Source organism: Copadichromis virginalis, linkage group LG6 (assembly GCF_057382275.1).
Source record: "Copadichromis virginalis isolate Kocher_CV1m ecotype Utaka linkage group LG6, C_Virginalis_male_GT1.1, whole genome shotgun sequence".
Lineage (NCBI taxonomy): Eukaryota > Metazoa > Chordata > Actinopteri > Cichliformes > Cichlidae > Copadichromis > Copadichromis virginalis.
Window position 1 is genome coordinate 8,136,313 of NC_140623.1, and position 72,089 is coordinate 8,208,401.

A 72,089-nucleotide genomic window follows, 5' to 3' on the forward strand; every position below is an offset into this window, starting at 1 on the left:
ACGTTTGACCTCTGTTATTGCCAACAAAGGTTATGTTACAAAGTATTGAGTTGTATTTTTGTTATTGACCAAATACTTATTTTCCACCCTGATTTACGAATAAATTCTTTACAAATCCTACCATGTGAATTCATGGATTTTTTTTTCACATTCTGTCTCTCACAGTTGAAGTGTACCTCTGGTGCAAATTACTGACCTCTGTCATCATTTTAGGTGGGGGAACTTGCACAATTGGTGGCTGACTAAATACTTTTTTGCCCCACTGTACATATATATATATATATATATCCTGTTTCTTTAAAAACAGGACACATTAAAAATACTGAATGTCAAACAAGTAGCTGGAATTGAAAAAAAAAAGACATTAAATTATTATTAGTAATTTCAAAACCCACATAATTCTCAGTTAAAGCAGACTCAGTGTCATTATAGAACATATGAATCATTAGTTTACAGGATTTTGTAAAAACAAACAAACAAAAATTGTGGATTTTTATACAAAAGTCTGAACAGAAAGAAGTAAAGGAGAGCACCAAGTTATTTCACAGTGTCTGCATCTTTCCAATGGTTTCCTGTCTCCCTTTGAATTGATTGACTCTTAATGGCTTTCCAACTTTCTCTCTCTACACTCATTTCAAGGTCAGTTTCATGAAATATTACAGTGTTAAAAACACAAAGAGGACTGAGCAGGTTTCCATCTCACACTACGCTCTGCAACACGGTGGTGTGAAAAAAATGAGTCGAGCCAATGAAAACTGTAGCATTTTTGGGATGATTCACATCATGGATGTGCAGCCAACAGAGCAGCAGCTTTTCAAAACTATGCCATGGAGAACTAGAGCAGTTCTGAAGGTAAAAGTGGGTCCAGCCTGTTACAGGCAAGGTGTCCTTAATAAAGTGTCCAGTGAGTGTAAGTTGCATAGATTTCAAACAGATGTCAGCATTAATTTTATATTCGACTGGTTGCTCCAGCAAATTCAGCCCAGGAGCTGATGTGCCAGTGGAAGTCACACTTGCTGTGAAGCATGGTGATGGAAATGTCATGCTTTGGAGTTCATTGCCATGTCAACGGATGGAGAGCTAGAAAACTATCGGCATCATATCAAACTGCTTGAAGAAAGCTTGAAGGCATGTCTGAAATTTGAAATTGAGACTATAGTGGAACTTTCAACAATGGTAATGGTCCTAGGCATGTTAGATCATCCAAAGGTGGGAACAGGAGAGCTGAAGCCCACTAAAATGAAGACATTTATCACAGAAGAGTGGTCAAAAGTTTCAGCAAGCCCGTGTTAGAGGCTGATGGATTAGTTTGTTTCTGTTAATTAGTGCGATACACCACAAGTACTAGACATCTATGGACATTAGGTTACATCTGGTCGGCCAGTCATTAACTTTAAAAAGACGTCCTGTTACAATTACATTTACTACTTGAAAAGTCATCTTTTAAGGATATTAATAGCCCAATTACCATGATACATACATTTACCTATACCCAATGAGCAGTTTTCTACTGATCTGTGACACAGGTGTGTCTATGAGTTTGTCCTTTCTGTAAGAGAAGCTGAGGTATTGGGTGACAACAGCTAACATTTTCCAGGTAAGTTCCTGGTGTACCAGTTAATTTCCCAGTACCAAGAACTACCCACAGGCCACAGAATCATCAGGACATACTGGGTGTGTTTGTGTTTTTGTCACCTTGAGAGACTCCAAGTTTTGTTGAAACTCCTGCAGCTCTCTCTCTCCGGTCCGTATCCTCCCCTGGACCATCCTCTGAGACTCCTGGAGCTGGAGCTGACAGACAAACAGAGAAACAGATGGAGGCGGACAGACAAACAATTAGAGAATAAGACATCCATTCAGATATTTGGCATGAGCATTTTTACTGCATTCGGGGGAATTACTGTCCATGTGGTGAAAGCTCGTAAAATATCTCATATATAACACAGCTGTTATACAAGTGCCTTATCTTTTAAAAGACTGATAACTGTTCATAAGCAACATCATTAATAAGTGCTAAACTGAGAGGTAATTACTAACTAATTATTAGTTGGCTTGCAAACCACCATTGAAAATTATCTGGATGGTTACTGTAAATTGCAGCTTTGGAAATTGCTACTAAAATACTCCACAGTACACCCACAAACATCATATGGATGGCTATGATAAAGGTGAAACTGATATTAATAATGGTTGTTTTCAGTGCGGTTGGGTTGGGTTTGGGAACCAACAAACTATACTGTTAGGATTTTCCTAAACCTAACAAATCAAATTATTTGCAGACATAATGAAAGGACATGTATGCTCATTATGCTCAGGTTTAACTTTAAATTATGGATGCATTGATGCAGCTTATTTTAAAATGCAAAAAAAGAAGAAGAAGATTTTATTGTAGTTGCTATCCACAAAGTTGGAAAGCATTAAGAGAAGCTGTGAGCACCGTCTGCAAGCAAAGGTCTACCTTAATGATTAAATCTGAAGCCAGGACAAATAGTGCAGCTATTAATTCTGATGGTGTTTGGCACAGAACAGAGTGTGTTTTATCTTCTCTGTCCAGGTACTGAGACATAATTTTGCATGATTTAACTTCTGTGGCATCACCTCAGCCAACTGCTGCTGTAAACGCCTTACAGCAGCAGTTGGCTGAGGTGATGCCTTACAGTGCAATAGTTATAAATCTAAATCTATTTAGTTAATCGATTTCACTCTTGTTTGGACTCTTCCTACATACTAAAGTCGTACTTAGCAGCTTATTATCTGCAGTAAATTTTGTGGGGATTCTGTAAGTTCAGTTCAACACTACTAAGTTTATTTTTAAGAAAAGAGAAGAAGAAAGTATTTCCTGTTTGTTTGATGAACAATGTTTTTCTTTTTAGAAGTGAACAGAAATTTTATGTGGCTCTTTCCCACTGAGGGTCCCCCCCCCCCCCACACACACACACACACACTTTTCGGGGTATCCTGACTTAATGTGAGAGTCTTAACTCTGTGCTGTATTATACGATACTCAGAGTTTCTCTCAGCAGTACCTGTCTCCTAGCTCTCTGCGCTTCCACACTGGGCGCTTCCTCCTGGTCGGCCTGGCACAGCAGGCAGTACCCGCTCCACTCCACCGCAGCCCCTGCCTCGGAGCCGCTCCCCTCGGGCTCCAGCCCCAGGCGGTGCTGAGCGCACAGCTTCTCCGCCACACATTCTACCGCTGGCACCAACTTGTGGCGTCGCAAAGTACCGACCTCACGGTGCGGCAGGACGTGAAGCTTGCAGAAAGACGCCAGGCACACCAGGCACGACTTGTCCGCCCTCAGTTTACTCTCCGCCGTGCAGAAGTCGCAGGGAACTTCCCCGACTCCCCCCAGGTAGACCTCCGGCGCTGTGTCAATCTCATTCAGCTTGAGTTTGCCGAGAACCTCGGCGAGCACAGTGTTCCTCCGCAGCACCGGCCGAGGGCTGAACGTGTCCCGGCACTGAGGGCAGCTGAACTGACCCGAGTCCACCCGGTCCCAGTAGCTGTTGATGCATGCCATGCAGTAGGTGTGTCCACAGGGGATAGACACCGGGTCCTTCAAGATGTCCAGGCAGATGGGACACCTGAACTGGCTCTCCGTCACCGAGATATTCGCCTGAGCCATCTCAGCGGTCGGCTCCGTCCACTTCCCCGGATCGGCTCTGAGCTGCCCGATCACTCCGTTCCTGATATTAACACAAGCATTTCCTGACTTCCACGTTATTGTGAAGAGGCGTGGTAAGCAGACAGGCCTTCCGCAATGTCATACCTCCCATTAGTTTAAGCGCCACCCTCGTGCCCTGATTATTGTCTTACAGGCATGTATGCATTAAGGTGGACAGGAAACTCTACAGCTAACTTACACCAAGGAGCCCTACTCTAAAAAACTATCACAGATTTAACACCGTCTGTGAAGCTGTTTTAAGAAATAAGTGTGTTCAAAGTATATTTAGCACCATCTTGCTCCAGTACAGAACATGACTTCACTGTGCCGGTTGGTTGGTTTCTGCTGAAAGACTTAAATTGGTCTATGTTAACTCAGTGGAAAATACTCAGGATCTACTTTTACTGTTTGTTTCTTTAGCAGTAGGCCTATACTGGCTGCACTGAAATGGGAAAAATGCACCTGTTAGCCGTAATACTTCAGTTTGTCAACATTTTATAAATGAGGACAGTGTGGAGGAGAACCCGTTTGAGTCAGGGGAAGCTATGGTTCAAGAAAGTCCTCTACAAACCCTAACATTAGGGCTAACAGCTGGATTTTCCTATTACTGTGCAGCTATCCAGCTCTTAAAACAACAACAACATAAAACTAAAACAAAATGTACATGCTTAGACTTCCTTTTTGTTTTAGTTTCCTTCTTTTACACTGAGTTATCATTTGTTTCAGTAGTTTGCTAACATAAACTTATACAAGTCTATCAGCAGCAACCATGATGGTCTGTTCTGTGCTGGCACTGCTAACATGCTCTAAAAACCTTAAACACTTATTTTTGAAACCCAACTTCACAGTTAAATCTATGACAGTTTTTTGGAGTAGGGCTGTATGGTGTAAATTAGTATTAATACATGGAGTTTTTTATTGTCACTCAAAATCACACAGATGCAGAATAGCAAACTTTTACTGGGTAAAGTGCCATTTATCAAAGGATGCCAGAAACCTTTGAAATAAAATCAATGTCTTTACGTCACTTCCACAGTAGCAATAGACATTCGCTTTAAATATGGCCCCTATCAATACTGTTCTTGGGCTGTAATTAACCTAAACTGATGATTGTGATTCAGGATGACCTTCTTTTATGTTAAGGATCAGTTTGACCCATTCCAGTTTTTGTGTTGACCAAAGTACTGGTCATCCTTTCTTTTTCGTTTCTTGTTCTTTCAAATTGTACCAAGGTCGGCTTTTCCTGGAAGAACTGGGCAAAAGTCTTGTCACTTCCAAGATCCAGAGGCGAGTCAGACTAGCTCGATCCCCAGTAGCTGCAGCTGTCATTGAAAAAGTCAAGTCTGCACCCTCTAACCAATCTGCGATGGATCCTGTGTGGTGGTAAGACTACACACCTTTGCTGCTGGGTTCACAAGTTCGATTCCCACCCGGTCCTGGCTAGACCCCCATGCTTAATACCAACTCCTGGAATGGCGAGGCTATGTCTGCGGCTCGGACACAAGAGTTTTGCTACATGTTGTACTCTGTATAATTGTGTATGTGACAAATAAAGGTTGTTTGTTGTTAGATACAGGTGTGGGCCACTTCTGATCTATGTAAGATTTGCCAGTGGTGTATTAATCAAGCTGTGTAAAGCCCAAAGTATCACAGACTAAGCAAAATGTGTTTGCCAACTTGGTTTGGTTTTTTTAAGCTTACCTTTGTAAACTCTAAAGTTAATAAATGTTACTCATTTCTAATTTTTCTGAAATATTATATATAAACAGTATAAACCTCTAAAATTTTAACATCTGTTAAAATATTTTTTAACTTGTAAAAAAGGTTATTTTTCTGTGAGGCCTTTTAAAAAGAGAAGCTTTAACTAAAATATAGATCAACAGCCATCAGTGAATTTCAGTTGTTCAGTCGTTGAATGTGGTGGCAGTGACATCTACTGGCAACACTCTGCACATCCACGAGGCTTATGCAAAGACAGAATAGTTTTATTAACACTACAGCTTGTGGCGGACATGGAGAAAAAAGGGACAAGCTAACACGTGAGGTTAGGAAGGGGTCTCTATAGACTATCATGTTCACACCGGATACTGCGGTCTACAGTGAAAGTGGGAAGCAGGTGAAAGAAAACCTGGGGATGTGGAGGTATGCTCTGGAGAGAAGAGAAATGAAATTCAATCGAAGCAACAGAGAATAAGTGTGTGAATGAGAGAGAGGGAGGTGTGATAGTGAAGGTATGTGAGGTTAAATACCTGGAGACAACCATCCAAAGCAACAGATAGTGCAGAGGAGAGGTGAGGAAGAGGCTGCAGGCAGGGTGGAGGTGGTGGAGATGAGTGTCAGGGGGGATTTGTGACAGAAGCATAACAGCACAAGGGAAGGTTTACAAACTGATAGTTGGGTCTGATGTGATGTATTGTTTGGAGATAGTGGCACTGACTAAAGGACAGGAAGCTGAGCGGGAGATGGGCAGAACTGGAATGACACCACTGGATTGCCTGCTCCTCTTTGACAACCCTCAGTATGCAGAAGTGCGCACAGCCCTGAAATGGTTATTAGAAGGTTTAGTAGCGCCCTCTGCTGACATAGTGCTATATCACAGACTCACTGCTTATTTTTCACAGAAATTCACTAAATCTTCTCTTTTTAAAAATATTTCTTAATACCTAAATATGGTAATGCAAATTACAAATGGTAATAGATGTGTGGCACTGATCTTACACATCTGTCAGGCACCATGTATTGAAGTCAGTGCCAGATAATAAAATGAACATATTTACTATCTGAGAGCATATTTATATCTGAGTGTGCATTTGAATAGAATAGAATAGAATTCAACTTTATTGTCATTGCACATGCACAGGTACAGGGCAACGAAATGCAGTTTGCAACCATCCAGAAGTGCTTTAGCCATAATTTAGATATATTACAAAATATATATTAGCAATAATATAGGTATATAGGTATATTACAGAAATGGGTCTATTATGGGTATGTTTCAATGTACACGGTATGAAGGTATGTTATGAATATGCTATAACTATAAGTTATAACATATTTATTTGTTTCCATAAGTTACACAATAGATGGATAATACCTGAGTTATAGTGAAAGTGCACATGACTTTTACATGCTTCGTTATTGTAATGTATCATGATTAAATCCAGAAACAGTGTGGCTTTATTGTGTCATTATAAAAAAAAAAGAAGACGGTGGTAGTTAGTTGAATGTTGTCTGCAATGTGACTGTTTTTTAATTTTGAACTGAATGTCAGCAGCAGTTCAGCAGCAGACTGAAGGTTAAGAGAGAGGGTTTTTCAGGTACTTAAGCTCTGCACACGCACACACACACACACACACACACACACACACACACACACACACACACACACACACACACACAGAGGTCAGGTCATTTTACCTGCCTCTAGTGTTAAGTGGTTCCCTTTGCAGGGTTTTGTTTGTCAGTGGGACCTTAGATTAGCGCTGTAAGCTAGTTAAAAGCACTGATATGTGGGGAACTTCTGGCTATCCACATTAGGACAGAAATAGCTGCCTTAGTAAAGCTTCCTCTTCAGTGATGTGCTGTCATTTTCCAATTTTTAATTTATCCTTCATTTGTTTCAGTAGCTGTTAAACAACCATTAAAATCTTCGTATTTAAAAACCTGAATTTCGAATCTGATGTCCAGATTAATTAAAATGTAAAATTAATGCCTGGCCTCTAAAGACTCTTTCTTAGTTCTTTAAACTTTCTCATCTGCATGTTTGTGATTTTTTTTCTCCAATCTGAATTCTTGAGTTCAGTCCAAGTCAGTGTCTGACTCTGAGCTCAGAGCAGGCAGAGAGACAAAGCCCTGAAAGAGGGTCTGGTCCCTTGACTCCCCTGGCTCTTTGTTCAAAGTGGGGCCGCGATGTACTTACTTAGAAAGAGCACTTTTCAGCTAGGCCGTAAGGCGATCCTGGGTCTTTCCTGGCCAGGGTGTGCCTTGGGCGTCTCTGGTTTACCTGCGGGACCAGGAGGAGTGGGTTGGGGGGGTGGGCTGGTCCTCTCTGCGTCGGGTAGCAGTGGGGAAAAGGAAAACAGGTGGTCAGTAGAAGAGGGGAGCGAGAGAGAGAGGCTGAGAGAAGGGAGGGGGGTTGGAGGGATGGATGTAAGGTGAGAACGCTGAGAAAGGACAAATAAACAAAGGTGGCGATGAGGGTCTGAGGTGAATTAATTGTATCAACCTTTCCCTCTTTGGCGACAGTCTCCAGAGAGAGCAGCCCAGGAAACAGCACACTATCAGCTTAGACCCAGAGATTGATGGTTCCTCTCCAAAAACAAAAGTGAACATCTTGTTTTGTTTCGATTCTGCTTCAGAAAAATATAGGACATGGCCCAAAAAAGATCAGGTGAAGAAGATTCACAACAGATAAAAAATTATTTCAAATAAAGCTTTATCCTTCAAATGTATCAAATGTTTGAATTAGATTAGATTAGTTGCAGCAAAAACTTAGAGATACATGGACAGTAAATGAGATTCTTTGCAAATCTGCTTCTAGTTTCTGAAAATGTGTTTGTTTTTCATGCAGCTAAAACACAACCAAGCCCTAACCCTAAATAATAGTTGGAAATGAGGAATGCTAAGAGCTTTTTTTGGTGTAATACTATTCCTGCCTTTTGAATCACACAGTTAAGTTAATATACTCTCTGATCTAAGGCAAACAAAATGGTCAAAAATGGCATCTTCATCCCTTTAAAAGGAAATCTACGACACAGTTAACTCTACAACCGGTGAGGAAAACTGATTACATCATGCGTCAGCTGTATACAGAGTGATATGACAAGTAAACATTTATTGTCAGCAGTGAACTGTCTTCACAGTTGGGATTGCCATAAAAACTGCTTCAGAAGTCCATAACACGCTCAGCATCAGCTGGGTTAATTCTTAAACCAGGTAACTTAAATTCATTTTACATCGTGGGGCCACATACAGCCTGTTTAGTGTGCTGGAGTAGTGAAACTGCTCTAGTGTGAAAGGAACTTCAACTACACATTTAGTTGAGATGCTTTAATATGAGAAAAAGATGTGATGGTATAACAGTATTTTGTTTTTTCACACACTAAATAAATGTAGTGATGTAGTAACTGAAAGAAATGTGTCAACATAAGACTTTAGGTGTAAACTGTAAAATATAAATGTGGAAAATTACAGAAAACATAGCTCTGTAGCTCATGGTCATAGTGTGCTTAAAGCAGAAAGTTTGAGTTAATTCACAGAAAATGTCCTTTTTTAAGAATAAAATCTTTTTTTTTAAATTTTGTTTTACCATGGACCAATCGTAAAAAACAAAAGCATTTTGTGGTGGAGATGGGGGAGATATAGGAGAGGTGGAGGAAGAACTCAGCCTGGATGTTTATTGTTTTGCGTAGTCTGAAGGATGAGTGGATGACGGGGTGGGTGCAGTTTTCTTTGTGGTGGGGTCGGGTGGGCTGTCCCGGGCTCTGTGGGGCCGGGCGGCGCTGCTGAACTGGTCCCCGGATGGGCATGGGCCCCCTTTCCCTGGTGGGTTGCAGAGTATGGGGGTGTCTACTGGGGTCAGCGGGGGAGCTGGCACAGCTTCTCTCCACCCCAGGAAAAAGGGTAACACTACCTGGGTCTGAGTGCATGTTTCCCCCTCCAGGAGCAAGGGTACCTAGACCTGGGGCTTAGAGTACGCTTGGGGAGTGTGATTGTCATGGATCGCTGTGTGGCAGGCAGGATGAGGACCCAAAGTGCAAAACTCACAGACTCAAGGGATGAACTCAGAAATCACAGCTTTAATGCTGGAGAGGCAGATCGCAGGAAATACAAAACCAAACTGGGAGCAACAAACTAAGTACTCGCAGAGAGACACAGGGAGATCCACACAGCATGAGGGAGAACGCGACACAGAACTGAGGGAGACGCAGACATAAATACACAGAGGGTTAACGAGGGAAGTGGGAGCACATGGGGAACACAGGTGACACTGATAATCATAACGAGACAGGGCGGAGTGAACATAACATGACGTATACAGGCGCGGGAGTCACAAAGTAAAACAGGAAGTACACGGGGGTTCAGACAGGAGGGGAGAGAGAGAGCACAGGAAGAACATAGCCATAACGGGCAGGGGAAACATGGAATAAACACAAAGAGAGACGAGGGCTCATAAATACACAGAGGGGCACACAGGGGGTAAGAGTCACGAAGGGAAAACACTTAGGGAACAACACAACAGGACAACTTAGGAAACATGGCCTAAATAAGGAACGAAATACAAAAAATACAAGAAACTAAGAATACTGGACCCACATGGCCCAGGACCATGACAGTGATTGTGTGTACAGTGTCTCTTTATGTCTGTCTCCACGTTGGGTGACAGCTGAATAATTGCATATGAGAGCATGAGGGTGGGAATGGATGTTTGTATCTGTGTGTGCCTGTTTGTCTGTGTCTATATGTCAGGTCGGGTATCAGACGGCACCTCTCAGGCCCTCCATGGTATGGAGGCCTATCTCCCCCCACCACTCCCCTGCCAGTGGCAGACACCCTCAGACATGGGTGGTTCTTTGTGTCCGGGAATGGGCGTCCAGGTACGCACCGGCTCACTCCTGGTTACTGCTTGTCAGGGCCTGGAGCCTGGGGCTCGCTCGGGCCCCTTCGGGGGTGGGGTACCCTCGGCCTGGGGCTTGGTCACTCAGGCACAGCTGGCTGCTGGCAGAGCTCACGGGCGCGTCACTGCAACCCTCCCTGGCTTCTGCTTCGCGGCTGCTGAGTGAGCCCTCATCTGGGGCTCTCCTCAGCTCTTTCTGGGACAGTGGCGCGGCTGCCCCTCTGTTGGTCTTCCTTGGTCTCTTGTGCTCTGAGGGCCTCTGGATGTCTGGAGTCTTGATCTCCTCCATACCTGCTTCATGCCCTGGAGGACGGGGCTGTGGCTCCCCACACCCTCTAGCAGATCATTACATGAAGGAACCTTTTAAATACAAGCGTGCTCATGCTCACAGGTGTACACACGGGTGCTCACACACACAAACTACACCCTTTTTGGCTCCTACCTCAAAGCACACTGTGCGCTGTCTATCTTACGTGCTGCACAATAATGTTTAACATTTAGTATTTACTGTTATATTCTCATAGATCATCGTGATGTTGTTTATTATGTTGCTCTTTTTTTTCTTTGCTCGTTTTCTCTTTTTTCTTTGTCAACAGGTGATCCAGGTGATTAATATATGTATTTTTTGTCTGTTTGTTTTGTTTGTTGTTTGGTTTTTTTGCCCTTTATCACTTTCTTATTCGCCGCTGTTTTCCTTTCCCTCTTTCTTTCTCCCTTTTCTTTTCCCCAGTCATGTCTGTCCCATATTTAGCAAGTGAAAATAAAATAAAATAAACAATAAAAGGTGAATCAAATAGACCAATACGGCAAGGCTGGGATGGTCCATTTGGTAAAGTAAATCCGTTGGGCATCTTTCTTTGCCTTTAGACAATAATTCTGATGACAAAAGAACCAAACGGGACAGGCGAACCCCCCCCCAAAAAAACCAAATATTTATAGCCAATTAAAAAGAAGAAAAGGGCACATTTGTTCGTTTTCTCTGTTGCTTCATTTCTTTGGTGTACTATGAATGGATGGAAAAGCTGTAAAAATGATTCTTATATATATATATATATATATATATATATATATATATTTACTTACTTATTACTTGCAGTTACTGAAGTTTAGAACAGAGCATCTTCAAAGCTGCGCTGTTTTAAAGTGGACCTGTGATTTTAATAAAGCAGGATATTGTATACAGTGGATAAGAGACGGTGAAATAACGGCATTGTTAGCAGAAGAAAGAGTCCCATCTCCTCTGTGTTTGTTGTAATCCAGTCTTCTCTGTTTGGTGTTGTGGTTGCTTCTCAAACTATGTTTCCCTTCCTTTCAAACTGTTGGTCCTTCCTGCCTTTATGAAAATATGGCAGTAAATATGATTGAGTTGTGATTCCTCTGAAGGCTCCTTTTGGCCATGTATTGCCAGTTATTGTAGCGCACATCAGAGCTGTTTACTGCACGTTACAAAGCCATACTGATGTTTTGAGTTAGGAGGACTCAGTTAACACAATGTGGACATAGCTCTTTCAAAGTGGGTCTCCTCAATGTCAGAGGTAGTAGACCGGAATGGCTTGGTTGACCAGGAGTTGTTGTGGTTCAGGACGTTAGGCCATCTGATCAGCAGGTTGGTGGTTTGAGTCCTGGCTGCTTCAGTCTGCATGCTAAAATGATTTGTTGGAGAAGTTCCTTGGACTGGCAACGTTAGTTAGAAAGTACTTAGACAAAACATAACTTTTTCAAATTAGATATATTGTATAAAGTACTTTGAGTCCTCAAGGGGAGTAGAAAAGTGCTCTGTATTTTATTTTGAAAGACTCACCCCTGTTCTTGAAGCACAGCTTCCTGCTGTGTTCTATAATAGATGCAGATCATTGTTCTTTTGTGAATGTCAGTCCTGACAGTCTTGCCTACTGTTTGCTGACAGGAAGCTCATTTTCATACACATATAGAGACTTTCTGAAGAGTCTGAATGTTTGTAAATGACAAAAAGCTATGTTGTCATTTTAAGGAATTTAAAAAAAAACTTTAAACTTTCTTTTCCACTTTGCTGTTATTTGCGTTGCCTCAAAATATAAACTTTTTTTTTTGCATTTTGAAGTACACCTACAAGAGAAACAGGGGTTCAAAAAGCAAAGTAAATGTCAAGTATATATGTCGTGATATCCTGCTGTGTCTTGTACCCCTGATATGACGCATGTTTAAGCTGCTATGCAGATCCTCACCGGATGTGCTTTATTTTGACAGCGGCGGGAGGAAATATTATTACCTGGTTCCTTGTAGCTTGACAGTGGCGACAGCGCAGAGCTGCAAGTGGAAAGTCAAATACATCTTTGCGCTTCTGGCTTTTTGCACAAAATGAGAGGAAATGCGAGTTTTTGCCTATGTGATCACAGCAGACACGAGTTTAGACCCTGATCGTGTGTGTGACTGACACGACTCTGAAACTGAAGCTGCACTTGTGAGAATTATCAGTTAATTGGGCCATTCAGGAACTGTAAAAAAGGAGGAAGACGAAGAAGTGATGGAGGACCCGTTACGAAATTAACCCAGAACTTAAAAAAATGACGTTGATTTTAAATAAGGCGGCTAAGAGCACGTTTTAAATGACCTACAACATTTAACTGAGATTCTTTTTTTAAATTTATTTTGCTTTACCATGCGTAACAGATGGATACGCCGGAGGTTGCTTGTCTTAATTTTCACCTTCTTCATCATTCTCTACGTGGATTTTCAGCTTCGAACCAGCAGCCTTCCCAAAGTTATAGTGGTTCACCATCCATCACCCGGTGCGATCCACCACCGGACCATCCAGCAGGCTACCTTCCTGGTCAGGGACGCGCAGAACCCGGCGAAAAGTACCAGAAGCAGCGGGGATACAGCATTGGCCGATGGAGGTCGCTCGGTGCCCGAGGACGCACATGTCAGCCAGCCCGAACTGAAGGTGGAGGACGTCTACATAGCTGTGAAAACCACCGGGAGGTTCCACAAGACGCGCCTCGCGCTTCTTTTGGAGACCTGGATCTCCAGAACCAAAGCGCACGTGAGTGTGATGTCTGTTTCCTGAAACATCTTACTCTTCTCATCACACAGCAGCTCCTGATTCAAGCAAACCACCAGATTTTTAAAAAAGATTTAAACTCTCTCCTATATTTAGTAGAACATTCGTTTAAAAATATTTACGCAATCACAGGAAGCTGTTGATTTAACCGAACCCGTGAACAAAACAGATAAAAGAGGAACTCCAATGCATTTATTAATCCTATAATGGTATGACAGAATGAAACTGATATAACACGTAAAGCTCAAGAGTTTAATTTCTTAGAAATATTTCAGGCAAAACAAAGAAGAAAAAAAGTAAACATGTGATCTGTCAAACCATGTGCCATGACTCTAAAGATGAAGTGAAAACACTCACTTCCTTTCTGCTCTGGTGCTGCAGGTCTGATGGCTCATTAAAGTTAAATTTAGTTTCTTTTGTTGATCACTTCATGCTAGTCTTGTCCCACTAGCATGAAGAAAAACACCCCAAACAAACAGAGAGTAACATAAAGAAATCAGTTCTGTTTTGGTTTTACAGTCTGCACGTCTCACTTCACGACTATGTAAGGGTCTATTTTTAAATATTGGCATAGAGTGTCAAACCTGTTAGAAAGCCTGATCTGTGAGGTATTGGGTATTCAGCTTAAAAGTCTTTTGCTACAGCTCATCCAACATTTTGAACATACAACAGTGGTGGTACTTGTGGTGCAGAATTTCAAAGGGGTTTGGGACATTTTTTTTCACCCTTTTCCTTCATCTGGGTAATTTCTGTTACTATACTTAGAAAACTAGTTACTGGCATGTATACAATACAATATATTTATTTTTTCAGGAACATATCTATCTTATACTTCAGTGGCATCAGCCTAAAGATGTTTGAGTTGTCTTTACCTGACCTTTAAAATCAGACTTCCTTTAGGTTCTGGAAACAACCCAAGTTACTCTGAGTCGCTTGTATCGGCTTAGAGGTTTTCATTGACCACTGTGCCTGTTTGTGTGTCAGTGCTGTCAAATATGCAAGTCAGTGAGCAGTTTCACTATTTAAAATTTCAGGATTCTTCTATTTAAATACACACATACAGTGTACAGAGTGTACATACAGAGTTCATTTCCTTTTTGACACCAGATGAAAGAGCTGAGGAAGCACATTTCTGTTAGCTTCTTTTCTTTTCACATCTCAGAGCGCTGAAAGACATTTTTAAAGACGCCTTGGTTTATACTCTTCCTCTTTCTCTTTGCAAACACAAAACAAAATGTTGCTTTAGCGTTTGTCGATGGTAGTGCCTGCACACAGTCACACACACACACACACACACACACACACACACACACACACACACACACACACACACACACACACACACACACACACACACACACACACACACACACAGGCCCTATATTTATTTATCTATCTCTCTCTATATATGTATATCTATAGCTACACAATGACACAAAGATGCAACTACACACCCAGTGGTAGATGAAGACATACAGACGCATACACAGGAAGCTGCGCAGGCAGGCTGTCTCAGCCGAGGGGAAGCAGCCGCCGTGTAGTGACTCTGTTAACAATACTAAAACGGAAGCTGGTCATAGAAAAGGAAGTGTAGGGCTGATTGCAGAACAGAATGAACCCCATACCCACATATGCTTACACACACACACACACACACACACACACACACACACACACACACACACACACACACACACACACACACACACACACACACCTGGGGTGAAAAGTCAACCAGCTTGGCAGCAGCTTCCACAAAATATTGAAGCTAATCTGCTTAGACCTGACAGCAGCTGGCAACAGCTTGTTGGAAGCCCTAAAACAGTAAATACATTGTGATAATCCCTAATATGATCTTGGCCTCAGTCTAGCTTCGGATCTTCAAAAATTTCTATCACATCTTTCAGCACCAACAACAGAAATGATCTCAGAGGTGGAAACAGATATAAGTGGATGGAGAAATGGCTAACATCTTTAATGACCAATTTAGACATTTGGAGTAAAGGTTTTATGCTAAAAGTTAGAATTTTGGCCTCACGGTGGCGCAAGAGGACAAGTGAGGAGGATTTCAATCATTAAAATGTTTTGTTCCTGTGTACTCTATGGCTATGTATCCAGTAGAAGCTGAGATATTTCACATTCAGAGTGGAAAGTTTGATCTGGAGTGATGCACAGAGAAGAATTATCTCATTAAAAATTTAAAGCAAACCGTCAAAAAAGTTTTCGAATAGTTGTTACACTGTAAAATGAGCAATCTAGAAAGGTGGAGTTTTTCAGGAGTATAAATGTTGAAGAAAATATATCATCAAAGCACAAGTGTTATGGTACTAAATTTCCAGCTTTTAATATATATCTCAGTATATGAAGGATTATGAAACAAGAATGCCCCTAACTACTGAGCAGCATGCATTGTAGTATAAACCAAAAACAGGAGAGCATCTCATTTTAAAAGCTACAACAAATCATCATCTCAAGTCCCAAACTTGGAGATTGTCAAAAGAAGAAGTGATGCAACACAGTGGTAAACATGCCCCTGTCTCTTTATTTTATAAATGTTTAAATCACATTTTAAACCATTTTAATCCAACAGAAATGAGGATTTTTAACATTTGATATGTTTGACTTCTGTTATTTCTATTAAACATTGAGTGCCTTTTTTGTAGCGCATTATTCAGACACACGGTCATAAAAAATAATTAACTATGCTGTAATAGATACAAAGTGCTACACTGTGTGTTGTTCCTTGACAGTTGCCATCTTATAGACTAGTTTTAGTAAATCATTGGTATTTCACCTTACAACTCTAAATTGTTAATGGAGATTCAGTGTTTTATACCTGAAACTAAGTTCACTGATAAAGCTATCAGATCTGTGGTTCAGGTTATATATTGTGCACTTTTTAACTGCAATTTATTCTTGGTTTTGTTATTTCGGTTAGTCAGCATGCGAGAATGTGTGACCCTGTGCCTGGTTTCACAATTTCAGATTTTTTCTTACTCCCCAAAAACTGCCATTGGTATCAGCGTCAGTTTGGCCATAACAATTATAGAATGATTTTGCCCCCTTCTACTCTCAACAAATTTCCCATTCAAGCTTCTCAGAGTGCCACAGTTGAACAGACTGAGCATCCAAATGTCCGATTCAGAAGCCAGATTATCATCATCATACTACAAAGGAATCACTGAAATATTGATCAGAGCCCTTATTAAGATATATTGCAGTCATTTTGTGTTATGAGGTGGTACAAATCTTACTTAATAGCCCTTTAAGAGTGTGAAAAACAAGTTCAGATTTATGCATTCCCACCTGACCTCAGTGAAACGTCCCTGCAAACTCTGTTTACGAGCCGCTCCAACTCCACGCTCTGTCGTTTTCGTTCCTCGTCCCAGGCTGACTGATTTCAGTGCAGGTGCTTTAGTTTGAGTTATGGCCAGAGGTGGAGAAACTAATTGTAATGGCAAAATTTTCTCTGGAGGATTTAGTGGCGTAGGTGGTGGTGGTTGTCGTGATGATAGCAGGGGGGAGGATTGATCCTGGTATCTCATTACTCCTCCTTCTCCTGCTTCAGTGATGGAGAGATGACAGGAAGGGATGAAAAAAGGTTAAAAAAGGCCTTTGGGAGAACTAGTGAGGGGGAGGATAGAGCTCCAGCTGTATTAAAATGACCAAAGTAATGATTTAGAGGCTGTTTGATGTCACTTCAAGGGAGAACGGGAGAGCGAGCGAGAGGAATAGAGAATATTATAATTTGATTGATGGACTGGGATGCTATAATAAAACAGTGTACTTAAGAATAGATGAAGCCTTTCTCTTTGAATGCAGCAGAGAGGATATTATGGAAACTCACTTTAATGTAAATACAGAGAAAAATACACATAATCACAGCTAGTAAAACGGTCAGACAGTGAGCCTGCCATTTTTAAACACATGAATTTGCACAGTTACCTCAAATTAACACTAGTATGGCATTTCCCTGGAAGCTTACACAATTTTATAGACTGAAAGTTAACTTACTGGATTAATTTTGGAGCTCTCGTTCACATTTTACACTTCCTTCACAACTCCCTGCCTTCACTAACTAGAAGTGGGACTTACCAGACATCATCCGATATGATCATAATACAATATTATTCCGATTTTGTAACATTTTTGCTAATTAATTACATTATAACAAGCAATTATTATTATTACAATGGTGTATGTTCATATTAACTGCTTCATACTGCTTGGTTTCACTGCTTTCTGCTATTGGCCATATACTGTGTGTACATGTATTAGTGCAACTGCAATCTACATAGTGCTGCACCTCCACGAGAGAGCGTGGTAGAGGAATGATGGAAGCAGTAACAGTGTTGAACAAGAGAAGCCTGCACACCCTAAGCAACAGAATAAATACTGAAGAGTGCAGTGTTTTCAGTGTCTGACGTCTTTCTGTAGGAGTGACAACAGTTAAAAGACAAAAAGGAAACAAAAAGGCAAATGAGGCTCCTGGTGAAATAATGGAGGTGCTGAATATAGTTTCCCCAGAGACACTCACTGTGGCTCAACCAAAAGCAGAGCAAAAGAAAAGTTGCAACTTTGCTTATATCTGAGCATTTCTGCATTGTGGTGTTTTGTAAAATTGTAAATAATGAGGAAAAGAAGGAAAGAAAAAACAGGTTACATATTGGTGCAGTGGGTGGCACCATCAATTACAATGAGAATGTCAGGCCCTTTCCAGCTGGGGCCTTTCTGGGTGGAGTTTTGCATGTTCTCCCCGTGCCTGTGTGGGTTCTCTGTAAGTACTCCAGCTTCCTCTCACAGTCCAAAGACATGCATGCTAGGCTAATAGCTGATTTTACATTGACTGTTAGTGTAACTGGTCAATCTCTATGTGACAGCCCTGAGACAGCCGAGCTGTGACAATAAAGCTGACATTTTCACACCACTAGATGTCAGTATTGCTCTTCTATCTATCTATCTATCTATCTATCTATCTATCTATCTATCTATCTATCTATCTATCTATCTATCTATCTATCTATCTATCTATCTATCTATCTATCTATCTATCTATCTATCTATCTATCTATCTATCTATCTATCTATCTAGTGATATGGGGGTCTGCCAAAGAAGAAACTGACTCAGCCATATCGTGCTGCTCTGACCACTCTGGATCATGATGCTGTGTGTGTATGTGTGTGTACAATGACTCATTGTTTTAGCTCACAGCAGGGAACCTTGTTTTTGTCACGTCGCATTGCTCCATCACATTGATCCTTGTGAGTATATGATGTGTTTGTGTTCTTGCTCTCTAATGAGAGTACTTTCAGGATGATGTGTTACAGATGTTGAGAAGAAGACAGATAACCAATCGAAGCTCCTGTTTTTAATTCCTTATCTTCTTTTATATTTCCTTTTTTCTTTTGTATAGACGTTCATTTTCACAGACACAGAGGATGTGGACCTAACTTCAGAAGGTAAGCAGCAATCTTGAATCTCATTCACACAAAAATTTAGATTTAAATCAGAATATTTATATATGTGGGCGCATGCAAATGTGTTTTCCATTCCTTATATGGGATGTTTCTCAGATAATGCTGGCGCACACAACCTTAAATATGTAAGCTCATTCTCTGTTTCAAGATGACAATGCCACAGTGTACAAATGCAACACCACAGACATCAGGAAGACTTCTAATACTGGCGTGCACACAGGAATGAGATGAAGTGACCCATAACTCTTACCCAAGGCTACAGGATAACTAGGCAGCTGCCTTAGGCATCCCCTGTTGAAATATTTTGTTATTGCTCCTGCGCTGCTCTTTAAAGTCTGCCACTAACACCCGCTATCAACACCACTGCTCATACTGCAGCAATAAACATGTGACACAAAGGGGAGACTGCAGGCAGGCAGTTAAAGGACTCTCCAACAATCTGCAACGAAAATTTACATTAAAATCAGACATTTTGATATTAATCGAGCAGCAATAAATCCAGATGTGCCCAGATGTTGTGAGAGTCACCAAAAATGAATGCAACATAACCTCACAGGAGCTGAAGTTGTGTTTTTGGAAGTCTTTTTTTCCCCTAAGAGTATTAGGAAGGATGAATATGAGCATGCCCATACAGAGAGAGGCGCATACATTTACTCATGTGGCACGACAGCAGTAACTTCATCAATTATTTAGTTACAAACACTAAAACCCCCAAACCATAGCCACAGCCCTGGCTTAACCAACTCTGTAAATGCTTGTTGTGACTGCAACAGTGCTTCGATTTCCAGCTGGCCTCTCATTTCTAGTCTGTTTTGCCGAGTAAAAATGACAACTGGGTAGACTGCAAGCCAGACCTCATCACCCTACATCAGTGACTGTTTTTTACAAATGCTCCTGTGGGTAAATTGAAGGGAATCCTTTCAATCTGGGTCCTAAATATCGTGGAGTGTCTTAAATAGATAAGTTAAGTGGAGGCTGAGCTGTCTACTCATGCTGTTAGCTTGTTAGTTTTTTCCTTCTTCTGTTCACCCCTGTTATATTGTTTCCTCACTCTCTATCACACACATCTCGATCTTTATATTTTCTCTCCATTTCTAATATCACTTGTCAATCACAAACAGGGTTGATCATGGCTGATGGTAAAATAATGTACCATGCAGAATGGTATAATCATCAATACACCCAACCATGTGCAACTGCTTTGAAACAGATGGCATCCAGTAGTATCTCTTTCTCATCTCTCTCTGTCTGTCTCTGTCACCAGGTTATAACATGGTGGTAACAGACTGCCAGTCTGATCACAGTCAGCAGGCTCTGTCCTGCAAGATGTCTGCAGAGTACGACGGTTTCATGGCCTCAAACAAGAGGTGAGCCCGATTACGGTCTGTCTAACACCCTCTCTGCACCGGCTTTAAAGATCAGATTAAGATTGCAAACTTTAATGATCACCGTGGGGAAATCAGACCGTTACAGCAGCACTTAGTGCGGCAAGAAATCAAAGAAGTAAATTATGTTCCAGGGTTACAGAGGCATAAACAGAGGTGAGGATTATTACAGTCACACTTATTACAACAGTAATCTTTGAGGAGTTTAAAAGACTGGAATTTATTTAAGCATAACCTGTGCATTAATCGATCATCTTAACTACCTTTTCTGTGCGGTGCTGTCCAACTTGTAAAGGTATGAAGAACAGCCTTTTATGTTTTTATTTTTTATGCATTTGTAATAAAATGAATATAATTAAAAATATTATTAATATTAGGTTCGGAGGACAGACTTGTTTAGAAATTCTTGGAATTCTTTGAAAGAGGAGGAATTTCTTTGCCTTTTTCTGGTTCCTTCATTTCCTCTTCCATCTGCTGTTTTAAATGAATGAGTCTGTCCATCCATTCATCTGTGGCTTTTTCCTCTGCACCAAAATTCTCCTTCAGGGTTCTAATTGATTGTAGGAGCCTGGAAATTTCTCCTGCGCTCCTGGCTACTTTCATTTTCCATGTCCTTTTGTGCCTGAAGTACTGATGTGGTCTGTCTGTGCTCAGCCAGGAGACGGCACTGGTCCTCCTCTCAAATATCATCTTTGGTCCTGTAGCATTCTGTGAATGTGGGCCAGTACAGCCTTACACCTGCTGTGATAAGTCTGTCTGAGCCTTCCTCTTAGTGTTTTTAACACTAAGATTGTCTTTGAGTTGTTTAATTTATTTGGGCCAAATCTGCATCTGTGGGAGTTCTGTGCAAACGATACTTTCTTTCTTCCCACTGTCACCAAGTTTTAGCTCCATATGGGATTGTCTGAATGTTGGGGCTGTATTATTGTAGGGTCTTTAGTTTACAATATAAAGCACCTGGGGTGATTGTTGTGACTTGACACTATGTAAACAAAAATTAACTGAATTGAACTGAATCAGTGACTTATGAAGAATGTGGAACAGGAGCATATAATAATATCAAGGACATAAGAGTATCTGCATAGGGAATGAAATGTCTGCCTTATTTAAGGAGACAGAACTGTTTAAAGAGCTTCTTGCAACACAAAATGATGAGGCAGAACAGGAGACTAGGACAAAGGACACACTTTGAAAATGCAGAGTGGCACATAAACACATAGACAGTGAACGGAGTTACGTGAAGAAGAAATACACAGTGAGAAGCCTGATCCAACCCTAACTATATGCTTTATCAAAAAGGAAAGTTTAAAGCCTAATCTTAAGAGCACAGAGGGTTTCTGCCTCACAGAAGGTATCAAGCTAGATTCTCTAATCCAGGGGTAGGCAACTCCAGGCCTCGAGTGCCAGTGTCCTGCAGGTTTTAGATATCACCCTGGGTCAACACACCTGAATCAAATGATTAGTTTGTTACCAGGCCTCTGGAGAGCTTCAAGACATGTTGAGGAGGTAATTTAAACACATAAATCAGCTGTGTTGGATCAAGGACACATCTAAAACCTGAAGAACACCTGCTTTCGAGGCCTGGAGTTGTTTCATCTCCTCTGTTAAATACTCTACCAAGACATCAGGTGACATAGATTAGACAAACATAATAACTTTTTTTCTTCTTCACCGTATTGGTGAGAAAGGACAGCCGGTGCACTCTTGTAGTGTGTTATTTCACATTGATTTTCTCACAGTTTTGAAGTAGTTACTTTTAACTAGCACCCTGTTTGCCCAAATGGCATCTAGGTAATTGGGACTAAGTAGGTCTTGACATATCCTGACATACAGCAATTTATGTCTTGTGGTTTGATAATTGGAGGCTCTGGCTTGGGTACTGTAACAGTCAATTTACGCACAGTTGTTTGGCAGTATTCTAGCAACTGCAGTAGGTGGGAAGCCCAAACAGCATGCTGATGCTTGATGACGTGAAGACTCCAGCGACACTTAAAGTATTAGGAAACAGCTTTATTAAGTGACCAATGCGTTTCAGCCTTCATCAGGGTCATTGCAAAATGTCAAACAGTTTGCGTTTAAATAAAAAACAGGAAACAGAAAAAAAATCCAAGTGGACCAATCACACCTTCAGGAAATATACAAGCTGACCAGTTAACATTTAACAAGGTGGTATTGGCTGATTTGTTAATTGGTTAAGCCGCAGCCCAAATAGGTTCTGGGCTGAACCACTACAGATTAAAACGGGGAGAAAATAAATAAATAAATGAAAACATTCCCATCATGTCTTAATGTAAGACATACTCAAAATTACACAGAAAAATGCAAATAATCTGGTGACAGTTGCAGAGAAGAGGACATTAAAGAAACTGTTGGACATTATGAACAATGCTGGGCATCCTCTGCACACGGCCATAAACAACCAGAGGAGTCTGTTCAGTGACAGGTTGCTTCTCCCAAAGTCAAGGACCAACAGACTTAAAAACTCCTTTGTCCCACACGCCATCAGACTGTTTAACTCCTTGCTGAAGGGGAGAGGGAGGGGAAACCGGGGGACAAAGGAGGGGGGAACAACCAGTCAGATTCTACGTTTCTCTGACTCGTGTCCTTAGCAGTACACATGGCACAAGTTTGAAGGGGATGTTGAGATCGATGGAAAACCAGCAAACAGATATACAGAAATTGCTTAATTAGTTAGATAAATGTATGACTGCATTCTGTAATAGCTAACATCATTAGATGGATGTGCAGTCAATAGCTGCCAAACTAATTATTCACCCACTATCACTTCTCAGATAAATTAACCGTGCCCTGGTTGCTTCAGTTTGAGGCTTGAGTCTGACAGCGTTGAGCCTCCTCTGTGTTCACTGAGCTTATTTGAACCACACCTTTCAGTCACTGTCAGCTATCCATAACACCTTTCAACTGGGGCAAAACTAAAATAATGCAATCTGCTCTTAATGGGCCCAGAATGAAGATGATGTATGATCCCCTACACTCTTGTCTGCATCTTTTCCAATTTCATGCCTTGTCTCGAACACTGCATTAGCACACAGTGCAGGCTACCCTTGTGTCATTGTTGTATTTATTAGCTCTTTGTGCGTTATGTAATCACAGAAGAAGAAGAAGCAGGAAAAAAACAGGATTAAAATATTTCCAAGAAACTGAAAAGTTTGTTTATTAGGGACTTGAATATGCACGAGACAACGCTGCTTGATGCTGCTGTACAATATAAAGTATTGACAATCCTTTGATACTGATCTATGGAAAAATGAATGAAACTTAACAGCTTGTGTTTGGGGTGGGAGTGAATGGGGGGGCGTTCATTATTAGAATGGCAGTGAAAATGTTTTCAAATTGGTTCCAAGGCACACTTACAAACCTCCCCAGTTTCACTCAAGTCCCACTCAAGAGGGAAGTGAGGATGTTTGGTTTGGAAGTAAGCCTTTTCTGTTGTTGGGCAGCAATTAGGATGGCAGAGGAAACAAGGCAGCACTTCAGTTTGGTACCAGCAGCTTTGTAATTTGGACTCTGATGTTGCAGTGCAAGCCTGTTTGGTTTGGAATGAGGCTCTGACATCATGTCCAGTCATTAAGATGGCAGAGAAAAAAATCAAACAGCTCGATTACTCACAGAGCAATTCAAGCTGTGAGGACAAAAACAAATGTAGATGAAAAAAGCTTCAAAATGGGAGAAGATCTTAAATCTTCTCCCATTAAAATGCCCAAATTCAACATTTCTTTGCTAGCTTTTCCAGAGCTCTTGTGACAGTATCACATAGAATGATCTGCCAAGATAACCAAGAGTTATCATTACACATACAACCTTATCTCTTATCACGTGACCTTAACAACTACCATTAACTGAAGAAGTTAACTAGAAGTTGAAGTAAGTTATTACAGATGTACCTCATCATGTTCTTCTTCCACAAAAAGATTAAGTTCCCTCTGAAAGGGACACGATATCTTGCTTCACAGGCGTTCTTGAGCCACAATGACATCCTTCTCATGAAGAACACTGTCTGAATGAGTGGGGATAGAGCCATAACTTTAATTCTAATACTAATTGGGACACAAAAATATTTCAAGTAAATCTGATGAAAAACATTCCTTAAATAAGTTTGTGACTCTGCCTAAAAGTAGGGATTGAATCCTAAATCATCACCCCTCCACCATCGTGCTTGGCAACCCCTTGCAACCCTTCCAAACAAGCCATCGGTTGTTTGTGCTGTCGTGATCTTTAACATTGAACGTGGTACCTGAGGCCTGTGGCATCTGAGCTGTAGTGCTTGTTTTTTTTTTTTGCTATATTTCTGAGAATTGCATTTTTTGACCTTGGGATAAATTTACTGAAACATTGACTCCAGGGAAGACTGGCAGCTGTGCTGCATGTTTTCTGTTTGTGAATTATTTTTCTCACTGCACAAATGATGGACTTCAAATTGTTTGTATTGTCTGCTCCACACCAGCGAACTGCCAAACCTTCTGCTTCTATAGAGGTGCTCGTACTCGCTGAGGATCAATTAATCAAGTGCACTTGATCAGCAGCACCTGACTGCTGCTTACTGCTTTAATTCCTAAGTACTTACTACTTAGTTTCTCATTGCACAGCACAGAGTCCCATAAAAACTCTTTTTCACATGCTGTACCTTGTAAACTGTGATATGAATAGTTTACAGACTGCTGTGACTCCAGGTGTCTTTTCTCTCTGTTCTCTCACCTGATCTCATGAATTTAACAGTCACATTTACAAGTTGGTGAGACTGTTAAAAGACTACACGCTGAGTCAAGCTCTGGGTCTGTGTTTGTTGGTTACTCGAGGTAAAGCCTATCAGTGATGTCTATAAACACAAACAGCAGGATACGAGCACATACAAATGCTTTTCAGTCTCTGTTGTAAATCTTGTGGTTAAGTGGCTGTCAGTTCTCTATTTAGATGAAGTATCTGGCACTATGTGCCAACATAACCTTTTTCTTTTCAATGTCTGTAATGAAGATAGGCTTGCAAGGGCTTCAGGATATTTATATGACCAAAGGTCAACTATTTTTCACATGGAGTCCTAAAATATCAAACTTAAAAGAAAATCTCATATTTTTGCTGTGGCATCCAACCACAAGTAAATACATGCATATGGGTAACTAGATGACTTGGGGTTACAGCATTGATCACACTTGGTTTGAGGAATTTCATCCCGCTTCCGTTTCTCCTCTTCCAGTCAGTGTAAGGTATCGCCATTTCAAGTACAGATGCACGATGCATTACTTAGGTAAGACTTTTTTCATTTCTCTGTTGCAAGAGTGGAAGCAACAAAGAAGAAAATTAGTCTTCAGATTTTTTTTCCGCCTGATTGCAAATGTCAACAGGAGAAATGGAGCGAAGCTGAGAAAACTATTATTATAAACCCAGCACCACGGTTACATTTTAAATGAATATTTTTCCTTTTCTTTCACCGATCGCTCCTCAGGTGGTTTTGTCATGTGGACGATGATAACTACGTCAACCCAGAAGCTCTCCTCTCGCTGCTGTCAGCCTTCCCCCAGGAAGGTGACATCTACGTGGGCAAGCCGAGCCTGGACAAGCCCATCACTGCTCATGAACTGCTGGAGGGCAACGCAACGGTACGATACCACTCATGAGTATTTTAGGTTTCTTGGCAGAGTCAACCTTAGCACTAGGACTTGGCTGAGCTTTGCAAAGTACATGCTGAAGTCGTGATCTAGTGAGGAGCATATAACTGCACCCTGAAGAAAAAAAATCTCTTAAATATGCAAAAAGGGACGAAAACATGAAGGTTTTGGTTACAGTTCCACGTTCAGTACATCTCATTTTAAAGACGGAAACTGACACCCACTCAAAAAATACTCTTTGTAGCACAGCATAATGCAACTCTAAACTCAATTTTATTAATGTGGAATGATCATTGATTAGAGCAGGATGGCCGTCCGCAGATTTAATTTTTCCAGTGAGCCTCCTGAGATTCTTTATCTTTCTCCATCTTGGTTTCCTTCTCTCCTCCTTTGTTTTCAATGTTTTCTTATTTGCTGTTATGTCACTTGCTTGTTGTTATTAAATCAACCCTACTGTTTCTCCGGTTTGTGCTCTCTCACTCCATGGATTTTTTTTTCGTTCCTTCTGTCCTTGTTTCACGGTGTCCCTTTTTCGCTCTGTTTTGCGGTGATAGTGAACAGCTTCTTTCTGGAAAGGTTAATTGCTTCGACTAATACCCACAGAGTGCTCGACTCTTTAATGCGTTCTCCACCAGAAATATTTTCACAGTTTTGATCCTTACTGGAAACGGTTACAGGACCAATTTCAAGAAATCACATGTTAACATGTTTAATTGGGTCAGGCTTATTGCTATTTGGATGTAACAAAGGGTTTCTGCTAGTGTGTAAAAGCCCAAACTGGGCCCCCTGCTAGTAATACCAGCAGCTTTCTCTTCATATTTATTTGTTGTACTTAAAAAAATCATTTTAGACACGAGCTATAACCATTAGTATAATTAATGATACCATCCTACTGTTTCCATTAACTGGCTTTACTCATATGGAAGAGTCTCACAAAAACTAAAGGAAAGTTAAAAAAGGGAGTAAAGAACCAGGAAAATGTTATGACCTTTTAGGGTTTTAGCTGTTCAGCTGGAATCTGTCCACTCATGAACACGAATGAAACAAAACAAAATCATTTATAGCTGTATGTGAACAAGGTCAGCTGTGATTCAGTGCTTTTCTGCTTGTGTTCACGTCTTACATCTGACGCCGTGTGCATATTGTCCCCCATGCTGGAAGTTACATATCTGCAAACACTCACAAACTAGTAGTGAGTGTGATGAACCCAGAAATAGAGAATGTTTGTATTCAGAGTAAAAGTGCACAGCGCTGAGGCTTTCAGACAAGCCGGCATCTTGCAGGCAATCTACTAGCAATCAAATCAATGGCATGGATGTTTTCATTGGGGGTGGCTGTAGCTCAGGAGGAGCTAACCCCAAGTTGCTCTCCGATGCATCCATCGGAGTGTGAATGTACTTAGATAGCACTGAGTATAGATAAAGTGCTTGTAAGAATGGGTGTGATTGGGTGAATGTGGCATGTTGTGTAGAGCGCTTTGGAGCTTTGGAGCGTCTGGGAGAGTAGAAAAGCGCTGTAGAAGAATCAGTCCATTTACCATTCATTGCAGCACCTCGTACCTCTGAAACCATTTTACCTTGCGGCTGCCAGCAACTGCCAGCAATCACTTACTAACCAGTTTAGGAATAGACATTTGTCCCAGTCTCTAAGCCTGTGTTACTGGAGCCTTATGGTGTTTTTGAATTTATTTATTTAAAAGGGACAGTGCAGTTTAACATAGTCCAAGTACAAAAATACGAAACTGATGTAACGCACATAAGTTTATAGCTATTGCTAATTTTCAACAATTGTCCCTTGTTGGGTTTACAATCAAAATCGATACATTTTACAATAAAACATACATTTTCATAAAACCAAATTACATCATAAATACAATTATAATTAATAAACAATAAATTAAAATTAAATTAAAATTATCATCAATCCAATGACTACATTTCGGATTTCCCTTTAACCAGATTTGAACCTTTAATGTAAAAGATCTGATGTCTGTAATCAATTTGATTTCGGCTGGAAGTGTGTTCCACAGATGGCAAGCCTTTATGGAAAAAGCTGACTGACCAAATGTAGATCTGCAATATGATATCTTGCAGTTGCTTGCCACGTCCCTGGAGCTGGACAGAAGAGACAAGTGTACGACGGTATCTTCTGTGTGGTGACACCTATTGTTCAGGGGAGTGCTGCGGCGGCTTCCTGCGCCTTAACGGCGGGCTTAGATAGATGCGACTGCCTGCTGATGTTACAGCGCTGCATGAAATGACTGCTGTAACTGGCGCTTCGCTTACAGTTCAATTCAATTCAATTTTATTTATATAGCGCCAAATCACAACAAAAGTCGCCTCAAGGCGCTTCATAGATACAGAGAAAAACCCAACAATCATATGACCCCCTATGAGCAAGCACTTTCCTTCCTGTATGCCTTCCTTCATACAGGAAGGATGATCTGATGTCACATTAATTTTCACGTGGTTAGTGAAAACACGAGTGTAAAACCTGAATATATATACACATATATGTTTCTCTTCATGCTGGTGTCTTTGCTCTGTATTCCTCCACATAAGCTGTCCCACTGTTCCCTTAGAGCCAACACACAATTAGCAATTAATGCTATAGCAGGTAGTTAGCACTACAGGAACCAAGTACGACATTCAGTCCTCAAATTTCAGCTGAATTAATGACTAATTCAGTTCAGTTATTAGACTCAATGTCAAAAGGTGACAGAGTTCAGATCACTGTGATGCATCAGCACATTAAACATAAGTTTGTCCTGTGTGCTCAGTGAGGGGAACTTAGAGAAGACATCTAGAAAGGTCATCGTGACATATCTCTTACCATGATCATTACCATGGCAACATTTTATTTTTATGGTACATAAAGCTGCTGCTCCACATCGAAAGGAGCCAGCTGAGGTGGTTCGGGCATCTGACAAGGATGCCCCCTGGGCGCCTCCTGGGTGAGGTGTTCCAGGCATGTCCCACCGGGAGGAGGCCCCGGGGCAGACCCAGGACACGCTGGAGACATTATATCTCTCGGCTGGCCTGGGAACGCCTTGGTATTCCCCCGGACAAGCTGGAGGAGGTGGCTGGGGAGAGGGAGGTCTGGGCCTCTTTGCTTAGGCTGCTGCCCCCGCGACCCGACCCCGGACAAAGCGGATGACGATGGATGGATGGATGGATGGATGGTACATAAAGTAAGTTGTTAGCATTATGCATGTCAGTGGTGCTGATTATAGAATGAGTAACAAATCCTAGAGATGAGATGAAAAAATATTGCTGCTGTAAAGGTAAGAGGATGGGTCACCACAGAGTGAAGATTTCCAATATCAAGAGGGAAAACTAAAAATGAGATGAATGAAAGCAGCCAGGGTTTTCCCTCCTGCTCACACAGCAGAGAGAGCAGCTGATGTCAGAGGACACCGTCCCTGTCAAGAACTGCTGGAGTCTGTCGATCACATGTAATTTACACAAGGAGCTTATGGAAAAAAACTCTTTTCTGATGGTCATTTTCCTTTTTCCCTCCTTTCCTTCGTTTGTCTATCCATCATGCTTCTCTTCTTTCTCTTCTTTTTGATCTTTGGCTTTGCTGGTCTTCTGCAGGCACCATTAAACAGTAAAACAAAGCTGAAGCTGCTCCTATCGGTTTTATGTCAAGTTTCACCCAAGTCAGGTTAACTGCTGCCATTCAAAATCCATACCATCCATTCTGTTTTCTTCATTTTCACTCTCCACTGCTGCAGGGGCTCCCCCTGAGGTCAGCAGCATCTTCTTCTGAATACACATGTCCTCGTGTGTGTGCATGAGTGTGTGCGGCGCACGTGCGCCTACATTGGTATGCATGTGTGTTATTGAGTTTACAGAATTAATGCTGCTATTGAGTTAAAGAGCATCCTGACTCCAGCATGCTCTCTGAATAGGGTGTCGTGCTCTGTCTCTCTCTGCTTCCCTCTTGCACTTTACAGTCTCTCTCATTCGTTTCTTGAAATGACTCTCTCCGTCTCCCTCGTGTCACATTCTCTGCTCTGATTGCAGCCATTTGCAGGGAAGAATAGATCTTTATTAATCTTTGCTTTGCTTTTTCTCTCTCTTCCCTTCTTCCTTCCTTCTTTCTGTTCCCTTTAGTGAAAACAAAAAAAAAAGGCGATGTCAGGCTCCTCTCTGTCTCCTCATCTCATTTTCTTACATCTTGCTGCCTAGTTTTTTTCCGATTTCCTGTCACTATAGTGAAACGGGAAGGATAATGATCGGAGGAAGGAGGAAAAGAAAGGAATGGAGTGGGAAGGAATGGGAAGTAAAAAGGAAGGGGAAGAGATAAAAAAAACAGAGGAATAGTAAAAAGGAAGAGAAGTTTATTTGAAGAGATGTACAGGAAAGAGGAAATTAAAGTAAAGTAAAGGAAGGAAGGACAAGTACATTTTTCACATGTTAAATTTTACAAGAAAATTAGTGAACAGGAGGTAAAAAGAGAAGAATGAAGAACAGAAAGGGAAAGAAATCTTCCAAGCTCCCGATTAGTTGTGCAATTACAGCTCGCTCTATGAGTTAAATTCTTTATCTGTCACAGCAGACAAACAGGAAAACAAGGCAGCACATTTACCCCGGCAAAATATCAACTGAGCAATTTAAGCCACAGGAGAAGGAAAAACACAATAGTTGCTTGAGAAATGGCTCAAAGTTAGAAGATAAAGATGTACTATTCATAACAGACTGGAAACCAGAGCAGTTAATACGCGCCTGAAAGAGAAACCGTGAACACTTAGGTTCAGTCATAGAGGCCCTTTTCCTCTTCTGATTTCCTCTGATATAGCAGAGGTATTGTGTGTCTGTGAAATGGTGGCAAATATTTATAACATTCAGTGTGAGCTTGTGTTGTATTTTTTGTGTTCTGTATTCCCAGATGAGTATATGTGTGTATGTCTGTTGGTGTGAGTCTCTATATGTGTGTAACAAAAGTAAACACAATTTAAAAGAGTTAATACAACCAAAGCTTTTAAAGGCTTTAGCTCTTTATTGGGCCATAAATAATATTTGGTACCTTAAATGGACGTCAAAATCCCCCCCCCCCCCCCCCCCCCCCCATAAATCACTGAGAGGTGGTACAACTACTGTACATGGATTTCTTCCAGCCAATCAGCAAATATCAGGTGTGTGACAGATAGTGGCAACAGTGTGTCTAATCAATCAGTGATGATCTGGAGAATTGTAATTTTCAGTGTTCTTCCAGAATTCATGAAATCGGGTCCTTCGCACTTACCTGCTCCTACAGTTGGGCTCATAATGCCCAAACTGATAAGTCGATAAGAGCGAAGGATTATATAGTTCAAAAGTTGCTTTAGATGTTGAGTTAGATGTTGTTTGTGTTGGATTTCTAGAAAGTATAGATTAGTGAAATTTGTGGCATAATAATGATGTCACCATATTTACTTTTCACAACGTTCACCTAAAAAACGTTCACTACTGATGGTTACTTTGTAGTTTTTAGCACCAGGTGAGCCACATTGTGTTCTAAAACACACCCTATTATAAACATAGGACAGTAGTATTCATAGTAAAATGGATTTTGTCAAAGCTTCATACAGACAGTTATCCAATGATAAAAATTTAACCCACTTTTACACATTTCACCTGTTTTTTTCTGGCTAGAAACTGTGAGATATTCGATTTTGTTTGCTTTATGACATCATAGCAGGTTTATAATAAATAAATGGCATTTATTGGGGTTTATTGTCAGTCTTACTACTGCTAAAATTAAGATAGTAATTCAGTATTGTAATTTATTTAGTTTCGATTGAATTACCTACATGCAATTATAAGGGGCACCCACACCAGGTGCAATGCTATTTTTTATATATATATATATTTTTTATTTCTATGCCAATATATGTTTTTTCAGTAGATCTACACTTCACTGTTTTCCTTCAGAGTTGGCTGGATAATGACTAAAATGACAATGACCAGCATTATCTTAGTGGACATCATTACTATGTTACAGCAGCTTTACCAAGTACAGTGAAGCAGGTTCCTGTGACAGCGCTGCGCTTTCATTTTGTGTTATATTTGTGAAAACTGACAATGTGTGTTTTTTCCCTATAGTCTATGTATACACACTGTTTAGAAAAATGCGAACCCCAAGCAGTGAGTGTTGATCTTAAAAAAAGTTTGAAAAAAGTCACACAAGTAAAAAGAAAAGTTCTGCAACATGCTCAAATAACACTCGGTAACAACGACTGCCATATAAAGGGTTAAGTCGGTAGATGTCTAATGGAAATGTATCTGTATATTTTTAAATAGTTCATTCAAAGCACAGAAAATGTGTTTTAAACAGCTTTTTGAGGAAACAGCATCTACTGTGAGTCTGAAGCGGCTAAAAGGAGTTTTTCCTTGGAAACATTTGAGTGACATTTCACAGCCAGAGTTGCACCCTCTGCAGAGCACTAATATTTCACATAGTACTTTACAATGGTTAATAAGCACATTTTACCACAGCAGGAATAGTGCAGCACTTCAGTGACTGTTCTGTCTACTGTACTGTCACAACATGTTGCAGCAAAAGTCGAGGTGGAGTTTTTGTTTCCTTTATGGTTTGAAACTGTGGTATATCTCCACTGGAACCGCATTTTTACTCATACGACACCCAGTCCAGTCTTTGTTAGTTTGTGATTATTTTTATACGGTATCTCTTAATAATTTCTGTGTGTTGTCTATCAGAGGGAGGTGCAGTTCTGGTTTGCAACAGGTGGAGCAGGCTTCTGCCTGAGTCGAAGACTGGCAGAGAAGATGGCTCCGTGGGCCAGGTATTTACAATTTGTGTGTGTGTGTGTGTGTGTGTGTGTGTGTGTGTGTGCTTTATAGGGACGATGATGATAAGACAGTGAGGAAAAAAAACACAAGCACACAGACAATTGCATCTATGTAATGCTGATATGAATTCAAACCAAACATGTTTGGGGCTTTTACACATTTTTTCACTGGTTTTAAACATTTGTTTGTAAAAATGGCTTCTTGTTTAATAAGTGTGCAGATTTTCTAGTTTTAGACGACCTCCTGTTCTTTACATTGTTGTAGGGAACTTGCATTAATGCTCAATGATATAAACTTGTTTTAACATATCTCATCAGTTTTAATGGAAAAAGCACCAAACGTTAAACTAATTAAATCATAAATGCTAACACAAGTAAACCTCTGGTTTGAAAAAGCAAAGCAGATTCTAAAATGCCTTAAATGTGCACTCTTTTTAACGGTCAGCAGGGGGCGACTTCTCTGGTTGTGCGTCCCTTTATAGACAAATATAGAAAAATGACCCCACCTGCCAAGAGACAATCAATTTAGAGCAGGGTCGCACATTAACAGATGATGTTCAGTAACTGACAGACTCCGATGTAAGACTGTAAACATCGTGATCTGTAGCATTCTTGCATTAAAATAAACTACATCTCTTCAAGAGACAGAACAACTGGAAATGACAAAGGTTTATTTCTATACTCTCAGACTGGTGGTGTCAACAGGTCAACAGTACCAGCACAATTTTACTCTGATTTGTTTAGTTAAAAAAAAAAGAAAAGGATTTGCAGATCTCATGTGGGAATCTTTTATGTGTGTATCTGTGATCTATATCTCACATATTGTGATGCACCTGTGGTTATGTTTTAGAGCACAGCTCAGACGAGCTCATGAAAAATGGATGCGCTGTCCATGGTCCTGAATTTGTAACGGTTTCATTGGAGTATAGTGAAAATTTATTGGAGAAAACATTGTTTTTGAAGTTTATTAATGGAAATGCATCGATCAGAATAAAAGCAATCAGCACCGTGATCAAAAAACAAACAAACATCAAAATACACTTCCTTTGCCTGATGTCCATCTAAGACCTGATTTTTTTTTTTAGCTCCAAAGCCAACTTCATCGCTCCGTTTGCTCTGTTCTTGTGTCATTTTGCTCTGTACACCACGGGGTCAACTGAAATTCCTACACACGCTCTTAAACCTCTGCATTGCCTCATCAGTTCACTTAATGCTGTCAAATCAAACACAAAGCACAAGAGATACTTTTTCATTGCTACATCAGCAGAGTTAGAGTAAATTGCTCGTTGCGAATCTTAATAAATCTCCTCTTACTTTTTACTGCTCCAAATACCAACAGGACTGGTTTTCCACCAAAATTATTTATTGCTGTGTTTATGGTCTCAGTGGCTAATTTGATTACGACAACTACGACATGATTTTCATTCTGTAAATTATCTTGTAGCAATTTGTTAATCTTTTGACTGACAAAATTGGTGCTGTATCTGTTTTGACTTTTTGGTTTCTCAGTCTGTCTCTGAAACTTTGTATTTGTACTTCTCTCAAAGAGCTGGAACTAATAGCTGCCCAGGGCTACAGGTAGAGCTAGAGAACCAATCTAAAATAGTTCTTTGGAAAAGGTCAGCAGTAAAATATGCACAGTAAACAGTCAATGGGCCCAACCACATGTTTTCAGATAAAGGTTGGACAGTTTATGGTGCTAAATTTCTCCCACAGTAAATGTGGATGTATTGCACACTCTGTTATGTGAGAAAATATTGAGAAAGGCTCTTTTTCCCTGTGTATGTCAGTGGCTCCCAGTTCATGAGAACTTCAGCTAAGATCCGTCTTCCTGATGACTGCACTGTGGGCTTTATTGTGGAAAAGCGACTGGGAATCTCCATGGTCCACTGTCCTTTATTCCACTCACACCTGGAAAACCTGCTGCTCATCAGCCAGAGAAGCATACCACAGCAGGTAGTAGCAGGCGGTTTTATACACAGGTGTCCAAGCAAATGCACTTCTTCCTACTCTCATGTGTTTTCTAATCTGCAGGTGACACTGAGCTATGGGATATTCGAGAATAAGATGAACAGCATCGAGGTAAAAGGGAGCTTCTCGAAGGAGGACGATCCCTCCAGGTTTGTTTCTCGCAATATTCATTCGTAAATGAGGGGTACTAAGAAATGTGTCCTTGCTGACATTATTGTGTTTAGTGTTCCACTGGCTCCCTTTGCACATAAATGACATAACATTAAAAAAACATATGTGGCTTTTAAAGACTAATGGATCAAACTCTAATTATTGTAGGATTTTCATGCGGCTTGGTTTTAAAGGCTTATTGGATGCCAAAACCACTACACGACAGGTTATAATACTCACATAGTCTAAAATGATCATGAGTGCAACTGCGATACTACATAATGACCAAAAACTGAGCATAAAAATCCAGGTCCAGGCACTGGAGATAGAGTGGATCATGTAAGAAGAGCTCTGTATCTCTGTGTGCTTGTGCTTTTTTCTCAGCGTGAATACAGTGTCTCTAGGCATTTTATTGCTTTTTCAAAGTACCTGAGTTCTCTTCTTTCATTTTTTGGTTGCATTTTCCCCCCCGTATTTAGTAGAAGTAATTTTTAACTACACAAAGCAATTTTGAATATGTGTTTGGCCAATTTAGCAGGGTTGTGTCACAGTAATGTTAAGGTTTGTTTTGCAGGACAATGCCTCACTCCTTGAGCAGAGCATTACATTTTAACCTCTGTCCTATGAATGCCAAGTACGTGTTTTACAAACAGCGCTCCCCTCAGAGTCTGCAAAAGTTACTGCACCCCACAATATGACCCTACTGATGTGTGAAAACAGCATAAAACATGAGCGTTACTAAGACCATTCAACAGATGAATGCTGTATGATTATGCAGTGTAGTGCTGCATAATGTCTAGCAGCTTCTCCCCGTGCATTCTTTTTGCTCTTGGACTCACTAAAAGTTCAGTATCTTGCCCGAGGAGGCAATCAGGGATCAACTTGCCGGCCTTCCTGAGCCACTGGATGCGTCACTTATTCAGACACATGGGAACAGGTTAAACGGAAGCAGATGGGGGTTTGATGTGAAGGTCACAAAAGAATCACAGGTCAAGGACACGCGTTATGAATTATGGTTCCCAGGGACAACTACAAACCCTGTGGTCCAGCAATGTTTCGTTACAGAAAGAGCAGCCCAGATTTAGAAGTAAAAGCGCCTCTAATCTAAAAGCACAGGAGCACTAGTATCAGGGAAGACTCGACTCTGTGCTGCAGTTGCCTTAAAATCTGACTGAAGTGTATCAAAGCAGTAATGGGCCTCATTTTGACCTGATGGCGATATCTAGCAGAGGGAATCATGAAAAGCTCCAGGATTTAGGACATCAAATGCACATAACAAATGACACGTCATTTGTTTAGCCTTCAGTTTATTATTTACCTTATCATACCAAATTGTCAAGGGGAGACATAATGTCTGTCTACAAAATGCTCACAATTAAATATACCAAAAAATATCGATATTGTGTGATATTGGACAATATCGATATTGTTACTGAGAATGGAAAAACGACTTTCTCCACCGCAAAAAACCCCTAAACAATTAATAAAATAAGATAAATATGTAAAAAATACTGTAAGTGTTTTATAATTATTATAATTTTAGGCTTATGCATTTATTGTGCGTCTTCAGTGATAAAGCTCTTGTTTACTAAAGGTATTTGCTGTAGAAATCTCCAGCTCCAATCTCCAGTTTTCAGTTTTGTCTCTCATGATCTTACGTTAAGGCATGACAGCCCTCTGGCTCCAGTTGATCTTGTTCTATCTTCACTCCCAGATAAAAGCAATTTGATGTAACACAATGGAACAACAGATGTGTTTGTCTTTTCCGGTTTCCTTCATCCTCAGCTGTAAGAACATATCACCACAAATGCTTCACAGTGGCATTTCCATTTGCTCCCATCCTCTGGTTTAGTGCACGGTTGTGTTTGCCCTCCCTTCAGCCTGAGAGGAGTAGGTCACAGGTTCATCTGTCTGTACAAAGGCTTGAACTGTATATAATGGAAAAATGGTGTTTTTCCTGCCAACTGTTAACAGACAAACTAATGGTTCATTCACACAAGTTTGAACTTGTATGTTAGGTAATTTATATATATAATATCAATATATTCTGGCAATGTTTCCTTGCAACTAAGAAACATTTCAATTCTGCTGGTTACCATGGCTTTATTTTGGTTATTGGTTATTTATTTAGCTTATATTCCAATATAAAAGCAGGGTTGCTGATCTCCTAAGTCATTTTGCGGTTAACTCACTTCTCTCTGTGTTGGAATTTCTTTTGTTTCAAATCTTTGAGGTTCAGGCTGCACTCTGAATATAAGCAGCTAATGCAATTTTCTGTTTAATATGAATTTCTTTGTATGCACATGGCAACAGATCTGCAGGTCTTGCTGATTCGTTGCCGTTAATTGCCATATTATCACAAACAGATTGCATGTAATTTCCAGCTTAACAATATTCAGTTGCAGACTGATAAATAAACTGACTCCATCTTACTTCTGTTTTATCGCCGTCCTGACACACCAGAATTGTTCTGCAGACTTGGTCCCTGCTTCGGAGCAACCATTTCAAAGACATGCAGGGTCATTGCAAACAGTCACAATAATTTTGGTCCTGCTGTCCAGCTGTGGTCTCCAAACCCTGTTCTCCCTTGTGCGACTCTAGCTCAAAGGGGCCAGAACATAATCTCTTTTCTGGAAGTAAAAATAAATAATAGGAAAATATGAAATTATTAATGGATAATTGCACAAGATATTCATCAGATGCCCTCTAGTTGACATTCTGCAGTTGCTGTTAGATGAAAGTACAGAGCCACAGATAAGTGTTTACACATGCAAATCAACAGACGACCCAGCGCACCGTGCATACTATAAATACCCAGTTTTCACCTTTATAACATTAATGAGCAGCACTGTAGATTTAACTTTGTCAAGTGGGGCTGAATTTCATGAGCCTGCTTTTTCTTAAAAATGTTTATATACATCTTAGCCAGAATACAGTTTTGACTTTCAATAAGGAATTAACTATGTTAGTGTAATATTTATTTATTAATTTTATTTATTAATCTCAGCACTTTAGGACCCACTGCTTTATCACACTGTGAATGAGGAGCATAACATTTAAGAAACACAGATGCTCTGCTGTAATCTTTGCTGCTGTAGATATTTGTGCAGGCCATTTTTGGTATTTAATAGATAGATTTCAGAAGTTCCCATTCCCAGAAAAGAATGATAAAAGTAAGGATAATAATTCACACACGTTCTTTTCCAGGTGATTTGTTTATTGTCACCAGTGGTGAGTTGATACCTATTAAATCATTCAGCTTTGTGCACACACAGGGAAATGTGTGGAAGGAGCCAATAAGATTCAGTGCCTTACTAAAAATAATAATTCCAATAGGTGTCACCCAGTCCTTTAGAGAAAAAGCCTTCCCCCCCCCCACCATCATTAACAATAGCTGTTAACCACCTCTGAGTTATTAATCATGACTTATGTGTTCTGCAGGTTTAAGACTGTCCACTGCATCCTGTATCCCCTCACCAGCTGGTGTCCATGAGTACCCCCTAAAGACGACCACATCCAAGCACCTGAGACAAAGCTGGTATCCAGCTGAATGTAATATTTTACCTTTACCTGCAGAAAAATGGACCGATTCATTTTGGTGGAGCAATTCTGGATGCAGAAGGAATAACGGTGACTCAGACTTATCTGTGTTCCACAACGCCTCACCTACCACTGATCAACACAGACTGTAAAAGAGGGATCTAGACATCATCTGTTTTTGGACTTCCATTCCGAAGACATGATTTAATGTTTGGCCATTGTTGTGTTCGTCTTTTAGAGCCACAAGAGAAGAGGGTGAAATTCAGAAATTAGGCGCTAATGTAGCAAGCTTAGTTAGCAAGGCTGGTCCACTGAGTCTATAGGAATTTCTTTTACTTATGTATTAATCACATTATTTTATTGTATGATGCCTTGGTGCCACTGGATTTTTAAACATGTTTCACACTCATACTATAAGACAAATGGTGGGGGTCTAGTAAGGAAGTTGAGGGAAGCAGACAACTCCACAGGAAGAATCTTTTGTAAACATTGGGAGGGAGCAAGGGAGTGTGAACCTTAAAGTGTGAAACAGCTGTGTACTGCCTTTTGTTCTTGAAGAAGGTATTTAACTGAGAGCCATGTTAGGCTCAGGAGACTCTGCTGACCGTCTGCCCCGCGATCATGCAGGCTCGCCACAAGCTTGGGTTTTTATGTTCTTTGAGTTTTTGATTAAAGAATGTTAGCTACCGCTCACCGCTCATCTGCAGGCTTTATTTAATGGAAAACTTCCACAACAGAGTCTATAGCTGAGCTGCATAGACGCAGATACTGGTTATCTAGTGTTAAGTAACATACAGATGAAATACTAAATTTTCCCTCAGCAAAAATGTCTTGGATTTATTGAACCACAAAGCATCTTACATCTAAGATAACTGCAATTAAAATGCTACAAGAGGCACTATTGCCACAAATACAGGTGAAGGGTCTAGGTCATCGAATCAAATTAGCTGATGTGAAGTCTTGGAGACAGCTAGTTGCATAGCTGTCAGTTATTAATGAGTGGATGCTCCTGATAGGACAAATGTTAAGCCTTAAAAAAATTTAAATGATGAGCTAGATAAAAATTCCACTGCAAAGCAGTTTTTATAAATGGGAAAAGAAACTCTAGGCACAAAAACTGCCCTTGTTCAAGGCTGTAAACCTGTTTATGTGGTATTTTAACACGGGAGTCTGCACGATTTTCGAGCCAGTTTTTCAGCTTCTTTTTGCACAGCGCAGTGGTTTCATTTTCAGATGTCATCTGCTGACAGCACCAGCTGTTATGCACTCAAAACATTGGCTTTAGAAAAATGTATGAAATACGAAATTTATTTTTCTACTTTAAATCTGTGTTATGTTCAAATGAAATTGTTACAAGAAATGAAAGGAATTTTATGTGACAAATGAGCACTTAAGATTATTGTGGATTTTGGTTGTTGTGTGTGCTGAGATCTTTTGTCATTTTGCTGGCAAGTGGGAAAAATTAAAATGTTAAAGACTCACTGTGCAAAGTTGAAATTGTGTTTACCTGTTTTTCTAATTTCTTTGTTATCACTGGAGGTTAACGATGATTAAAATGGCAAACTTTACCTGGAAGACCTAAACTAACCTCAGGTGCTGCTGATGCTCTGTGACTTCATGAAGGAGGCTCTGTCCTTGTTCCTGTGAAGTCTGCACAGAATGAACCATCTTGACCCACATCTTCCTACTCTTACCCCCCCCCCCCACCCCCACCCCTCCATCTGTCCCTTCCCTCTATGTGTTTGCTCAGTCTTCTCCACAGTTGTTTTTCTCCTTGAAAACTGTAAGAAAAATGAGTAAAAATAACTTCCTACCCAATCGGTCTGGGTCACTTTTCTCTGCTTTAGATTTACAAAACAACAAGAAACTGCTTGAAGTATGAAAAAGATCACAACTGACACGGCTGCCAAGAAAGAGAAGCTCACATTTGCAAGCAAATCTCTTCAAGCTGGACAGATCAGGGGTTGAATGCAAATGTCGCTATGATATACACACAACCAAATGTTGTTGGAATAAAAGCCAGAGGCCATACATGCAGTACCTGCAGAGAGATGACACCGCGCCGCTGGCTGCCCGCGGGTTGCTTGTTTGCTGTGAATGGAGATGTGATGAATACAGATATGCCGTTGAAAGTGTCTGGGACTGACCTTCTGTGAAGTGGATGGAAAAGTGTGACTGTGTGACTTTAACACATCTCCAGGAGAACGCTGAGACCAATCTGTTTCAAGTAAACAACCTGAGCATTTCAATGCAGACTGAAAGTTCTCTCTGAATGTAAAATCAATTTCCCACAGTGGCTACAGAATGAGGGATTTTTCTTTTTATGCTCTTCAGAGCGGTTGTGGTTTATTAAATGAGAACAAAGATGATGAATAGTTTTTAGAATATGTGTGACCAGTAACCCTTGACTGAGTTAGTGGTATAGTCATGCGGTGAAGGTGATCTGAATGGTTGGTTGGGGAGACATAGGTCACAACCCAATGAGACAGCTGGTTCTCTCTGTATTTGAAAAACCTACAGCATCACGAGAGAGTCCATCCTGCGAAGATTAAAGCAGTGCACTTGTGGCCAAACTACTGTGGCTTTGCTATTAGGTGTGAAAGCTACATTTAACTTAAAATGCTGGTATGAATTAGTTATGACACAATACAAATACACGCTCATTACATATACTGTTTGATTGTTAGCAAAGGTTGCAGCTGTTCCATTCTATAGCTCACTGACCAGAATGACTGAATTTAGTCAGTGATTGATGGTGAGAGGACCAATGCTAGAGGAGTACATCTGCATGTCTGTGCCTTTAATTACACAGCATTGTTATCACTATGGTATAATACATAAAATCATATATAATCATATTTGATTCACAAAGTATTTTTATTGTAATAAAAAATGAATAAGAAAGTTTATTTGAAAATAATGAAGTTTAGAATCGGTCATTTCATATTAGAGCATAGCATGCATACCATAGCATAGCATATCATAGAATAGTATACCATTCCATTGCGTATCATAGAATAGTATACCATAATATAGCATAGCATAGCATAGCATAGCATCGCATCGCACAGCATCGCACAACATGCATATCATAGCATAGAATAGTATACTATAGCATAGCACAGCATATCAGTTAAAATATGCTTCTATGGTGAATCCACAGTAAAGAATAAATCAAAACAAAAACAATTTATAAGGAATAAAATGGAGGCAAGATCAGCATGTCACAGATATGCAGCCTATAATAACATTTATAGCAGTATATAAGTAAGTCTTTAGTGATCAATACAATGATCAATAAGAAGAAGATACTGCGAGTCAGAATTCTCCACTACTTGGATCATTCCACTACAGAGTAGCCCCTAATAGCACATGCTCCGCCATCTTTTGTCTTTAACTATGAGGTGTGATCTGTTAGCAAGTTCCTGTCAGAGGATCTCACACTGAGCCCCAGTTGGTACATGGATAACAGTTCCAGTATGTCTTCTGAAACCAGGCCATTAGGGACTTTAAAAGTAATTATCAAAGATGATTTCTTAAACAAATCGAGAGCATGGGCAGAGTCATTACAAGTGACTTAATATGTTCACTTTTCTAGGTTCTTCTGAAAAGTCTTGCTGCTGCATTTTGAACAATTTGAACACTATTCACTGACTTCTGATAGATATCTCTTATAAGATCAGTACAGTAACTCAGCAAAAATAAAAGCATGAATCACAGTCTGAATTCATTCAGTATAATAGCAACATCAGGGAAACTTTACATTTTTTAAAACATTTTTTTATTAACAGTAAATCAGTAAATAAACTCTGGTTTTCATGAAGTGTAAACATGGGCTACTGCAGTATAGTATATGGACATTACTGCCAATAATTCATGTCTTTCCTAACAATAAGAACACGATCTCTTCATCAGCCTGTTTATTTCTTAGGATTTGAAGCATGTATTTACATTAAATGTCATCTGAGGCCAGAAGACTCCACAAAGTACAAATCGGAGTGTTACGTCATTATGAAATGAGCCCTTCAAAAATAACTTTGTGAAAGGATGTCACCTTTCTTTGCATAAACCCTCTTTAGATGAGCTCCCACTTTTAATTGATGTGGTTATAATTACATCAATTGATACACTTGAAAGGTAATTACATTTGTTTATGCTTCACAATACGATTAGCTTAGACTTAACACAGTTACAACCCCCAGTAATGAGTGGTACAGCCATATGTGCACCAATATGTTTTAAGGCTCCACTTTTAATACACTGACTAAACAGCCTGATTCTCTATTCAATACAGAGACTATAGAGTCAAATACACCAGCTGAGGCACAAAGGACTAAAGGAATAAAATAGTTAACAATCGAGCAATTTACCGTAGTATTTGTAGCAGTCTTAGATCAGGCCAAGATTATTATCTTCCTTATTTTAATGTATAGGTTGGGACTATCAGAGGTGACAAAGTCAGGAAGTGGGATTTGGAAACCTGAGTGTAGCCTTCATGCTCCTTCTCTTTGACTGTGCTCTGACTCTGTCCACTTGTACCATAGATTTATGGCTTCCACTGTCCATAAATGGGACTAACTGTGGTAGTATGGGGACCAGGTCAATTGGAGGCAGAGTGTTGGAGCTGTCACAAGAACACTGTGTTTCATCCACTCTGTCCATCACATTAAAACAGAGGGGCCTTGTAAAAGACACCGAGGCAGACAGGATTCATGGGAATAATGAAATGATGGAGGCGGCGGTGGGTCGATAAGAGGAGTGACAGGCGGGCAGATTTCAGCTGAAAACACAGGCACTAATATAGAGAATGCAGAAATGATTAATTAAATGAACAAGACTGAATATTTTATTGTTTCTGTAACACCTGCTTAGTATAGTAGGGTTAAACTTATAGACTAGATTCGAGAGGAGTAAAATAAATTTGAGAGAATTGAGTGTTGAACAGCCGGCAGATTTATTACAATGTTACAGTGGTGCAATAATCCAATGTAAACAGCATAGAAAATTAACAGAAGATCAACAGAGAAGAGCGCTCTTTTGAAAATAACAACAAAATAAAATAAAATAAGTAGTCTCTTTAGACCTGACTCCTGATGAGCAGGATATTGGGAGTTCAATAGTTTCCCAGAGAAACAATCTGTATGAAGTAAGCAGTTTTTGCTCTTGCTTATCTGAAATCCTGCGATTCGAAGTAATTCAGACTGTAGCTCTACTCCTGCATCCAGAACAGCTGGCCACACTGCTTTTGGATTCGCCAAGAGTTTTCACAGGGTCTGGCTCGCCATCCATATCCAGAACCACTTCAGATCCAGGATCACAAAAAACCAGTCTGCACATACAGTACAGAGCAATAAACAAAATAGTTCTTAACAGTTTTTCTAAATAAATGAGATCTCATAAAGTTTTCAAAATCAAGTACACTGTTGTTTTAACATTGTTCTGTCTCTACGAATTCCATTTGTATTGCTTTACAGCATTACAATCAATTGTATTTAAATACCCCTTTTTAAGGCATATGTAATCACATCATGAAATGTTTGTAACGTAACTAGTTTTAAATAACTTATTTACATGTATTAACCTATAACTGAAATGACAAAGTGCAGGAAAGGCACTGGACAACATTTATGGCTAAAAGAAAAGTGCATCCTGCATTAGTTTTGCGCATTTGTGAAGATGCCCAATCAAATAGACAATAAAATAAAATACGACATTCCATTTCACACACGATTCAAGTACTCCGACTGGTTTTAGCTTTTTTTAGACAATACGGAATTCGCACTGTTGCAGTGTTTACCACATGTAAAATTAGCATAAGTTTTCCTGCTAACTTATCATCTCTAGTAACTCACCGGAATTCCCAAGAAACAAATACACGCTCTGCCTGGTTTTGGTCGAGAGTAAAACACATAAAGGCCTCTGAAAAGTACATAACTTTAAGTTAGAGACTGTTGAAAATACTTTATAACACTTATTTTATACCAAAAGACTCACTGTGTAGCTTGTTATTTGCTCTCGGTGTCTTGCTCCGTTTTGCCTAGCTTAATGCAGCAACGTGCTTTTGTTGCATTCACTGAACTACGGAAAATCAAAGTGTGTTCAAGGGGTGTCGGAAATAATATTACCAGGTAAAAACAAGAAAATACTAGTAACCATGTCTATAGGGGTTACATTTCACTGCATTAATTGTTTCCAGACAAATATCCCACTTGCGGGCTAATAGAGCTGTGCAGAATTTGGCTGACAGGTTACAACTTAAAAAGTTCATGAAAAGTATGTCCTACAGGACAAATGGTCCAGCTTCTGACTACTAAAAACTAAATCATTCTCCAACGATTATTAAAGGCTGAAGTTCTTGCTGGGGACATGTGCATGTGTGCACAAAAGGAGATTTTGTGACTACAGAAGTAAATCATACTATATAGGCTATATAAACAACAGAGAGAATGAACTGTCTCTTCACTCAGTTCCTTGGATGGGCTCACTCACTGATACTCAGTTCCATTGTCTTTTACTGTAGTTTACAGTGGCAGTCCTTGTTCTGTCCTGAAGCCTGAGTGAATTCACTGTAGTGACACAGAAATCAGCTCACAGGGGAAAAGCTGCAAACCAAGACAGTGAAGTTATGGCTTTGTCCCACCACAGCATGACAACACTGACAGGATCAGAGAAAACAGGTTGGCGGTTGAACCTCGGCTTTGGCGGCTGCAAGCTTGTTAAAATAAGGGTGTGAGGACTGTCTGCTAGTAAATCAATCAGGTCCTTGTCTTAGGGGAAACACTGCATACACTGCTCGCAATGACAATGACAATTTTAATCATATAGCAGAATTCATTATATGTAAACTCAATGTGCTCAACACGGAAATTAAAAACATAAAAACCTATGTAAGTTTACAGTATATGTGGAATATATGCACAGATGTAACTGATCTCAGGTCAGCAGGCAGCTTGTTCATAAGAACAGGACCAGAGTAAGTGAAAAAATCCTGAGCAATACTCAGATCTGATTCTAGGAACATTTAAAAGATCTCCACCTGATGACCTCAGAGACCAGGAAATAGGAAATATTAGTTATTTAAATTACACGTACAAGAACACAGGTCACAACAGAGCAGAACATTATTTGCATTATTCTACATTTATGCTCATTATTTTTTATCTTTGAGTGTTTACATTTTATTTATCAGTTTATGCATGCATGTATAACAAATATAACAAATATAAAGCATATAAATTGTACACCATATTGGTGTATGGTTGTTTCTAACTGCGTTAGAGCCCTTAACACCAATTAACAGAAATGGCATGCTGTACAATGATGCTTTGGACAATAATGTTTTGAACCCCACTGATGCTATCATGGTTGTAAGTGTGGTGGAAAGCTTTCTGGAAAGATCCAGTCAGATAATTCTGACACTTTTGGGCATCCAGTATCAACATCAATATTAACACTTACTTAAGAAGCCATCTATGTCCACTGTGAGCGACCATCTTTGAACAGAGGCGGTGGTTTACGACAGCAACTGTCTGCCATCTATAATCCAGTTTTGAGTTTCCTCCCCAGACGCCTTAACGCCCACTCACATCCTGGGCCTCAGGATGTGAGCTCAGGAATTCGCATGATAAGGTGGGGCCAGGTTTCACAATGAGCTCACCCAAAACCCTAGCTGATTGGGACCCACACCCAGTTTCACACCTTGGCTCAGGTGATTAGAGGATCATCAGGGGGTCCTTTTGTCCCTCTGTGGGGGGGACACTCCCACTAGGTTTAAATCTGGGACTCTCCACCATTTGACCTTAGAACTGAAGAAGCTTCTCGGATGAGAGGTGAAACGTCTTCAAGCAACTAAAGAAGTCCAGACGCTTTTCTTTGCAAGCTCCTTTGACTACGATGAGAACCTTCACAGTCATATTAACACTTACTATATACACAAACAGTCTAGACTTATCTGTCTGGTAAATTTCCTAAAAATTCTCTGTTGAAAATGATCATGACATATTTTAAAATATAGAAAAACATTGTCTTAACACTTGAATGCAAATGTCTAACGATAAAGATGCTGCCATGTTTAAGAGTTTAGGGGCAAATTGAGGCGACCGTGGCGCTGGGGGTTGGGACGCGCATCTGTAACCGGAAGGTCGCCGGTTTTATCCCCGGGCTCTCTGCCCTGGTCGTTGTGTCCGTGGGCAAGACACTTTACCCTGCCGCCTACTGGTGTTGGCCGATGGCGTGATATGGCAGCCTCGCTTCTGTCAGTCTGCCCCACGGCAGCTGTGGCTACAACTGTAGCTGCCTCCACCAGTGTGTGAATGAATAATGGAATTGTAAAGCGCTTTGGGTGCCTTGAAAAGCGCTATATAAATCCAATCCATTATTATTATAAATTAGATGAAGTGAATTCTTGCCTCTTCCAAAAAAAACAACAAGAAAAAAACCAAACTTAAAATAGAGAGTCAGCTCTGCTTTTATTGATGGCAATATCAGATATTAGTAATTTTGCAAATTTGCCGTCTGTGTGCTGCCTCTGCCTTTCAACTGCTTGAATTTCTCGCTCCGTCTGTCATTTATTTATTCGTGTTTGTCTTGTGTCCCCAGCCTCCCCTCTCTAGTGATTTCTCGACATTACTCTTTTTATTTCTCCATTTTGTCGCTTCAATTTTTGTTTCATCTATTTCCATCTCTGCTTTTCAGCATCAGCTGTTTTGTCACTCACCATTTTGCTGCCTCAATCTTTTCATATTTCTGCTTTAGTGTTTCTCCTATCCTGCATGAGTGGAATTTAATGGAAAGACATCAGGCATAGCGGGTATGACTGCCACCGCTTCTGTTTGTTTTGTGCGACAGAGGACAGATGCACCGAAGTGGACAAAGTTGACGGACTTGACGGACTGACAAGGGCCGTGACAGTTTTCACTATAGTATGGTGCAAAAGTCTAGAGTCACCCCTCATTTGTTTTTGTTGTTGGGAAATACAATATAGAAAGCAAAAACAGAGTTTATAGATCTAACGAGCTTGAAAGTTAATATTTGGTGTGAACATCTTTATTCGTCAACACAGCCTGAGCATTTCCTTAAGTAGCTTTAGGAATAGTTCTCAAGGGATGTTGGCTGCTTTTACTTTGTTCCCTGTCAAAATGATCCCACATTACTTTGATAATGTTGAGGCTCTGTGGAGGCCAATCCATGACTGATAGTGTTAAACCTTTCTATCCAGGTATGCTTTGACTGCACTGGCATTTGATCCATGTATTTCATGGTGAATAAAAATCTCAGGGTGCTTTACTGCATTCATAAGCTTCTTTGACACCACTGGTTGAAAAATGAAACCTCAAACCACGACAAAGCCTCCACTGTGTTTTACAGATGTCCGTTTACAGTTTTTGTACCTCTCTCGTGACCTACATACATAATGGCAATAATTCAAACGAAAAACTCAAATATGGATTCATCACTGCATCAGACCTAAACGGCAAACCTGAGCCTTTTCTCCCCGTTTCCTTCTTTAGCAAATATTTCTTAACAGGTAGATCGACTGGATGTATCAGATGCATTTCTACTAGTGGTGTCAGCGTTAATCTTGTTAAAATGACTGTTAATGCGGTTATGGCTTTAGGTCATTTTAACGAGATTAACGCTGACGGCACGAATTTCTATATATCCTATGTCAGTTCTTTGTTGGATTTCTTTTGGTTTCTTAGGGCAGGACCTACATTTACTGTTGCAGTAGATGTTTGATTTAGCTAGCTTTTTTTTCATTCTGCAATTGTCCACTTGTTTTTTAGGGACACCCAGCACACAATGCCAAGAAAAGTTTTTTGGTGATGGGTCTGTGGGAATCAACCTGCTGTAAAATTTTCATTTTCATAGCTACTAAAGTGTGCTATCTTTGGAACGTTTCACAGATTCAACCAAAGAAATGTAAAAAAATGAGAATGTAATATGGCAGCCCAGAAACCCCCCCAAAGCAAAACAAAGTAAGAAATAAAGAATAAATGAGACAAAAGAACCCCCGCAACACTTTTAAAACTTTAATCTCAATTGCTAACGTAAATGCTAATGCTGCACCCTCAAAGAGACATGACTGCATTCTTGTTTTGACAACTTTATTACCCTCACATCAGTTTTAGAGTTTACATGAAGCACAGCTAACATATGTTCTCTCTTCTTACTCGTGAGTTTCTACTAATCACGTTCTCGCACGTACTCGCTGATGACATCATGACCCAGTCTTAACTCTAACTTTTTGGCAATAGTAAAACTAGAATAAGTCACAGCAAATGCCCCAAATAAAAATAAATTAAATTAGTATAATCCTTGCTAAAACCTTAGATCTTTTCCAGAGATGAATGAAATAAAAAATATTCTAAACACTTTTAGATCGCAACACTAACTTGACATTCACTAAGCTAATTAATCCAGTGCTGTATACATAATACTAAATACTACCCAGCTCCATAACTTGAACTTGTTTAAGCTGTCCAGCATTCCCATATAAGTGGAATGATTATTGTAATTTAATTTACTGATTCTTCAGAATATGCATTATAGTACCAGATCAACAGCAAATCAAGTTCCCACATGTTCCCACACACCCACTGTCAAAGTCATTCTTAAACAAATGACATTACTTCCAGTTTTTCAATTTAAATGAGCAGATTTTACCCATGAAAATAATCTTCTCTAGTCATTAATGTTGATAATGTGTTTTCTAAATGTGAAATATTGCTATTGCATCAGTAGCTTGTAAGACAGATGTTCAAACTAGATATGGAAAACATCTTGTGTGTGTAATGATGTCATTTGAAATGTTGCATCTGAAACCTCCCCCATCTCCAACCCTGAGCCATGTTCTTTCAGGGTGTTCTTCCTGTTAAAGATTTTTTTTCCTTCCCACTGTTGCCAAGTGCCTGCTTGTGTGACTGTTGAGTTTTCTCTGTATTACTGTAGGGTCTTTGCCTTACAAAATAAAGCACCTTGAAGCTGCTGTTGCTTTGATTTGGTGCTATATAAATAAAATTGAGTTGAACCGAACTGAAAATACTTGCAAAATATAATTCTGGTTACACTCTCTCTACATATGCTCAGCACTAAGCCTCAGTACAGCAGCTTTATTGACATGTGCATGCATTAACATAACAGTCTTGTGAAAGAAAAAGGGATGTGTGTTCTACTTTGAAGTGCAGCTTCACGTCACTTTCTGATGAGTGAATATCTCCATGGCCTCAGCAAAAAGGAAACAAAGGGTGCAGCATGTGAAATCTTGACTTTATTATGTATGAACCTCCCAATTAATCAATGGTGGCAGATATTCCAGGCCGCTGATCCCTGGTCATGTGACTTCCCAGTAAAGATTAGAATTATTTCTTTAGTGTCAGCAACAAACACTTCACTTTTATTGAGCTACAACGCAGATAAATCTTCCCATATACGTTAAAAGAAGAAAAAGATATGATTCAACTGACCAGTAAACTGGGCTTTTACCAACTAGGGAAACAATTCCACATTACTTTTACACACTTTGAATTACAGGTCTATAATTCTCACAGCACATTTGGTTTTGAAAAATGGTCACGGCAGGAAGCTGAAGGGGCAACTTACAGTAAACCACTTTCCAAAGCAGGGACATTTCAAGCATTTGCAGTACAACACGCATCAAAATAAAAACTCCATGTTCTTTTTATGTGATCAACACAAAAGGACACTTCTTTGACAGGAACATAAAAGGGATTATGGGAAGATGTAGGAGGACACAGTGAGAGATTAAAAGGCAGATAGCTGCTGTGACCCACTTCCAAACCAGACAAACAGGGATAAAGATGAACCCTTTTGCACACTCTCTAGTGTTGTAATCAAGAAAAAGTGACACAAATAGTATCTAAAATTGACATATGGAATTGCTGTACTGGATTGCCAATTTTAGGAAGTTACTAGATTTGTTGGACACAGGACTCCTCATGCTGACAATGGAAAAGAGCTGAGGGAGGGAGTTTCAGACACTGCTGCCTGAAATACTTTTAAGCCATACTGACAAATTTCTGAGGTCAGACTGACCCATTTTGGGGTAGGCCTGCTTTCAGATCCTCTGAGAGGATCTTTGTGGGTCACGTTTTTTGGCAGTTCCTAGCTTTGAATTGGGGCACAACTTCTGCACAACTTACTAACGGTGAGTTTAACAGTAATCGTCCTCCATTTGGACAAAACTCTCATGTTAATGTAGCAAAAGTTTTCAACATTGCTGCTTTGCCTTGGCTTACAGATAGAGAAGACTTTGGAGGCCTTTTACAAAGCACTGATTAGAGATAAGAAGGAACACCTGCACGGAAGTTGAAAAGACAGAAGATGAAGGTAAAGGTGGAGGCAGGGACGGTGGTGGGTTGTCTCTGAGACAGATGGTGAGGGGTGCCAGGAGAATTCTTCTCCCATTATGAAAACCCCATGAAGCAACAAAACTCCAGTTGTGAACGGCACCAAGCCTACCTCAAGCAGCCACCAAGAGGCAGCAGCCTGCCAACAAACCTCCTCTAATGAATAAAGAAAAAGAGGGCTTGATTCAGAGGCACAGGGAATGTAAATGGTAGCACACGTGGCCTCTTTCTGGTGCCTGAAAGAGGCTCATACGTGCTTGTCAGCATTACCAAATGGTCACGGTGAGTTCCTGTGTGATCGGTGGATTGGATAGATTTAGAGCCTGATTGCCAGTGACAGGTGGGAAATAGAGGGAGTAGATTTCTAGAGATTTCTCAGGCTGCTCTGAATGAAATGAGGGAGCGGAGGGGTGGCGAGGTGGAGAGTGGCAGACAGAGCCATGCAGAAACATGGAAAATGGATACAAAGGCAGCAATTATAAGTCACAGCAATGTAAAGCAGGAAAAAGAGAAACATGATAAAAAGAGAGTTCAGAGAATAAAGATAAATGTCTACAAAGAAAGACACATTCTGGGTTTTCAAAGTACTTTGGAATCTGACAGTAGAATTACTCTTTACCCCACAAGATGTCAGGCTGCCTAGTCCATTTGGTAAAACCTGAACTGTCATGCTGTATTTTTATTGTGTGTATTTATACTGTATGTGTCCTCTTCGGAACCCATTTGCCACTGAGAGACAGGCAAGTATTCAGCGAGTCAATTTCAGATTTCATTTCAGCTCAAATTAATCCGGGAACAGGAGAGTCGAATACAAAACACTCAGATTCTGCTGGATTTTCGAGGATTAGCCTCTCTGCTTGTGTTTTGCTCCAGCAGGTGCTACCTGAGTGGTGCAGTAAATTGGAATTGAAGTTCTTTTGTACTGCGGGCAGCTCAAAATTAGACTGACAAAAACTTCCTTAAAAATCATTTAGCTTGAGCACTTACAGTCAGTTCTTTCTGTGTTTAAGAATATATTGATGTAGATGTTCCAAAGAGTCTGAAAATACTAAATGTGTTAATGTTTGCTAAGTTTGTAGAATAACAAAGAAAGTAGACACTCTTTATTCTAACCTTTTTTGACATTTGAACTTTTCTGATCTTTTTTTTTTTTAAATGTTTATTTATAACATTTTAAGTTCAATGTTACATAACATCACACCAGACAAAGGACATAAGATTCAAAAATAATAACATTTAAGCACAGAAAAAAAGAAAACAAAAACCAAACACACAAAAAAAGACCCAAACAGGAAAACAGGAAAGAAAAGAAAAAATACACCAGTTAGCCAGTACAAATCAAAAGTTCAAAAGAAACACCAGTGTCCAAAGAAGATGATCTTTTGTGTGAGGTCAGACAGGGCAACAGAGAGTTCCCCAAGTCCAAAAGATGGGGGGAACAAGACCAGGAGGGAATCAGGGTCCGGCAGAAGTGCAGACACAAACACAAAGTGCAGTCAAATGGGTTAAATTTTATGTTGAATCCCCGTTAATATGATTGAGAAAGTCGAGCCCATCTGCCAGTGGCATAAACATGGACTTGTCCCAATTAATTGTGAAACCAGAGAGTTTTCCAAATTTGTTAATGAGATGAAGGCAAAGAGAGCCTGGCATCAGACAGTGTTAGAGCCACATCATCTGCATATAGAGGTATAGTAGATTTGACAGGACCACAGGATATAACCAGAATATCAGAGCTGCTTCTAACTGCAATAGCCAGAGGCTCCATAGCTAAAGCAAAGAGCAGTGGAGATAAACAGCAACCCTGCCTAGTCCCCCGGTGAACTAGAAATGGATGTGATCTATTAAAATTTGTCAGTACCGATGATCTTGGCCGTGCATAAAGCATACGTTCCAAATTTGTAAAATTACTACCAAAGCCAAATTTCTCAAGCGTAGCAAACAGGTTTTTCCACTCAATTTGATCAAAAGCTTGTTGTGCATCTAATGAAATAACAGCTGAATTTGGAGAGTTTGTTCCATACAGTACATTCAACAGACGACGGGTATTAGAGAAAGCAAATCTGTCTGGGATAAACCCAGTTTGATCTTGTTGAATTAAAGTGCCCAAAAATTTATTAAGGCGTGAAGACAAGACTTTTGCAATGATTTTTTGATCACAGTTTAATAAACTAAGTGGGCGATATGAAGTCACATTGGTGGGGTCTCTGTCCTTCTTAGGGAGAAGACAAACGTGGGCATCATATATGCTATCAGGGAAAGAGCCCCGTGCAATAGAGCAGTTCACCATTCTGAGTAAAAGTGGAGTGATTATATCAATATGGGCTTTATAAAATTCTATGTTGAACCCATCCGGTCTGCAGGCTTTACCGCTAGGGAAAGAAAGGATAGCAGCTTTGACTTCTGTGATACTAAAGTCGGCTTCAAGCGCTTGGGTGGCAGATTCTGTGAGGGTTGGGATGCTCAGAGAGTTAAAAAAGCTAAAAAGCTCAGAGTCAGTGGCATTTGATTTAGAAGAGTACAGTTGGCTAAAAAATTCAATGAATCTGTCATTAATCAGCTTAGGATCAGTAATTAATTCAGAGGAGGCAGAGGAGGCAATTTTATGTATGGTCCGATGGCCTTGCAAATCTTTAATTGTCTGGCAATTGTCTGGCAAGTAATTTATCTCCAAACTCAAAGTGTCTTTGTTTCAATTTAATAATATCGCTTCCGACTTGGGTTCCCAAAATATGATTGTATTCAAGTTTTAGTTTTAGAATAGCATTAGATATGTCCTCTGTGTTAGATTGGTGAAGTCCTCTAATGTTGATCATTCAGACTCAATTTGGGACAGACAATTTAATCTAGTTTTTTTTCGAAAATGTTTGAAAGGAGATGATCTTGCCACGCAATACTGCCTTAAATGATTCCCAAAGAGTGGAATCAGAGACCTCACCGTTGTCGTTGTGTTTTAAGAAATCTGAAATCTCAGTGGAAACATAAGTGGAAAAAGTTTTGTCTGACAGAAGGGTAGAATTGAATTTCCAATTGAAACTTCGAGGCTGTAAATTAAAATCTATTTTCATGGTAAGTGGGGCATGGTCAGAAATCAAGATTTGATGATAAGCAGAGCTGACAATAGTAGGTAATAGTCTAGAATCTGTAACAAAGTAATCTATTCTGGTAAAGCTACAATGTACAGGTGAAAAAAAGGAATATTGCCTATCGTTTGGATGCTGAATCCTCCAAACGTCTACCATGTTGTGTGATTTTACCAAGTTGTTCAAAACTGTCATGGATCTAGTAGCGGGGGCTATTTTTGTAGATGATCTATCCAAAACAGGATCAAAATGGCAGTTAAAATTGCCACCAATTATTATATTAGACATATTATAATCAGAAATTAGGTCAAATATTTTGGAAAAGAAGTCAGGACAGTCAAAATTAGGGGCATAGATATTTAGCAAAACCAGTGGAAAAGAGTTAATGGACCCAGAGACCAAAACAAAACTCCCACCCGGATCAGTAACGACGGATCCAAATATAAATGGAGTGGTATAAGTATAGCAACACCTCTGGCCTTAGATGTGAAAGTGGACTAGTAGACCTGCGACACCCAATTTACTCTTAAACATCTCTGTTTATTGGAGTGAATATGAGTTTCCTGAAGAAAAATTATATCAGAAGATAAATGCTTCAAATGTGACATAACCTTCCCACGTTTCAAAGTGCTGCCTAAGCCCTTGCAATTCCATGATGTAAGAGTCAAAGGACATGTTCCTAAACCAGCAGCACTGTTACCCCGCATCTAAATGAGAGGTGGTATGACAAATGGACTGGTGAAAAATTATACAAAGGACTGGCATAAAAACAGTTAAAACAAAATTAACAACAAGAACACTGAACCCCACTGCCAAAAAGAAAAAGGCCACAAAAAAAAGCAAGAAGAACAAAAAAAAGAACAAAAAGAACAAGAACCACTGCAGCGGCTTAATAAAGTTGTCTTTCCCCAACACATCCAGCAGCAAAGATGAAACAAAGTCCGCTGGCTTACCACCTTCAGCACCTTCCTTCACTCCAACAATCCTGATGTTGGCCCGACGCGAGTGCGCCTCCATCTGGCCTAGCTGGTATAACGCAGGTTATCGGTGGCCGCCATTAGTTCCTTGCATGTAGCTTCAAGCATACAAACACGGCTGTCCATTGTAGTAAGCGACTCATCGATAACATCTAGACGCTGTTCGGGTGACCGGATATCTGCCTGGAGCTTAGACAGAGTTGACTCAATTGTGTCAAGGCGGCTCTCCATAGAGTTTTTAGGCTAGCGATAGCTGCTGAATATGGCGTTGGTGCTCGCAGAGATTTCAGCTACTGCTTTCTGGCAGTGTGTTGGGTCTTTTTTAGGCGGCATGTGGTCTAGTCTTTATCGTAGTCAATGCAGAGCAGTAGTGCTGTTGACCAGTTAATTAAAGAAGCAGGGTGTCGTGTTAATTGTTGGAAAATAAGAAGAAACGTGCGGAGCTGAACTTGAAGTTTTTCCAGTTGCATTGAAGGTGTTTTAGTCTGGCACTTGATAGGCTCCTTTTCCTTAGTTCTGCTGTCATGCTCATCTCAAAGCAGCTACAGTGGGCTTAGGACACAAGATAACAGAAGATGCAGAACTCTGTCACTCTCGCACTGATTCAAAGAGCCCTCACAGGGCTTGGAGGTTTGTTCTGTCTTGTTGTCAAGAAAATATTTTTCCCACTTCACCATATGCTATGGTGTAGTTACCTTTGTCTCAAACTCCATATATGGCCCACAGCAAAGCTCCCTAACCATCACACCCCCATCTTTATGTCTCGCAGATGGAAAACACACATGCAAATAAAATCTGTTCTCTTCTCAGTATTTCACACACATCAAGACATTTCGATAAGAACCAGTAGTGTTTTTTGTTCTGTTACTTCTAACGTGAAAGCTTAATTTGTGGTCTCCTTCAAACAGCTGATGCTGAGATGTGCATTCAGTCTATTTTCAGTCAGAGGGTGTCAAATATTGCTGTTGTATCAAAGCCTCTGGCGTCACATACACACCAGGTGTTCTTTGATGTTGTTGCCATGACTCAGTCGTTGCTGCAATAACGAGACCGGCCAGACTCCCACCTTGTCATATATGGATGCCTATTCTGGACCCAAAGGTAGTCTGCAAAGCACAGAACTTTCAACAGGAACATGAACAGCAATTATTTGGTTGACAGGGATGTGGTTTAAGCCACGTCCTCAACTCCTAGGTCATTGTTTTAACCATTTCAAAGATCTGAACATTGGATTGCTAGACAACTTCTCCTGAGTGGTAGAAAGAAATCTTTTTCTTCCTTTTCAGGAATGGGATGGTGTTCATACTTTGATTTAAAAATACATACATCTTATGACCTATTTCTGTATAAAGACTTCATAGATCTTCTGACCACGTTTGGACATCAGCAACACTGATAAGCTTGCCGTGCACCTGGTCTAACATCATTTAGTAATTTTAGTGGGAAACTGTGTTTCAGCCATATGTTGAACAAAAAATATGGATATAGCTACACCTTCAATTTAATGGGTTTTCTTTATTTTCATAACTATTTACACTGTAGATTCTCACTGAAGGCATCAAAACTATCAATGAACTCATATGGAATTATGTAGTGTGAAATATCTCACAACACGTTTTACACAGATTCTTCAAAATTCTGTCAATGAGCTTCATGAGGCAGTAAATGGACTGATTCTTATATAGCGCTTTTCTACTCTCCCAGAGTACTCAAAGCGCTGTATACAACATGCATCATCCACACCAACTCGTACAAGCACTTTAAACTCAAGAGCAAACTAACCAACATTCACACTCCGATGAACGCATCGGAGGGCAACTTGAGGTTAGCATCTATATATATATACTATTATGCAGCCAAGGATCGAACCACCAACCTTCCAATCAGTAGCTGATCTGCTCTACCTCCTTCCATAGCCACCCCAGCAGTGGCAGTCACATGAAATGGTTTTCCAACAGTCTTGAAAGAGTTCTTAGAGATGCTGAGCACTTGTTGGCTTTTTTGCCTTCACTCTGCGGTCCATCTCATCCCAAACCATCTCCACTGGGTTTAGTTCAGGAGACTGTGGAGGCCAGGCTATCTGGCGCAGCACTCCATCACTCTCCTTGTTAGTCAAATAGTCCTTACACAGCCTGGAGGTGTGTTTGTCCTGTTGAAAAATAAATGATGGTCCAACTAAATGCAAACTGGATGGGATGGATATCGCTGCAGGATGCTGTAGTAGCCATGCTGGTTCAGTGTGCCTTCAATTTTGAATAACTCCCCAACAGTGTCACCAGCAAAGCACTCCCACACCATCACACCTCCTCTGCCATGCTTCACAGTGACAACCATGCATGTAGAGACCATCCATTCACCTTTTCTGCATCGCACAAAGACACAGGTGGAACCAAAGATTTCAAATTTGGACTCATCAGACCAAAGCACAGATTTCCACTGGTCTAATGTCCACTCCTTGTGTTTCTTGGCCCAGACAAATCTCTTCTGTTTGTTGCTTTTCCTTAGATTTCCTAGCAGCTATTTGACCATAACATAAGCAGAGGTGACTCTTGGTCTTCCTTTCCTGGGGAGGTCCTCATGTGATCCAGTTTCGTTGTACTGCTTGATGGTTTTTGCAACTGCAGTTGGGGATCCATTTAAAGTTTTAGCAATTTTCCAGACTGACTGACCTTCAATTCTCAAAGTAATGATGGATTGTTGTTTCTGCTACTTGCTGTAGTAGCCTATTAGTAGACAACAGGCTAAATTATCATTTAATGTTAGTAAGCTTGGTCAGTAAGCTCACATTCACAAACTGTATGGGTGCAAGACACTTCAATGTTCTAAATAGAGCTAAGATTATTTACTGTTACAGCAGCCAAAACATAAAAAACAACTTAGCTTAATAAATCAAATCTAATATCATGAAGTAAACATGCTTAGAAAGGTAATAATTACATTAGAGAAGGAGCTCAGTTAAAAAGAAAATACAAATAAAGTGAAGGGCACAATAGAACTAAATCTAAATATGACACAATGAAGAATGCATGCTTCTTGTATCAGTGTACTGTATCCCTGTGGCTGTGGGCCTGAAACAGATGTTAGAGAAAGTGTACAGCTGCATGTCCATTAAGTGGTGCAGAGGGCAGTGAGGATCTGTTATTAATCCACAGCCATTCACCATAGTGACCAGGATGACTGCTGCATCAGCTGATGGAGGAATCCAAACGGATCCAAATAGGAATGATGAATCTTCTTGGAAAGTAATATGGAAACCTTCCAACTGTTAGTGCTTCATTATTCAGCCCTGAGAAATGATTTTTCACAGTAACATGTCTGGGATTACAACACTCAATCCCTACACCTTTCTTCTTACCGCTCAGATTAAGTCTCTGTCAGTCCAAAAAATCCTGAAGTCAGGTAGAGTCAAACTGTAGTTCAGCAAAGTGTGAGTGTGTTAAAGTCCCACTGCAACACTCCATGAAGCAGATCAGCCTACACTCACCGTGTTCCCGCTGGTGTTAATGAGCTCACTGAACTCATCTACATCATTGTAGAAACACCTCAGATTTCTGTGATGATCGCTGGAACAGCTCCTTTGCTGAAACCCCATCACCTGGCTCTACATAGCAGAGCGGACAGCAGAATCAGCTGGTAAAGATTCCCTGTTACCAACATGTCACGTAAAGTAAAAACACTAGTAGACTTTTTCTATATGACTCAATAGTATAAAAAATAATGCTTACTGTAACGTAATGGGTACTATATCACATAGTAAACCCTAGACCCCAGCAGCCTAACCATGGTGGAAAAGTCCAGTTCAAGTTAAAGGAAGTGAGACCCTGTTTATGTGTTGGCAGCTGTTTTGATATCTTTTAATCTTACCAGACTTTAAAAAAACAAGGGGGAAATAGGGTCATTAAAAAAATGTTGCCATTTAATTAAGCTTCGATAATTTTTCATTGACCACTGAGGTTTGAAATCTACGTTATTTTTTTAAGGCCGAAATTTGCTTAGACATTTCCCAGATGTGAAGACCTGAGAGTCGCTAGTTGTCTCAGCAGTAGTAGTAATTTTCTGGCGTCACTCCACCGCTGCTCTCAGAATTCAGGCCCTGCAGGAGGGGCAAGCAGCGACGAAAGAAGGATTATGTGGTGGAAGACACTGGGCTTACTCCACTGCAATCCTTTGCTTTGTTTTTGGGACTTCCACGTTCGGAGCTACACAAACTTCCCGCCTCTTCGTCCCAGCCCGGCCCACCGAAAGACTTTCGGCCCGGTCTGCAGGAGGATTCGCAGTCTGGCTTATCTCCCTCTTCCCAGAGTGAGCGACGCTCACGCAGCCGTCGCTCCGCTTCCTCTGGACAGTCAGCAGTGGTGAGCAACAAAGACTGTCTATCTCATGCACCTCCTGAACTCATGAACATAACAAACAATAAATCCACCCCTAAGATTCTGAAGACTACCTGCCATTCAAGTGAATCTAAATCCACTAACTTAAAGGTAGTTGAGTCTGTGTTTGTTAACCCTGTGAACCCCTGCTCTGAGGATTTAAGAACCTGTTTTCATTCTGCCCAATCTGAACCTAGTGTTAAAATGAATAAGACTACTCCACTTAAATCTGGGGGGAGAAATGTTCGAACTGCTGTGAAATTTCCGGAGGCTTCAAGTTCTGTTTTCAAGTCAGCTGAAAGGGGGGTGGTTAATGTTTCTAAGCCAGCCTTTCAACCATGTACTTTTCAGCAAGGGCGCAGGCAGTTGGTAGGGACAGAAATTGCAGGCTGTAACTCAGGCTCTCTGAAGGAAGGGGCTGTCTGTTCCCCAAGGACATTTAAGGACTCTAGTTGCACCTCTCTACAGTCTATTAAGACCATGGCTCTTCCCAGGGACTGTTCTGTGTCCCGGTTGAATGTTTCTGAGGTTGCCCACTCTGCTAAGACTATATGCCCAGACCCAGTTGGCAATATTGGGCATTTTGAGACCATTCCTGAGCTTCTCGCTCCTCCTGTTTCTGCTTCTAGGGTAGCTCGGGCCCAGCGTTCCCCTCCACCCGTTTCAGTTCCTCGGGTGGAAGGGTTTGGTGTTCAGCTGGTGCCGGCACCCGTTCCTGTGTCAGCTGGAGGCTCAGGTGAGCCCTTCCAGCAGTTTTTGTCGTGTTCAGAAGGCTCAGGAGGATTAGCTCAGTCACCATCACAACCACCATCACTACAACCTTTATGGCAGTTCCCAGCTCAGTTTTCCGGTCAGCAGCCACCTTCAGCTCAGTTTTCCGGTCAGCAGCCACCTTCAGCTCAGTTTTCCGGTCAGCAGCCACCTTCAGCTCAGTTTTCCGGTCAGCAGCCACCTTCAGCTCAGTTTCCAGTCTCACCTGGTCAGCAGCCGTCTGTAGCCCAGTCACCAACTCCACCACCACTATCACCTCAAGTTCAGTTATCCATGGCTCAGTCGCTACCTCAATCAGACTTTTTGCAGACTTTATTACGGTCCATGGCCCAGTCAGTAGCGCAGCTAGTGCAGGAATCGTTAGCTTTGTCTTCTGCTAAATCAGCCTCTCATCTCCACCCTCAGTCAGGGGTCCCTATTGCCTCTGGCCCTGCATCTACTCCAGCTGGAGGGTCCGAGGAGCCCGTCCAGCCTCACGCCACGTTAGCTGAGGGTCCTGGGGGACCCAGCCAGCCCATCCTCACACCTGCTGATGGTCCGGGGAAATTGGTTCAGCCATCACCTGCTGAATCGTCCCCCGCGACTTTTACATCATCACCTGCAGCCGTCCCGCTGCCGTCAGGTTCCGCAGCCGCATCCACGCCTGGTCCGGCCTCCGTGTCTTCATCCACGCCTGGTCCTGTGGTTGCCACGCCGCCGTCAGAGCCAGCTCGACCTGTTCCGCCTCGCCTCTGCCGGCCGTTTTCCGGGCCTCTAAGGTGGCATCATGGCCTTCGGGGACGGCCTCCGGAAAGGGTTTGTCACCGCCGCTGGCATCGCAGCCGCCCTCCGAACCTGCTCAGTGGCCGCCACTGCCTTCCAAGTGGTCGGCCTCCGGAACTGTTCGCCCGTCGCCGCCGTTGCCGTATGCACGGTCGGCCTCCAGAACTGTACGCCCGTCGCCGCCGTTGCCGCGTGCACGGTCGGCCCCCTGAACTTTTTGTGGACTCTTGGTGAGCTCTGGTTTCGTTTTGTTTTTGATATGCTCTCCTGCGTTTTTTGGACTCTGGTGCTCCTTGTTTTTTTTTTTTTTTTTTTTTTGTTTTTTTTTGTTTTGTTTGGGCTCTGTCCCTCCATCCTGGACCCACTCCGCCCGCCCTGGCCTGGTGCTTTGTTGTGCTTTTTTTTTTTTTTTTTTTTTTTTGTTTGGGGCTGTCGGGAGTCAGCCCTTAGAGGGGGGGGTACTGTCACGGTTCTGGGTCCGTTGGACCCAGTATTTTGAGTTCATTATGTTTTGGTACTTTTGCATCATGGATTTTCCTTTATGTTTCTCTGGTACTTGGTGTTTCAGTTATCTTGGTGTTTTTCTATATTATGATTTATGATCTGATACTGTTGTGATTATGATTATCATTTAGTAGCCTTTGGTCAGTGTCAAGTCTGTCTCTGTCTAGTCTGTGTCTTAGTAAAGTGTGTTTTGTGTCCTGTTTTACTTTGAGGGTTCTTGTTCCTGTCTGATGTTAGTGTGTGCAGCTTTGTTCCCCCTGTCTCGTTAGCCCTGATCTCTCCCAGCTGTGTCTCCCTCCTGTTGCCGATTCCCCCGTTACTACCCTGTGTATATAAGCCCTGTGTTTTCCCATGCTCGGTGTCGCGTCGTACCATCAGATTATGCCTGTGTGTCCTTGGTCTCAGTGTTCCATCATCACTTCATGTTTGTTTTCCTGCCAGCAATAAAGCTGAGGGTTTTGAGTTTCAATTCTGTGTTCGAGTCCTGCATTTGGATCCTCATCTCTGCCTGCCCGCACACAGAGCCCTGACATCTGTACTCATTTGTATTAGTTTTCTTTTCTTATGTACAATTACATTGTGGGAATTAAATAAAGCATGCTATTTTGGAAGAAATTGCATTGTTGTTAAGTGAAGGTACCTTTTAAAAAAGGGCGACTTAAAATTAGAATGCTCGCTGTGATACTATTCATTCTAGCTGATCTTCTTGAAATATCCTATTAATGTTTATACACTGGTTATGTGGGTGTTTTTTATTGATAGTGGCACTCTTTTCAATTGATTTTATTTCTTTAGTGCCCAATCACAAGTAGGGATGGGTATCGTTTAGGTTTTATCCGATACCAGTACCAAACCGGTACTTTTGAAATGGTGCCGGTGCTTAAACTGTGCTCGAACCGATGCTTAAAGAATGGAGAACACACACTTTGTCCAAAAACCTCATGTTCAGCTGTTATCTTTTTACAAAAATGCATGCATTAATGTAATAACGTGGTTAGCCTACTCAACGTAAATTACACACGAACAACATTAAGATACTCACGCAGGAAAGAACGGCTGCTGCTGCCATCATCATCCGTCATCATTTCTGCTACACTGGCAGGGCTAGGGGCCAGGACTCTCCTCTTCCGGTTCTTGGGGGATGTTGCTAACTCCGGGTCGATAACAGGCACCACTCCCGCAGTAGATGTGCTCGGTGTGAGGTCTCGCAGCAAGCTATTAAATACGGCGCATTTCTCAGCTTTTAACAAAATGCTATACATTGCTAGGTGTTTGCACAGTATCAGCTTAAAGCACTTGTTGCAGGCTGCTGAGTTTGCATCTTTTGCTGTGAAGCACAACCAAACTTTGACTGCTTCGCCTTGGGCATTTTTAATCTGTAGCTCTGCTCTAAAAGAACGTATGTACCTACGCTTGCAAAGGTAATGATTGGCTAGAATCCAAAGTGTATGACATCTCCGGGAAAAAGCACCGAAATAAAGCACCGAAATGTGCGCTGCTTTTCGGTCTGGTTACTACCATTTATGTCAGAACCGATACCAGTACCCATCCCTAATCACAAGAGCAGTCTCAATGCACTCTATATTATAAGATAAAGACTCTATAAAGATAGAGAAAACCTTAACGATTAATCATGAGCAAGCACTTGGCAATAGTGGAATGGAAAAACTCCCTTTTAACAGGAAGAAACCTCCAGCAGAACAAGGCTGAGTGAAGGGCAGCCATGACACAGAATCCAAGCTGCCTTCATAAGTATAGGGGATGTTTATAAAAACAAACAAAAAATACTGGGAGCAGTCAGTGGCACCCCTAAGTGTCTTGGCAAATTCACCTATGGTATGAATTTCACAATGCTAAATTACCTTGTTCTCAAGAAAACTCGACCTCTTAACTCTAACAGTGCGTTCATGGTCACTGAGATTCAAACCCATGACACACCCATGGTATGAATTTCAAAGTCGGTTACTTCCTTTGGCTTTTAAATATTGTCTTTTATTTTGAAGAGTGTAATCCATATTTGAAAATTCCATTTGTACGTTTGTTGTACTTTTGGAAACATTAACATTAAACAGGCATTACATGGACAAAAGGACCACAAAATACAAGAAACACACACATATTACACTGCCTCTATTTTCTTACAGTGTTATGTTGGAAAGTTCTGTAGAAAAGGCATTTGAAACCTGAAAAGGTAATACTGTCTGTACACCTGTCTGTACCTGATACATCACTGATGACTGCTCACCATTCCCTCTCACCTGGGACTGACAAAGCTGGACATGTTCTCAATCTTTTCAAGTTTTTCTGTGTTAATGACAGACAGTAAAAAACAAACAAAAAACAAAAAACAAAAAAAACAGGCAATAAAGCAGAAAGAAAGTTAAAATGTTCTCCACAAATGAAAGATAGAAACGAAACTGTTGTAGAAAGATGTGAATATATTAATGAATACTAATATTAACATTACAACTTCAGCACATTCTGGTCTGATAGTGATAAGAAGTGCAGATGAAAAGTCCCAAGCACCTGCAGTTCCACTGTACAGTATCGCTAAACCCTCAGTTGTTCTGGGAGAGGTAGCCTGATCCACAGACGTGTACAGTCCATCACACCAGTGCACTCTGACCTCTCTGTTTTCTTACTGCAGGCACATTTGCTCCTCTCCTGCACTCCAGCAGACCCTGGGACTCATTGTTACAGTCTCATACTGCCTCAGCTGCCAAAGTTCTTTCTGACTGTAGCAAGAAATGTAGTGAACACCTTCAGTCCAATTTATTTCAGGCATCAGTTAATCCATAACAATAGATTTCAAACTTTGATTACAAACAACTAAATAGTAAGAGAACACATTCAATGTACTAAAACAAACACATATATGACATGCCACAGATATCCACCATTAAATTGCGATGGTGAAAGTTCCATTAATTAAGGCTCATTGTTTACTGGGACTCTGAAAGCTTTAGAAGAGCTGTGATACTGCTTATGCAAGCTGAACAGTCTTAACTGCTTCAAAATAAAAACCACACTCCACTGCCAACAGACAGCGTGTGCTGCAGTGGCAAAGGGGGGGCTTACTGGGTTTAAGCCCGGGTTGTTTTTTCAGAAGCCCGGGGTCTTTTGGAGTGTAATTTTTTCATAGTTAGATGCCTGGCTGACAACTGTATAAAACAAAACCTACACACAATATTCGAAGCACATAGCGCACACTGTGGGAATTTACGTCTTAGCTTATGTGTGTTTATTTCATATTTTCAGTTGTTACCCTCCACGACTAAATAAATTGGTTTCAGTAATGTACTGATATACAAGAATGGACATAAGGGGCTTTCAAAGAAAAAACTCAAGTAGATGTTATTTTATATATTATGCTTTGTATGTTGTTCAGTATATTTCTATGCAAAACACGAGGAATTTCCTTACACAGCAGTATATTCACAGTTTAAACCAGATATTTACATACACTTTATGGAAAACACAAGAACATTGTTTTGCTGTACAACATCAATTTAGATTAAACTTGTTTTGTTTTGGATAAATAAATATTGAAATATCCTTTGAATTAGTTAAATGTCAGAATAAAGAGAGACAGAGCTGTCTATTTTTTATCACTTTCATCAAATTTAGGAGTACATATACACTAAGTTTATTGTTAATTAATAAGAAAACTCCAGATGATTCCATTCTGAGCTGAAGAAGCTTCTGATAGGTTAGTAGAGTCCATGCGAGTAAATTGGTGGCACAGCTGTGGATGCATATAAAGCAAAACACAGAGCCTGTTTCTTTGAAATGGGAAAATCAAGAGATGTCAACCAAAACACCTGGAAAAGAACTGTGGAGCTCCATAAGTGTGGCTCAATTTTGAATACAATTTGGTGCCATTTACAATTAAGAAATACAGATAGTTTCTCTCTTTACTCTTAAAGTTAACAGATATGTTTTTTATATTTATCAATCTAAAAAAAATAAACATTTAGTCTGATTTGATGTTACAATTAAAAAAGTGTTTTTATCTGAAGAGTGTGTAAATATCTGCTTTCAACTGTATATTTGATGATGTTGGTGTTTGGCTTGATTGTCAGCACAGAGAGGGAGAGAGAGGAGCAGAGAGGGATGGAGAGGAAGAGAAAGGGAGAGAGAGGAACAGAGAGAGAGAGAGAGAGGAACAGAGAGAGAGAGAGAGGAACAGAGAGAGAGAGGGAGAGAGAGGAACAGAGAGAGAGAGAGAGAGAGGAACAGAGAGAGGGAGAGAGAGGAACAGAGAGAAAGGGAGAGAGAGGAACAGAGAGAGAGAGAGAGAGGAACAGAGAGAGGGAGAGAGAGGAACAGAGAGAAAGAGAGGAACAGAGAGGAAGAGAGAGGGAGAGAGAGGAACAGAGAGAGAGAGGGAGGAACAGAGAGGGAGAGAGAGGAAGAGAGAGGGAGAGAGAGGAACAGAGAGGAAGAGAGAGAGAGAGGGAGAGAGAGGAACAGAGAGGAACAGAGAGAGGGAGAGAGAGGAACAGAGAGGAACAGAGAGAGAGAGAGGGAGGAACAGAGAGGGAGAGAGAGGAAGAGAGAGGAAGAGAGAGGGAGAGGGAGGAACAGAGAGAGAGAGAGAGGAACAGAGAGAGGGAGAGAGAGGAACAGAGAGAGAGAGAGGAACAGAGAGGAACAGAGAGAGAGAGGGGAACAGAGAGGGAGAGAGAGGAACAGAGAGAGAGAGAGAGAGAGAGAGGAATGGAGAGAGGGAGAGAGAGGAACAGAGAGAGAGAGAGGAACAGAGAGAGAGAGAGAGGGAGAGAGAGGAAGAGAGAGGGGGGAACAGAGAGGAACAGAGAGAGAGAGAGGGAGAGGAATGGAGAGAGAGAGAGGAACAGAGAGGAACAGAGAGAGAGGGAGAGAGAGGAACAGAGAGGGAGAAAGAGGAACAGAGAGGGAGAGAGAGGAACAGAGAGAGAGAGAGAGGCAGAGAGAGGGAGAGAGAGGAACAGAGAGAGAGAGAGAGAGAGAGAGAGAGAGAGGGAGAGAGGAACAGAGAGAGGGAGAGAGAGGGACAGAGAGAGAGAGGAACAGAGAGAGAGAGAGAGGGAGGAACAGAGAGAGAGGGACAGAGAGAGAGAGAGAGAGAGAGAGAGGAACAGAGAGAGAGAGAGGAACAGAGAGAGGGAGAGAGAGGGACAGAGAGAGAGAGAGAGGAACAGAGAGAGAGAGAGAGAGAGAGAGAGGAACAGAGAGAGAGAGAGAGAGAGAGAGAGAGAGAGAGAGAGAGGAACAGAGAGAGGGAGAGAGAGGAACAGAGAGAGGGAGAGAGAGGGACAGAGAGGGAGAGAGAGGGACAGAGAGAGAGAGGGAGAGAGGAACAGAGAGAGGGAGAGAGGAACAGAGAGGAACAGAGAGAGAGAGGGAGGAACAGAGAGAGAGGGAGAGAGAGGAACAGAGAGAGGGAGAGAGAGGAACAGAGAGAGAGAGGAAGAGAGAGGGAGAGAGAGGAACAGAGATAGAGAGGGAGGAACAGAGAGAGAGGGCGAGAGAGGAACAGAGAGAGGGAGAGAGAGGAACAGAGAGAGAGAGAGAGGAACAGAGAGAGAGGGCGAGAGAGGAACAGAGAGAGGAACAGAGAGAGGGAGAGAGAGGAACAGAGAGAGAGAGGAAGAGAGAGGGAGAGAGAGGAACAGAGAGAGAGAGGGAGGAACAGAGAGGGAGAGAGAGGGAGAGAGAGGGGGGAACAGAGAGGAACAGAGAGAGAGAGGAACAGAGAGAGAGAGAGAGAGGAACAGAGAGAGAGGGAGAGAGAGGAACAGAGAGGGAGAGAGAGGAACAGAGAGAGAGAGAGAGGGAGAGAGAGGAACAGAGAGAGAGGGAGAGAGAGGAACAGAGAGGGAGAGAGAGGAACAGAGAGAGAGAGGGAGAGCGAGGAAGAGAGAGAGAGAGAGGAACAGAGAGAGAGAGAGAGAGGGAGAGAGAGAGAGAGAGGGAGAGAGAGGAAGAGAGAGGAACAGAGAGAGAGAGAGAGAGAGAGAGGGAGAGAGAGGAAGAGAGAGGGAGAGAGAGGAACAGAGAGAGAGAGAGAGAGGGAGAGAGAGGAAGAGAGAGAGAGAGAGAGAGAGGAACAGAGAGAGAGGGCGAGAGAGGAACAGAGAGAGGGAGAGAGAGGAACAGAGAGAGAGAGGAAGAGAGAGGGAGAGAGAGAGGAACAGAGAGAGAGGGAGAGAGAGGAACAGAGAGAGAGGAAGAGAGAGGAAGAGAGAGAGGGAGAGAGAGGAACAGAGAGAGAGAGGAAGAGAGAGGGAGAGAGAGAGGAACAGAGAGAGAGAGGAACAGAAGGAGAGAGAGAGAGAGAGAGAGAGAGAGAGAGAGAGAGAGAGGAACAGAGAGAGAGAGAGAGAGAGAGAGGAACAGAGAGAGAGAGGAACAGAAGGAGAGAGAGAGAGAGAGAGAGAGAGAGAGGAACAGAGAGAGAGAGAGAGAGAGAGGAACAGAGAGAGAGAGGAACAGAAGGAGAGAGAGAGAGAGAGAGAGAGAGAGAGAGAGAGAGAGGAACAGAGAGAGAGAGAGAGGAACAGAGAGAGAGGGCGAGAGAGGAACAGAGAGAGGGAGAGAGAGGAACAGAGAGAGGGAGAGAGAGGAACAGAGAGAGAGAGGAAGAGAGAGAGAGAGGGAGGAACAGAGAGAGAGGGCGAGAGAGGAACAGAGAGAGGGAGAGAGAGGAACAGAGAGAGAGAGAGTTCTGTTTTGGTTAAGTCCTCAGTAGTCCTGATTTTGAACTGTTGTAGTCCTGTTTTAATTCTGGATCAGTTCTGGGTCTGGTTGAATTGGGGTTTAGTCCGCGTGTCTTGATACAGCCCCGATTTTGTTCTGCCCTGCTGCTTAATTAAAAAACTAGTTTAAGGTGTCCTGCATATGTGATATATATTTTTCCCTATATGATGTCATTCTTTTTTAATAAAACTCAAAACAGAGCCTATTAATCTTCAGTCATTTCTGACCGACCCCCCCAACCAATCCCACATGCATACTGCCCTTTAGGGCTAAGCCCCGGGTGTATCGAATGCCTGCCTCTGCCTCTGGTGTGCTGACTTGACTGGTAGGCTGCGTGACCAAAGCAGATATTAAATATGGAATCCATGTTATAGAACAATAAGAGCAAAAACAGCAAGGCTCAGCTCAAAGGCCTAATTATCTGGATGAAACAGATTAGCATGGAGATACAATCTGCATACAATAGCAGAGATCAGCGATAAGAGACACGTGAGACAACATTTCATTATATCCTGGCTAGTTAATCAGCACTAACATTAGAACATCATTATATAGCAGACAGAAAGAAATATGCAAGAAAATCCAAACAGCCATTTTTCCTGATGCAAGATGTTCTGTCAGTGAGTCAAGAAGCAAAGGAGATGCTCAGATCAGATCTGAGACCGCTCCAATTATAAAGGACACTTTAGGGTGCAGGCAGCCTGCCTGCTGGATTACTCTTACAGCAGAAGCATACAATTTGATGATGAAGTGTTCTTTTTTTTACTTGCACACTGCTCCTTTTGAACACATATTGTGCTACAGTTTGATTGCATAAATATAAATAAGCATACAGCTTATGCAACACAGTTTCTAAACATCCATCTACCACTGACTTTATTGGCTGCTAATGGTGATGAGATGTGCACAGAGAAAGACTTTGCACCTGTTTTAATAACAGGATGTACAGTGTCTGAGGACATTCTACTAACTTAAAGCTTAAAAAAACTGAATCCTTTCTAAAGTCCATGGATAATATGTCACACACAGTTTTGGGCTTGTTTAACAATCCAAGCAAATTTGCGGCTTCTTTAGTGTTATGTGTGGGACTGTGAACTTCCTGAAGTCTTCTCATCATTGTGAGGTTGCTAGGCAACCAGCAGAATCTCATTGAGCAATGGAAATGCACAACTTTTGTAGAGATTGAATCAATAAGATACATACAGTAGTTAAAACACAGCACCCGTTTCAGTTTTTATCAAATATCTGCAAAGAATTTCTATGCAGGATTTCAAGTTTTTTTTAACGAGTTCTTTTGTGTAGATGCATATAAGAAAAGGGGAAGGAAGCTGCACTCAAAACCAAAGGATATTTGCACTGAAATACCAGCATTGCAAAGTAAAACAACACATTGCTGAGAAATGGTTGGATTTGTAAGTTCAAGAACGCAAGTACAAAAAAATAATACATCTAAACTACGTTATCTGTACCCTTGAGATGCTGGTGGTGTTGGAAAGGTTTGAACCAAACATTGTACCAAATATAAAAAACAGCACAGGCAAAGCTGCAGTTCAGAGAGACATGAAAACATACACACTCCTATTCCCTTACACACTAATACACACAAAGCTTTCCACATTCAATACTCACCGTATCTCCAACTGCCCTGCCCCCCTAAAACCACCAGCACCACACACAGACACACTAATCTCTCTTGACATTTTTCATTTTCCCATGGGCACACGCTCTGTTGCTGCCCCACAGATGCCAACCTCATCCTTGGGTATCCCAGCCATCAGGCTGTCACGTTATGCAGTTTGCTCACGTTCCTGTTGCTACGGTGATGATGCATCTGGACCGGCCAGTCGTGTGTCTGTGGAAAATGGTTCTGAGGACCGGCCTGGGATAACTAATGAAGTTTAGGGTCATGCGAGGCCATGGCCACCCTGCCTCCTGCCTGTCCTGCTGGGAGATACTATTAGTAGTTGCCCTGTTTTCACAGAAGAAACAATCTTATTCCAGAGGTTACCAGCCAAAAAAAAAAAAAAGGATTATGTTACAAAAACAATATTCTGCTGTCTGTGAGAGGCAATAAGCTTTATTGCCCCATAGTTCGCAATAATATACTTTATCTGAGAGGTTTATATGGTTGTTTATCAATACCAATATCACAAAGTGATTAAACTTACTGTAGCCTCAACTTTATTTTGGACTTCAGTATCAGACTTTTCAGTGACTTCGCTAATAGTTGTCCACTTATTAACAATGACATATATGTCACACTGTAACTTACCATCTGGAAGCAGTGTTATTGTCTTTTACTTATTCTTACCTGAAGAAGTGAAGAAAAGTGTGTATCTTGTCTACATCTTTGACAAATCTTGCCTTTTTCGAAATAATGGATAATCTGACACATGCAGTTGTGCTAAAAAGGTCATATGAATATCATTGTACTTTTTTGGGCTTTTCATGATTTATCTTCAGCGAGTGGAGTGATTGAAAAGCTTAAATCTTTGATGACTTTAAAAAAACAATCACAAGGGTTCACAAGTGCAATTAGCACATGGTCATAAGTATACATACACCCCCACCAATATTTGGTTAAATGTCCCTCTGCAAGTTGGACCTCATCCAGATGCTTTTGGTATCCACCAGCAAGCTTCTGGTATAATTCTGGTTGGATAGCTTAACCACTCTCCTTGGCAGAATTGGTGGAGTTCATTTAAATGAGATGGTTTCCTGATATAAATCTAGCTTTTGAGCATAGCCCACAGATTCTCCATAGGTTTGAGGAAGGCATTTCTAGAAGCTTAATGCTTAATGCTGGATTTATCCAGTCCAAAACCAGCTTAATGGGTAAGATAGATATATGTGTATATCTGTATATGTTAGACTGAAGAGGTGTCTTAAAATCAACACGATCATAAAATATGCCGTTCCTAATAATCTGTGGTGTAATACAATGGTCTGTCCCTGTATAACACAGGAGATCTCACTGTTCTTTAATCATGAGTTCAGCTACACTACAGTAAAAATGGGGGGAGGGGGGGGGGATGGTGGTATTAGTATTCCTTGGTGCTGCAAGCTGAAATCTCACTTCTTCGATGTTTTTCTTTTTTTTTTCTTGTGTTCTGCATCAATTGATTAAGTTGCATGAAATAACCTCTACCCTGATCATTGTTTGAGTCATAAACAAGCTATTAGGCCAACAGATAGATACTGGGTAGGAAAAGTGAAGTAAACATCCATTTATTTTATGCAACAAAAACAGAAACATTTGGACTTTTCTTTAAAGTAGATCCATGAGTCTGGAGATATTTTCCCAATAGATACATATTGGGAATGCAAGAAATTGAAAACTTGATTTTTAAACACAGGAGTAATATTAGGAACTGAGATGAAAGGCTTTCCACAGCTGGATGCCCAGTGCCATGGGGCTGGTCTGCAGGCGGCATTTTCTGGATACGGAGAAAGTTTCAACCAAGGGTTTCAACCAAGATAAAAAAAAGAAAAGAAGCAGTACAATCTAAATAGAAGCTAAATTTCTCTTTCAACTGTGTATATGATCATTTAAATGGTCTTCTTCTTATTTAACCGTTGATATACTTTGCAGTCACATCATTAGTTATACATTATTGGTACTGGTCTGGACCACTTTTGCCTTCTCAGTCTCATTAATTCTCAGTTGCTTAGATTCAGCAAGGTGAACATTTTTTTTTGTTACATAAATACTTTCTATCTAGCATTCACACAGATTCATATTCCAATGGCCACATCGGTGAGCAACTTGGGGTTTTGCATCTTGCCCAACGACACTGCATGCAGACTGGAGCATCGAGTGATCAAACCACCTTCTAACTAATAGACGACCTGACCTAACTCCTGAGCTACAACAAATCCGTATCAAATGTCATTGTTCTTTGAGATGGGTTGTGGTTAGATGTTAGAGATACTCATGATTTCAAAGTTCAATTAAACTGAACTCCAGATGAAGCAATAATGTGGATAGAAACATACCGCACTTACAGTAAGATGAGAAGAAAGGATAAAGCCAGCCTGCATTAATAATAAGCCAACAATAAATGGCTAGTTTAATTCAGTTTAATCCAGTTCTACTTTTATTTACATGGTGCCAAATCACAACAACAGTTGCTTTAAGGCACTTTGTATTGTAAGGTAAAGACTCTACAATAATACAGAGGAAACAGAGAAAACTACAGCAATCAATAGAAGTTAACTATACTTCAGAAAACAGGAATCCTTGTTGTT

At 40.9% G+C, this 72,089-nt stretch overlaps 2 protein-coding genes across 2 annotated transcripts in view; one reads left to right on the plus strand and one right to left on the minus strand.

The window, feature by feature from the left end:
* The window catches only part of LOC146707132 (E3 ubiquitin/ISG15 ligase TRIM25-like), a 20,394-nt gene extending 16,692 nt beyond the window's left edge, over positions 1-3,702 (minus strand). The window contains exons 1-2 of the mRNA XM_085458468.1: positions 3,027-3,702; positions 1,696-1,791 (exon numbers count right to left, since the gene is read on the minus strand). Of these exons, the coding sequence (XP_085314594.1) occupies positions 1,696-1,791; positions 3,027-3,626 (696 nt within the window). The 5' untranslated portion in view covers positions 3,627-3,702. The remainder of the gene's footprint in view (positions 1-1,695; positions 1,792-3,026) is intronic.
* An 8,854-nt stretch (positions 3,703-12,556) lies between these two features.
* Positions 12,557-38,283, plus strand: mfng (MFNG O-fucosylpeptide 3-beta-N-acetylglucosaminyltransferase). The gene is made up of 8 exons (XM_085458469.1): positions 12,557-13,303; positions 18,736-18,781; positions 20,064-20,166; positions 25,646-25,799; positions 32,513-32,598; positions 34,395-34,560; positions 34,639-34,724; positions 38,167-38,283. The coding sequence occupies exons 1-8, from the start codon at positions 12,920-12,922 to the stop codon at positions 38,216-38,218; spliced, it is 1,077 nt and encodes a 358-aa protein (XP_085314595.1). The 5' UTR covers positions 12,557-12,919; the 3' UTR covers positions 38,219-38,283.
* Positions 38,284-72,089: the final 33,806 nt, after the last annotated feature.

What these genes read in the sequence shown, in the direction of transcription:
- mfng (XM_085458469.1), top strand. Translation starts at nt 12,920, where the DNA reads ATGCGTAACAGATGGATACGCCGGAGGTTGCTTGTCTTAATTTTCACC. An exon ending in TTCATGGCCTCAAACAAGAG is followed by an intron (nt 20,167 to 25,645) that starts GTGAGCCCGATT and finishes ATCGCTCCTCAG; the next exon opens with GTGGTTTTGTCATGTGGACG. An exon ending in AGAGAAGCATACCACAGCAG is followed by an intron (nt 34,561 to 34,638) that starts GTAGTAGCAGGC and finishes TCTAATCTGCAG; the next exon opens with GTGACACTGAGCTATGGGAT.